At 36.3% G+C, this 72,089-nt stretch overlaps 2 protein-coding genes across 3 annotated transcripts; both read left to right on the top strand.

Annotated features, from left to right (window-relative positions):
- The first annotated feature begins 21,704 nt into the window (after window positions 1-21,704).
- LOC149960260 (uncharacterized) lies at window positions 21,705-45,039 on the top strand. Of its 2 annotated transcripts, none has more exons than XM_090166611.1 (2): window positions 21,705-21,830; window positions 41,084-45,039. In XM_090166611.1, exon 2 carries the CDS (start codon window positions 41,111-41,113, stop codon window positions 44,930-44,932), a length of 3,822 nt encoding a protein of 1,273 aa, XP_090022737.1. In that variant the 5' UTR covers window positions 21,705-21,830; window positions 41,084-41,110; the 3' UTR covers window positions 44,933-45,039. The 2 variants fall into 2 exon arrangements, with proteins under 2 accessions (XP_090022737.1, XP_090022738.1); XM_090166612.1 differs by lacking the exon at window positions 21,705-21,830 and adding an exon at window positions 28,217-28,306.
- A 7,039-nt stretch (window positions 45,040-52,078) lies between these two features.
- Window positions 52,079-52,772, top strand: LOC149960259 (uncharacterized). Its single transcript, XM_090165211.1, has 3 exons — window positions 52,079-52,237; window positions 52,295-52,424; window positions 52,487-52,772. Exons 1-3 carry the CDS (start codon window positions 52,148-52,150, stop codon window positions 52,768-52,770), a joined length of 504 nt encoding a protein of 167 aa, XP_090021337.1. The 5' UTR covers window positions 52,079-52,147; the 3' UTR covers window positions 52,771-52,772.
- The last annotated feature ends 19,317 nt before the right edge of the window (window positions 52,773-72,089 follow it).

Genomic DNA, 72,089 nt, shown 5'->3' with positions numbered 1-72,089 from the left:
AACAAAAGAAGATAAACCATGAAATCATCTTTCTCAAACCTGAAAAAGAAATAAATTTATAGTGTTTAATTAATAAAGCATCAAGAGTTTGAAGACCAAAACTCTTACAACGTCATTTGATACTATCACTAAATGATTTGATGTTATTTATTTACTTATGGACATTGTCAATTATAATTTTACGTTAAACAAACCATTCTCAACTTCGTATAGTGTCATACTTATGTATATTCTTACTTATGATTGTCCGTTTCACAGCTTCATTCTTAGTCATGCACGTTTCGCAGCTTCATTCAGTGTCATACTTACGGACATTCTTACTTATGATTGTACCGTTTTGTACGTTACACAGCTTTAGGTTATTAGGAAAAGGTGTGTACACACCTTTTTAGGCTTTTTCGAATTCGCCGATCTCTACCGAAGACCAAAACTTTACACGGTCTCATAAGATAATGATAATTTCCTAAAAACCAGGATTAACTTTCACGAAAAATCTCAAGGGGAATGCGTTTCGAAGAATATCAAATTCTAAATGAATTGTTTACAAAAAGCAACGCAAAAGTATTGAAATTTTAATGAGAAATTAAATTAACGATGCTGTGGAAAGGTAAAAGATCTCTTAGAACATGCCAAACGACGTAGCCCCATTTTATCTCAATTTAAGAACATTGGAAGATTGAGAACTTCGGTAAGAATAAGTCAATCGCTATCGCGTTGATTAAAATGTAACTACATAAATATTTATTTTGATTGTATTTTAAACTCTTTATAAAAAAGATCTTTTAATGAAAATAAATAATTCTGGTATTTGATCAGTTTTGTATTTTTTTATGCCAAAATTTATTTTTAACTACCACAGTCCTGCGTTTTTAACTATTAATCTAGGAGTTACCACTTTATTACTAATCTGTGATAGTTTAATGTAACAAAACCCACCTAACTTTAGTTACGTGGATTTTGCTATTAAAAGTAATTCGATTTAAAACTATACTAATGCTCCAAAGGTTTTTAAAATTAGTCTACATGTTCTTAGGACACGTCTTTATTAATTAAAAACCAACTATAACGCCAAATGTTATTATTTGATTTGACAAATGCATCTAAACATTTAAATAATTTTTTCTCAAAATGACCTCCGCCAAGTTACGTCGGTTTTGCTTTTAGGCGACGAGTGTGTGGTGTGTCTTTTAGTCAATGTAGAGGTATTCGCCCGATGGATTTACACACCCAAACCTCGCGGTCTCACACTCGCCGGCTTACGAAGGCGTAAAATACGGACGGAGAAAAGGTATGACTGGGATTTATTATGGAGGAAGCATATCTATCAAGGCAATAAGCGAACCATATGTCATTTTATAGCCAGATAACATACACAGTTTGTGATTTAAATTCGAAGAATTTTCCCACCATTTTTAACTCGTGTCGTTAATCGTCCCGATGTTGGTTAAAAAGAAATCCCTCTACTACGCAAACAACATTTCATTATCGACATATATGGAGTGAACACTTAATACAAATATATTTTATATTTGTCTCGACGAAAGACGAAATTTTAAATTCGGATAATTGCGATTAATGGGAGTATGAACATAATTATGGCGGATCAACGTTTTTCAGATTTTACCGAAGAAGAAAAATTATAGTTTTCAAGTTGGGTACGTTTCTCGCTAGAAATGAGTTTATATAGGTAATCAAATGAATTTCAATAATTGTTTTATCCATGGAAGGATAATTTTATTTTAAGGATATGTCAACGCTAGCTTACTCTGATATGATTATTATCCCTCTGAATATTCAGATTATTGAATGACCTTCATACACTAATCAATTTAAATAATAATTATATTTGAATCTTCGAGGAAACCAACCACAAAAGAAGATAAACCATCATCTTGCTGAAACCTGAAAAAGAAATCATAATAATAAACTTAAAAAGCAATAGATTTATAGTGTTTAATTAATAAAACAACAAGAGTTTGAAGACCAAAACTCTTACAACGTCATTTAATACCATCGCTAAATGATTTGAGGTTATTTACGATTGTACATTACCCAGCTTCACTTAGTATCATACTTACAGACATTGTTAATAATGATTTTACGTTAAACACACCATTCTCAACTTCGTATAGTGTCATACTTAAATATATTTTTATTTATGATTGTACGTTTCACAGCTTCATTCAGTGTCATCCTTATGGATATAATTACTTATGATTGTACGTTCCACAGCTTCATTCAGTGTCATACTTATGGAGATAATTACTTATGATTGTACGTAACACAGCTTTAGGCTATTGGGAAAAGGTGTGTACACACCTTTTCCCAATTCGCCGATCTCTACCAAAGACGAAAACAAAAAAGTGTGTCGGGTGTGTACGGTGTGTCGTTTAGTCAATTAGAAGAGGTGTGTAATTTCCGATACACACCGTACACACCCTTTTCCAATTCGCCGATCTCTACCGAAGACGGAAACAAAAAAATGTGTATGGGTTGGTAAAAATCCAGATTTTTCTAGAAAATCCTCTGGTATGTTTTTTGCTGTATAAAAGCGGATTTTACTGGTTTAAACTGGATTTATCAAAAATATAATAATATACGCGTTTTTTTACTTATTTCTAGCCTTTTTAAGCACGTAAAACCAGTGAATCATCGTCTGCTAATAGTTCCTATCTCTAGCGCGTCTGAGATAGAACGTTTCGGAGATTTTCGCACTCTTTTAATAGACTGAGTTATTATGTTACATATGCTTTTAGTTGATATTTAGCTAACATCTTATCTTTCAGAGATTTGTTTTCAATTTTTATTTTTTAGTATGCCTGTGACATCATAATTCCTAAATCATCGAATAATATCGGTGGGAGAAAGTCGGATCCCGTTTGGATGGAAGTTTGATAAAATTGTCTGTGAAGGTGGGACGTGTAGAGCTAAGTGTAATCATTGGGGAAGTGAAATTAGTGCAAGGGCAGAGGGAGTCACGCATCATATGGAATTTTTTTCGAAAAAGCGGAAAAACTTGTTAAAATGAACAGATTCTTGAATATGAGTTCAGAGAAATAAATAAAAGTTTGGTTCAGTAGTCGATTTTTTAAATTTTATTAATATCCAATTTTTTATTAAGTGTCATAAATTTCATTCGGTGTCATACTTATGGATATTATAACTTATGATTGTACGCTACACAGCTTCACTTAGTATCATTCTTATTGACATTTTTACTAATGATTGTACGTTCAACACACCATTCTCAACTTCGTATAGTGTCGTACTTAAGGATATTATAACTTATGATTGTACATTACCCAGCTTCACTTAGTATCATACTTATGGATATTCTTACTTATGATTGTACGTTTCACAGCTTCATTCAGTGTCATACTTATGGATATAATTACTTATGAGTGTACGTTACACAGCTTTAGGCTATTGGAGAAAGGTGTGTACACACCTTTTTCCAATTCGCCGATCTCTACTTAAGGCGGAAACAAAAAAGTGTTTAAGGTGTGTCACTGCATTGTTTAGTCAATTAGAAAAGGTGTGTATTTTGTGATACACACCGTACACACCTTTTTCCATTTCGCCGGTCTCTACGAAGACGGAAACAAAAAAGTGTGTCGGGTGTGTACGGTGTGTTGGTGTGTCGTTTAGTCAATTAGAAAAAGTGTGTATTATTTTCCGATACACACCGTACACACCTTTTTCCAATTCAACGAAGGAATGCGAGTATGTTGCTGAGACACTGTGAACAATTGTCTGTGTTGGGAAATTAGTCATTACGAACGAGAGAGAAAACCGGTGTGTCGGGTGTGTACGGTGTGTGAGGTGTGTTTTTTAGTCTGGGAGTTGAGGGGAAAAAAAGTGTGACGGGTGTGTACGGTGTGTTGGTGTGTCGATTAGTCAAGCCCCGTTTTGACGCGTAAATAATGTCTCTCTTAAAATTTATAAATCTTTAATACTAACAAATCTTTATTAATAGTATATATAGCAAATTCACGAGTTTATAACCGTTCTTAGGTAGTGTTTTCTGTAAATCTAATTAGTTTAAGGGTAAGAATCTTAAAACTAATACAATTGAAGATAAAAAATACTTAGGTACATCTTTGGAACTAAATAGGTAAAAGATAGATGGTCTTCAGCCTGCATTTCAAGGAGGATGATTTCTGTTCAGGTTTGTACCTTTATTATGGAAAAAAATTCAGTCAGATAAAAGTACAAACCGGCCCTTACCAAGGTTCATAAAACTTAAAATATCATTTTTTAATTTTAATTACCCAAATAATCATCTTAATTATAAACTTCCTGCTTTAAGGTACGATCTAATTATTTAAATCAAAACAGCTTGATTTAATTTATAATTATCTTTCATTTTAATAATAATTAATTCATTTAAATAATTATATTTCATTTAAATAATTATATTTCATTTAAATAATTATATTTCATTTAAATAATTATATTTCATTTTAATAATTATCTTTCATTTTAATAATTATCTTTCATTTTAATAATTATCTTTCATTTTAATAATTATATTTCATTTAAATAATTATATTTCATTTTAATAATTATCTTTCATTTTAATAATTATCTTTCATTTTAATAATTATATTTCATTTAAATAATTATATTTCATTTTAATAATTATCTTTCATTTTAATAATTATCTTTCATTTTAATAATTATCTTTCATTTTAATAATTATCTTTCATTTTAATAATTATATTTCATTTAAATAATTATCTTTCATTTTAATAATTATATTTCATTTAAATAATTATATTTCATTTTAATAATTATCTTTCATTTTAATAATTATCTTTCATTTTAATAATTTTCTTTCATTTTAATAATTATCTTTCATTTTAATAATTATATTTCATTTTAATAATTACCTTTAATTTTTTAAATAATAATAATTAGCTAGGCTAATACCCTAGGCACCAACACAGGCCCAAGTCAGCTCGCGACTTTTAATGCCTTATTTACCGGTGGCCGGGTTACAATAATTATCCCTCATTTTAATGATCATTAGTCCATTTAATAGGCTAGTCGAACCACCACCAGTAACAAACTGAAAGGCAGTCTGGTTTCTCTCTGTCCCGTGCCGCCGCGAAGTGGGGGCTGGTCGACCCGTTGCTGCACCTTATGCTGGGTTGAGCGGCTTGCGTCAAGGGTGTGACCATCAGTAGTGGGGTTCTGCTACCTATGCTGGTTTTGTCACCTGTCCGGGCTTGTGGACGCTGGCGTAGGGCATTATGATGACAGACCTCCGGTGGTGTGGTTTGAATCTTCCCGGTATACCGGGCTATAAATCTGACACATGTCCCGTGCCGCCTGTGTCTTCGCCTGGTTCGCCGCCCCGCAGGCCTTTGGTACGCTTACTGACTAAGCAAAAACACAAAAAAAGGCTATAGTTGAGCCACTAACAAAGCGAAAGGCAGCAGCTTCCCTCTACGTCCCGCGCTGACTTTCTCCTCGCCGCCAGGCCTTTGGCTTCATGACAGACTAAGCAAACATTCCTGAAAGCTCGAACGAACGACCGACGTACCAAGCGCTCCTTATTATATAGAGTAGCCGAGAAGAGAAGCCCACCCTACGGGCGGGCCCCCAGCTAGTTGTGTGTTTCGAGTCCCTCCCCCAACCCCAGTAAGCCCCCCAACTATAGAGATAGAAAAGAAATAGAGGGAAGATTACCGCGTTAAGGCACCCCTGTTTTTGACCGGGGAAATTAATCCCCCCCCCCCCCCCCACGCATGTATGAAAGCGGAGATGGGCAGAATTTGCAACGCCATCTATCCTTCCTTTGTTTACATCAAGTGACAGCTGATCTTCAAAAAGACATAATGTATTTCATTTCACCGCGCGTCGATGGCGCGGCGCCATTGGCGCCACGTAATCTGCCTATCTCATGGCTTCCTACATTGGCAAAAAGGGGGTCGGCACTCGCGGTCAACTTCGCCAGATACAATAGTGCCTCTATTTCTTTTCTATCTCTATGCCCCCAACCCCAGTAAGCCCCCCTACCCCTCTTTCCCATGCGAGAATTACCATGGTACCATTTTCCCCATAGTGGAACCACCCCAGAAAGGCACTCCTCCTCCTCCTTTTTTCCCATGCGATAATTACCGTGGTACCCCACAAAAAGTACTCAAAAACTCGCCTTTCTCTCTCTTCCAAAACCTCCCCAGTAAGGCACATCTCAGGTAGCACGAGCCCGTGTATATAAGGGTGAAATTTAGTATTCATCGTTTATATTTGGTGTTGAGTAAAATATATACGTCGTTTCAACGTGTTAAGTTAGTATATAAGACACTTATTCAGTCATGTGTTTCACTACACATGTTTCCTACGTATAGATATGGTGATTTTATCACTAGATTGGCAGACAGGTAGTTTTTCGTATATAAATAGTAGATAAATAACTAGGTTGGAAAAGTGTTAAGCTATACGTTGTGCTCACGTAGATATGTCAGTAGATTGGTAATTGAGGTTTCCAAAAAACTTTATAACTTTCCTTACCCCCTCTTTACTTTCACCAGGTATTTTAGTGTTAAGTTATGGGTACTTACCGATTATACAACGCGCTTATTTAGTTTAAAATACATTAAATCATACGGTATTAAGCAATTTAAGCTGGTATTTGGCGTGTAGTAAGGAGTTATTTTTCATGCATTAAGAGATTATTTCAAGCAGTGGCGCCGATCCCATAAGTTACTGACGTGCATTAATTCGTTGTTTAGCGTGAACTTATTGGTAACTTATTTTCCTTGTATTAAGCGATATTTTCCGTGTATTTATAGGCTATTTGTCGTTAAATATGCTGTTTGTTTTCGTGTATTAAGTGGATATTTGTCGTTAAATATGCTGTTTGTTTTCGTGTCTTAAGTGGATATTTGGCATACAATAAGAGGTTATTTTTCAAGTAATAAGATCTTATTTTGCATACATTAATCTATTATTTTGGATGTATTAATCTTTTTTTCGTGTATAAGGCGGTTTTTTTATTTATGGCGTACTGTTAATTTTCCGAAGGATTGTTTGACATTCAAACCCTGAAAAGGTCTCCATTTCAAGATTTCAAAAGCGATTTATAAATATATTTTTGAAAACTTATTTTCTGAGGTCTACTCATTAATTTAAAGAAATTATATATATTTAACTTTGATTTACAATTTCGTGGCGTATGTCCTTCACATACATTTTGTAAGATAATTGGGCAGAATTATAGAGAATGGGAATCTACTTAAGAAATACTGCATTGAAGAGGTAGAAGCTTTACTTCGTCATATGTTTTTGACAGGGCCGTGCTTAGGGGGTGGCGAGCCGGGCGGTCGCCCAGGGCCGCTAAAATATTCCCATGGGGATGTATATACCGGAGGGCCGCTACACTCCCGTCGTCAGTTTCGCCCATGCATTTCGCCCGGGGCCGCGAGACCTCTAAGCACGGCCCTGGTTTTTGATATTCATTAAACAACCTTTTAACGTCTTATGTATTCTAGTCCTAAAGAGAATTCATAAATGTATTGTATTCTAAAAACTTTATTCTATCTAATATTAGACGAAAATAATAATAATAATAATCACATAATTAAAAATAAACAATTAATGCACCCAAAATAGCCAACTATTGCACAAAAACTAAATAATTAATGGCCGCAAAATAACTAATGTATGCACGCAAAATAAACAATGACAGCACACAAAACAAACAATTAATGCACGCAAAATAACTAATGTATGCATGCAAAATAAACAATGACTGCACACAAAACAAATAATTAATGCACACAAAATAACCAATTAATGCACCCAAAATAAGCAACAAATGCACAAAAACTAACTTATTATTGCACACAAAATAAGCAATTAATGTACACAAAATAAATAATTAATGCACACAAAATAAACAATTAATGCACACAAAATAACCGATTGATCAACGAAACCAAACCGATTGACACAAAAAATATGCAATTAATGTACGCGAAATAATCGAGGGGTAAGTCACTCTTGAAATCAGGTGTACAAACAGAATGAAATCAGCAGTGAAATCACTGTGATCACTTGAAATCACATGTAATCAATAGTGAAATCCTTGAAATCACTGAAATCACATTAAATCAGTAGTGAAATCACTTAAAATTCTTGAATTCACCCTGAAATCACATGAAATCTGTAGTGAAATCACTTAAAATTCTTGAAATCACATGAAATCACTGAAATCACATGAAATCAATAGTGAAATCACTGAAATCACATGAAATCAGTAGTGAAATCACCGAAATCACATGAAATCAGTAGTGTAATCACTAAAATTCTTGAAATCACCCTGAAATCACATGAAATCAGTAGTGAAATCACTGAAATAGCTTGAAATCAGGAAAATCACGATGAAAATCCAAAATTAACTATGAAATAACTTGAAATGACCTTGCAATCGCTTGAAATCAGGAGAGTGACTTTAAAATCACGCGAATCATTATGAAAACATAAGAATTACTTCCGAAAATCACCATGTATTTTACGATAAATAAGCTTCGAGTTTATGAAAAATAGCAACATCTGCTTTAGTTGTTTTGAACTAAGTGCATGTTGAAATAGCAGACGCAGCACCGTAACCAGGATTTGATTTCAGGGGGGGGGGCACTCAATGGAAACAAGTAAAACAAAATAAAAAATTGTACATACAACCATACGTTTCAGGGGGGGGGGCACGGACCCAGCGCCCCCCCCCCTTGGTTACGGCCCTGAGCAGACGACTTTTAGATTTAAGTGTTTCTATTTTGAAACCTGCAGCAGTTGTGTAGATAGAACTTTGAATGAGACGACAGCTTACATATATTCAATTGTAAACTCGACCAGTAGGAGGCGATACGTCCGACCAAAATTTAAAGTCGCACGAAGCCTATGGTTTAAATTTTAATGAGAATCTGAAAGCGGGATTATTTATAAATATTAAATGTAAATATCTACTCGCGCTTACCACAATAAAAAGAGTTTTGAATAGTTTCGTAAAATGTTAAGGGCTTTTGTAAGGTTCGTATGTTAGTTTGAAAAAATGGAGTAGGGTACTTGCAAGATGGGTAGCGTCACGTTTTTCAATGCTGAGATTCGCTCTAGAACTTTCCTTCGTGCGCACCGCTGGGTGCGCTGGTTTCGTAAACGTCGGCAAAATTGATGATAGTTATGATGAGTAAAAGATTTTCATGCCGTACTTACTAACACTAGACATTTTTTTAGGTTCGTGAGATATATTTTGAATAAACTAGCGTTTTAACCTCGAGTTTAGTCATTTAAATAGTAGAATTGAACCAATTTAGTAAACATTCTAAAAGTTTCGCTGGATAATCATGAATAAACCGATGGATAACCCGTGGGATAACCTATTACCAAGTACATCAATCAATGAAAAAACCGTGGAACTGTAACCCTTCAGGATCACTTTCCTCCCCGCATACTTACATTTTTTTTATTTTCTTTGTTTTATTTACTTTTGTTATTACGTTTTCCCCGCACTCTTGACCCTCTAAATTTACAGTTTTTGTTAAGTATTCGTAAAGCCCCATACGTCAAATTTCTTAGAATTCCGAGCTCTATTTAATTAAACTAATCCCCGTGTTAAATATAAATTTAATTTAATGATAAACTAAAAACTTAAATAACTTTTGAATCATACATACAAATTAATTATTGTTTATACGCCTTATAGAACTCGATCAAACCCCACGATAAAATATAAAATTAAGATAATTAATTAAACCATTCTCTCAATATAAATTATAAACTAAATCCCTGCCTTCGGCAACGATAAAATTAATCTCTCGCTAATTAAAGTGTTTTTCTCTCGGTCACAAGATCATGGTGCAATACATTCAGCGAACTTTCCCAGCCCAGATTTTCCCTAAAACTTTCCGAACTAAACCAATAAAGCTCCCTCAGCTCACAGAAATCCCATGAAATCATTTCAAGTTCACAGGCTTCATATTAACTACCAGGTAGCGATAACCCAACAAAAGCGCTAGTTTTCCAAGGCCGTCGCCACAGGGTCAAGCAGGCGCCCGGACGTTTCCGCTTGGAGACAGAAAATCGGGAACATCGAGACTCTCTGGCATCCCCCCCCCCCCGCAACCCCGAGCGACCTTTCGTGGATCAGACGACGTCATCAGTACCATCATAGGACACGAGTCTTAGGGGCACCAATGACCCACGTAAGAAGGGAGGTCACTAATTACTTTTGTTTCAACTCCGCCTTCAATCCTTGGAACAAAACCAAGAGACAGAGCCCCAAAAAGACAGAAGTCTGCTTTTGCAAGAACGGACAGAACGGTAGAGAACTGGACAGAACTCTGCTTCTCGGGCAAGAGAAACCATGTCGAAATAAATATAAAATAATGTGCGATGAAGTCGCGCTTAAATATTAATTAACCCTCAATGCAAACCACATGATCGGAACAACCCTCAATGATTGCCTAGATGACCCACAGCCAAGAGATTCCGATCGGAAAAACATAAGCCGAGCAGTAATAAGTCTGAGAAGCGTAATGCCCTCAACACCCTCGAATCACCTGTTGATCACCCAATATCTAGCCATTCCGAGAGAAGACAGCCAGATGACCGAGACCGATTCCCTAGCCTAGCCGGACATTTCAGACCGAAACCCGAAGTACCTACGCCCCCGTCAGCTTGTGAAGTAAAATAATATAGGAAGAAACCCGCAATCCGGCCGCCAAACCGTGGACGAGTAAATAAAGAGAATTAAAGAGAAGTGTGAATAAAGAAACGCGTAAACAAGCAGTGCGTGTGTCGGGCATCTTACGTAAACCGAGGAAAGAGAAAACCCGTAAACGGAGAGACGACAACGTAGCGGAGGACACCGAAACCAAGTGATGAGTAGAATTTCCATCATAATCCCCCCCCCCCCTTGTAGAGTACCCAGGGTCGAAATACGAAGTAGCCAGTGAAAAGTAGAGAAAAAGTTTTAGAAAAGAAAGCTTAATCCCTCGCTATTGTCCGAGAAAAGGATTTAAGACAGGTCCCCTCGAGGTTGAGAGTTCATTCTGCTTCTTGTATTTATACAGTTCAGATTACTTTTTCCGTTCGCGTTGTGCCCTCGCCGTTGTTATTATTTTGAGTTAATTATTGTCATTGTTTAATTGTAGAATCTTTAATTGTAGTATTTAATTGAAGTGTTTATTATTATTTAGTGTAAGTGTATATTAATTTCTGTCCCCTCCGTCCTTCGAGCCCAAGATGCCTGAGAGTAAGGATACAGGAACCAATCCCATATAAAATAGTAAGAGATAGTTTCATTAACAAATTTAAGGTCAAAGAGTGTATTTTTAGTGTTAAAATTCCCCTCGTATATTGGAAAAAGTTAAAAGAACCATAGTAGAGATGCCCTAACCATCACTAGAAGCAAAGTAAGATTATCCCCTCAGTTCCCCCCGCAATTTTGTTCATTTGTTTTTTGTATTTTAGTGTTATTTATAAATTTGAGTGTTAAATAAAGATTTTGTGATTGATTAACGACAAAGGGTTTCCATTCTGAATTCGAATCTCCCCCTCTTTTTTATTTTTTCTTTCCCCTGTATGTAACCCCCTCTCTCAGATTTAATTCACTCCACGATAAGGCCATGACTCGCATTTTGTCGCCATCTTCCCCCCGCCTTGGTGAATTAAAATCTATGAGCAAGGGTTAGGAATATTTCCGTCCATCAATTGTATGACGAATTCCTTAAAAACCTTACAGAACCTAAGGACAAAGATAATGAAACCTCGAGTAAAACATGTAAGTAGTATCAAGTAATATTTATTTTGTATTATTTAAGCTGTCCGAGCGAAACGGGTAGTGATGGGAACCAGGGCTAGAGGCAAGATATTTTTAAACTTAAAAGTACGAAAAATATACTTAAATTATCTAAAATTATTAAACGATGATAGTAGTAAGACTCCCCCCATCGGAATCCCTCGGTCAGTATGGTCGCTCTAGTCAAAAAAGGGGTTTACCCCCAACTCTCTGCAACATAAATTACTTTTGGAATTTCTGGTATATTTTTTTTTTGGAATTTTAGATATTCATGTTTTAGAAGCGTAACTTTCGGCATATTTGTTTTAGGGGGAAAAACATTTTCCACCATTTGTTGTTTCGTGTGTGTGGGGGTAAGGTTTTTCAAAGATTTTGGCGCACCTAATCATTAGAATGATTTTGAATTTTGCACTTATCTAGAACGACAGTACTAGTTACCAGTATGAACCGTTTTAATTTGAATTATATACTTTAAATCATTTAACTCTTTTTTTTCAGATCGCAAAAGAGGTACCAGTTACACAGTTTAACGAACAATTTTGGAATATAGTTTGCTCAGAATTAAGTATTGAGGTACCACTTTACTTGAAAAATCTACTACAAATGAATGGATTCGACAATCCACTGTCTTTGAAAGATTTGGAACAGCAAGATATATTAGAAATGGAGGCATTCGCTAGAGAAGATATGAAAGCATTTTTGAAAAAAGGGGTGAATCTGAAAGATTTTTATGGTCTTTATAATAATAAAGATAAAGTTGATAGTTTTAAAATTGTACCCGGCCACAAAAAACTTTTATATGGTATTAAAGAATTTATCAAAAGCAAACCAGATAACTACTTTTCAAAGTTTGAACAGTTTAGTGTGTCAAAAACGCTTTTCAGTAAGAAGATTGAGCAACGTCAGCGACTGTCCACCACGTGTTCAATCGCGGGAAAAGAAATAAAGGAAAAAGTAACACGTATTGTCAAAGTGGCAATCAAATCATTTACCATGGATTCTGAAGTACAAAAGCAGTGCTCGGATTTTCAAGTAACGATAAGCGAAATATCGGTAAATAACTTTGTAGCTCTCGTTCGATGTCCGATCTGCGAGTCAAACGTACAATTAGGCATTGCAAAATCAAACGCCGGAACTTCCCGATTTTTAGCATCTAACTACAGTAGACACTTAGGATTTCACTTTAAGCCTCGAAAATTAGAACCAAAGAATCAGCAGATGTAGGTTCAATCAACTATACAACAAAATACTCTACGGAAACTGGAAAAACATCGATGGCGCTATCGACAGTGACCTAGCTCCTCGGAATCTACAATGTCAAGTATTACGGAAGCAACGCTACAGGAAGTGTCGGGGGAAGAGGACAATGGCATTGTAAAGGGACCAACCATGCCATTGAAGCACTAACTGAATTTAACGTTGAGGTCCCATTCACCAGTAAATGGAAAAATGAACAATATAGTAGATCGGAGCGCAACAAGCGAAAACTCGAACATTTTATTCCAAACCGGACTTTGATAACCAATTACCTCCCAATATTAAATAAAGTTCAGCGTTTAGTAAAACAAAATCAAGATCTTAACCAGTGCGTCATCAGGTTCATGAATAGAAGTCATCAGCAATCGGATTTACCCGTCAACATTGGGAACTCTAACAATGTTGACTCATTTCTAACTGGACTTTTGTCCACCGCCAAACAGAACGCCGGGAAGAAGTTACGCGGAAAACGATACGAACATACAATTAAACTCTTTTCTACATACCTTTTTTTAATTGGCGGTAGATTAATGTACGAATCTTTACAGACTAACTTCTACTTCATCAATTCAAAGGTCTTTACGTGACCAAGGTCCAACTATTGTTGAGGGAAAAATCAGAATGGCAGAGTTAAAATCTTTCCTTATTGAAAGATGGATAAGTGAAGACGCCACACGAATTACTGGACGTGTCCAGTATGATAATAATTCCAACCAAATTGTAGGTTTCCCATTACCAACTGACCCTAACACTGGGTTCGTATCCAGCAGAATCGGCTAATGAAATTGAAAAACACATTTGAAATAACGTACCCAGAGATCGGTGGACTCTGGGCTCTAAAGAGTCCGAGAGCTATTTTTGGGTGCGAGCTCGACTCTTCGGGAAAAAAGAGAAGAGCGCGAGCGCGAGCTCCACTCTTCCGGAGAAAAGAGAAGAGCGTGAGCGCGAGCTCCACTCTTCGGGAAAAAAGAGAAGAGCGCGAGCGCGAGCTCCACTGTTGCGGAGAAAAGAGAAGAGCGCGAGTGCGAGCTCCACTCTTCGGGGAAAAAGAGAAGAGCGCGAGCGCGAGCTCCACTCTTCCGGAAAAAAGAGAAGAGCGCGAGCGCGAGCTCAGCCGCTAAGAATAAAAGAGAAGAGCGTGAGCGTGAAATCAGCCTCTGAAAAAAAAGAGAAGACCACGAGCTTCAGCTTCTGAGATAAAAGAGAATAGCGTGAGCTTCAGCGCCGCCCTTAGAGAGCGAAATTTAAAAAAATTGATTCCCGCCTTTCTTCACGAATCACATCACGTGGTGCTTTTTCTGAATGTGAATTTCCCAGAATCTATCGGCCTCTGAGAGAGGGCGCTTCTCATTACGAGCAGACTGCGAGCTCTAGCTCTTCCTCTTAAAAGAGCGCGAGCGCGGGCTCGCCCTCTTGTACTAAAAGAGAAAAGCGCGAGCGTGGGCTCGCCCTCTTGAACTAAAAGAGATGAGCGCGAGCGTGGGCCCGCCCTCTTGTACTAAAAGAGATGAGCGCGAGCGTGGGCTCGCCCTCTTGTACTAAAAGAGATGAGCGCGAGCGTGGGCCCGCCCTCTTGTACTAAAAGAGATGAGCGCGAGCGTGGGCCCGCCCTCTTGTACTAAAAGAGATGAGCGCGAGCGTGGGCCCGCCCTCTTGTACTAAAAGAGATGAGCGCGAGCGCGGGCTCGCCCTCTTGAACTAAAAGAGATGAGCGCGAGCGTGGGCCCGCCCTCTTGTACTAAAAGAGATGAGCGCGAGCGCGGGCTCGCCCTCTTGTACTAAAAGAGATGAGCGCGAGCGTGGGCTCGCCCTCTTGTACTAAAAGAGATGAGCGCGAGCGTGGGCCCGCCCTCTTGTACTAAAAGAGATGAGCGCGAGCGTGGGCTCGCCCTCTTGTACTAAAAGAGATGAGCGCGAGCGTGGGCTCGCCCTCTTGAACTAAAAGAGATGAGCGCGAGCGTGGGCCCGCCCTCTTGTACTAAAAGAGATGAGCGCGAGCGCGGGCTCGCCCTCTTGTACTAAAAGAGATGAGCGCGAGCGTGGGCTCGCCCTCTTGTACTAAAAGAGATGAGCGCGAGCGTGGGCCCGCCCTCTTGTACTAAAAGAGATGAGCGCGAGCGTGGGCTCGCCCTCTTGTACTAAAAGAGATGAGCGCGAGCGTGGGCCCGCCCTCTTGTACTAAAAGAGATGAGCGCGAGCGTGGGCTCGCCCTCTTGTACTAAAAGAGATGAGCGCGAGCGTGGGCTCGCCCTCTTGTACTAAAAGAGATGAGCGCGAGCGCGGGCTCGCCCTCTTGTACTAAAAGAGATGAGCGCGAGCGTGGGCCCGCCCTCTTGAACTAAAAGAGATGAGCGCGAGCGTGGGCCCGCCCTCTTGTACTAAAAGAGATGAGCGCGAGCGCGGGCTCGCCCTCTTGTACTAAAAGAGATGAGCGCGAGCGTGGGCTCGCCCTCTTGTACTAAAAGAGATGAGCGCGAGCGTGGGCCCGCCCTCTTGTACTAAAAGAGATGAGCGCGAGCGTGGGCTCGCCCTCTTGTACTAAAAGAGATGAGCGCGAGCGTGGGCTCGCCCTCTTGAACTAAAAGAGATGAGCGCGAGCGTGGGCCCGCCCTCTTGTACTAAAAGAGATGAGCGCGAGCGCGGGCTCGCCCTCTTGTACTAAAAGAGAAAAGCGCGAGCGTGGGCTCGAGCTACTCACTGTGAAAGAGAAGAGCGCGAGCTCAGAAATTTGGTTTTTGCCTATCTCTGAACGTACCAGCGTCTTTAGCGTACGTTATAATAGCCCAATCTTTGAGTGAAAATGCGCCTTCTTTTTGTTTGTCAATTTACGCAACTAATAATCGTTTTACTGCAAACGAAGTAATATTAAGATGGAAAAGCATTATACAAATGGCAAAAGAAAACGGAATAGAAGTCTTAGGGGTATCTTCGGATGGTGATAGCCGTTTATTAAAAAGTATGAGGCATACGACGAAACTCCCTACGAATACAAGTAACAAAAACCTGAGTAATAACCGTAAGTGGTTCCAAACAGAACAAGAACCTGAAATTGTTTGTGTTCAAGACACGGTTCATATTGGAACTAAGTTCCGCACAAAACTTTTAAAATGTTCGAGTATTCTACCATGTGGAAAACAAATTGTATCAATCGCGCATTTAAATATTGTTCTGGAATCGTTTCCTAAATATAAACACGGTTTGTCGAAAAGCGACTTGGAGCCTAAAGACCGAATGAACTTTCGAGCAGTCGAAAAAATTAGCGATCCGAAGGTATTAAACTTACTTAAAGAGGTTCCGGGAAGTGAAGCTACAGCGCAGTATCTTTTACTAATTCAAAGGTCGCTGCAACCTTTCTTAAATAAAGATCTAACTCCAACTGAAAGACTTTACAGCATTTAGTATGTCGTATTTTTTACGCGATTATGGCGAAGTTGGATAGTACAACATTCAGATTACAATCTTACAACACATACTGCTGCTTAGAACTTAACGCGCATGCTCTTGTCACGATGATTGAATGGTTACGAGATTTATCCAAGGAAGACCTTTTTTACCTTGGCTGTTCAGCAGTCAAGTTTGCGAAAGTTTTTTTAGAGCTACTCGATCTATGACGAGTACGTTTTCGACCGTGGTCAATTTTAGCTTGTTGGACATACTTCACCGTTTAAAGAGAATTCAACTTCAAAGTGACCTAATCACCCAGTGCAACCAAAACACGCGATACAACGTACAGTTCCCGAGAAATAAAAACGAAGGGAGGACGCGATATAACAGAAATTTGCCAAGCGTTGAAGTTATAAATAGCACAGTACTAGAGTCCGAACAAGCAGCCGTGAGAGACGCTGCTCTTTTGGGAATAATTAGAACCTCAATAACCGATCTCCATTGTCAACTCCCTTCAGTTCATATTTCCGAAGCTCAGACGAACAATAAATCTGAATCTGACACAGAGGACGAACAACACGAGCAAGAAGTGGAAGACCAGACGGGAGATGCTCTTGAAGACGACGACTTGAGAGAAGACTTAAGCCTTCTATTGTCCTCTGGCGGAACTGAACTGAAAGACTACTCGACCGAATTAACCAATTACGTGGTGTCTAAAGAAAGTCGTTTCGTGAATTTAAAATTAAAATCTGGCCGTAAAGTAGTTGTAAGAAAAACCTCGCTATGTTGGTTATTAAGCGCAACTGACAACCAATTAAGCAGCGATCGTTTGCAACGCGTTTCGCAGAAATTAAAAGTTTCCTCCATCCCGAAAAATTCCAGTTCATTTACTTCTACTGATAAACATTATTTTTGCAAAGACGTAATAGAAGTCGGACAATGGACAGTTTTTAAGAAAGTTGATAATTCGGGATATCTTGTTGGTTTAGTTCTCGGGTTTTCGTATTTAACCGGAAAAGGAAAGGAAAGAGAATTCTCTAAATGTAGCGCTCCAGTTAAAGCCCCAAAGCAGAACTCGAGGGGAATTGGAGTATTGTGTAATTGGTATAGTTATAACAATGATGGTATATTAAAACCAACCGATATGCAATCTCACGGGTTTTACAATATCGACCACTATAAATTTACAATTTCGCGTCCTCAAATTATCAACGATGTTATGGTAATAAATAAAAATGTTATTGATGCCATAAATCTTACAATAAGTTCCAAGAGGCCTCGTAAATGTCGAAAGGAATGTAAATAATACATCAATTAAATTACTATTAAAAATTTTCAATTTATTTTCAGTTTAAAGTGAAATATACGCTCGGAAATTTGTTTAAAATATTTTTAAATAAAGTGTTCTTTGTTAACATGTTTGTGGTTATTTTCACTAAAAACTATTATAAATTTTATAGTGATACATTTAATCGTATGCCTGCTTACAAATAAATAAGTCCAGCGACATATCTGCTTTTTTTATTATTATGATTCGAAGATGGCCGCCTGAATGTTTTGGCCCAGGGACGACTATATGTATAAATACAGCCTCGAAGAAGGCATATTTAAAAATAAGAACTCTTAAGGAATCAAGTAAAAACATGTGCAAACCTTAAGCTTCCTTGTTAATAATAAATGGTTCTTAGAGCACGAACGCTGAATAGTAGGAATAAAGTGGAAAACGTAATAATAAATTACGAAAATGGAGATCGATCATCAAGAAACAGATGTAATCAATAATATCACCGAGAATCAGTACGAAATGAGTAAAATTACCCAGAATCACAATTTCATTAGTGAAATCAAATAAAAGTTAGTAAAATCACCTAAAATCAGTGAAATCACCTATAATCACTATGAAATCAGTGAAATCACCTATAATCACTTTGAAATCAGTGAAATCACCGATAATAACTATGAAATCACCGAGAATAACTATGAAATCACCGAGAATCAGTGAAATCACCGAGAATAACTATGAAATCACCGAAATCACGGAGAATCAGTGAAATCACCGAGAATAACTATGAAATCACCGAAATCACCGAGAATCAGTGAAATCAACGAGAATCACTAGGTAATCAGTGAAATCAACGAGAATCACTAGGTAATCAGTGAAATCAACGAGAATCACCTGTAATCTGAAATCCAGTGTACAACATTTTCTTTAGTGGTTAGCCCCTCGGAAATAATACCTAAATTCACGGAAACTAACCGCTAAATATACAAAAAATATCGCTGATTAATACGGTATAATTTAAATAAAAAACATGGTTATTGTTTTCAAAATTAATGCGATTTGAACTTAATAGGCGCTTTTTTAATCTAAATGTACGTGTAAACACTTAAAAACTACGTGGTGAAACACGTGCTAACTGGTGACATGATCAACGTTTACCAAACGTGTTTCGTATATGTTTTAGAAACCTCGATAAAACACGTAATATGTACTTGATGGTGCTACCTGGGATATAGTTTGGTTAATAGGCGCTTCAAATAAATCATCCTCCAAGGAAATAGCCAAGAAGTAATATTTCCGAGAGCCAGGACCTGCAAGGTACTGTTTATATTTTGCTTGTTAAAATAATGAAATTTTTTCCACTTTAGCGCAGCAACAAGCGTTCTCTTTTAAACAGGTAGCTTTTTTGACATATTAAGGCTTGGGAAAAACACGACGTTTTGTTTACAGGTAAAAAGTTTCCATTATTTCAACAAGCAATAAATAATACCTTGCTGGTCCTGACTCTCGGAAATATTACTTCTTGGCGATTTCCTTAGAGGATGATTTATTTAAGCGCCTATTTGGTTAAAATTTTACAAAACCCAATTTTCGAAATTATCAATAGAATTAATTATTTGGTATTTGTAGAATAATGAAAACCAAAATTCGATTTGTTGGTCCGAATAATTAGCTTAATTTTTAAACAAATAATTTGGTCGAATCGAATATGACGAATACTTTGCACAGACCTAGTGTACATTTCCGTTGTAGCATGGCGTGGCGAAAAGTAAAACCAAAAGTATACCTTTAACATTGTTAGTGCATAGTCTTTGTCGATAATTCAAAATAACGGTCAAAAACGCCGCCGATCAGTTTAGTAAAATATTTTCGGCAGAGTAATTGTCGGCCATTTTCGGTATGGAGATACTGTGATACAGGCCGGAAGAAAGGCAAGGCTGCCGGATTTCGATAGACCGAAAACGGCCAACTCTCTCAAATGTTTTCGTTTTCAAAACGAAAATTTTGCGGCGTAGCTATCGCCTCCATGATTCTTCCGGGCTTCCGACTCTCTGTGCGCAAGCATTCATTTCTTCCCTCCTCCGTTCAGGAGTGGAATTCCCTTCCTGATTATCTCAAAGATATCCCCAACAGGGCCCAATTCCGAAAGGCCCTTTCTGCGTACCTGAACCTGTACGACTAGCTCCTCCTTGTCTCGACGTGATGGGTTTATAACCCTTTGTCGGCCGTAAACTGAACTTAACGACTTTTCGATATTTTCGCGACGAATTTAATTTTCGCCGTAGCTACGGTAGCTTTGCTCTTTAGAAAATTTTATTCGCGACCGTCAATTTGTCTCACGAAAACTAAATTTCACGCTAAGTGGGAATCAGGCTATGACCATTTATAATCGATGGGATTTTATCAAAACGGAAAATGAAAACTTGAGAATTAATGCTTCGTAGAAGCTGGCTGAAGTCTTATCAGTTTGGTTTATTCATGAGCAAAAGATATACATGTATATCTTTCATTGGCTTTTTTTTATTAACTAAAAGTAAAATCAAGAATGTATTTATTTATATTTAGGAAGAATGATTATCGCCGGGCACGTTGAACGCCTTTCCCCCATCTCGCGCGGGGTGAAAGACAAAACGGTACCGGCGTTTGATTAACACCGCGTTAGGTGACGTAAATTTTAAGCAGCCAATGAAATACCGGGACTATTCGTTTTATTTTAAGCGGAGGAGCGTACTGGGGGGACCAACGGGTGGATTGAGAGAAAGGCTAAAAAACGTCTCGACATAGGCATTCTCCCTAGGTATAAATAAATACATTCTTGGTAAAACTTAAACGTGCATTGAATTATTTTTCACCATTATGAAAGGAATTATATCGAAACGGGAAAAACTTGAGAATTGTTTCGATATAAACGGCTGAAGTCTTTTCAGTTTACTTTTTTAACTGCTACGTAATTTATCGTTACATTGTCTTAAGAGTTACTTTGAAAGTTTTTGTTTTACTCAAAAGAAAATATTAATTTATCATACCACCGAAAACATATTTTTAAAAGGTTCAAGTTTTTGATTCCATTTTTAGCGTAATAGTTCTTTCTATAAAGTAACTAGGCCTTGCCCTTATTGTTTTAATGTTTCTTACTTTTTATAAGGCTTTTTTTATGGTTACCGCGCATTGATCTTTGTCGTTATATCAACAAGTACTTTATAAACAGTAACTTGCAGGTCCTGGCTCTCGGATATATTACTACTTGGCGATTTCCTTAAAGATGTTTATTTTAAGCACTCATTATCAGTGGTCAAAAATGCTCTTACCCAAATTATATTTTACTGCCCAAAAGTTCGTTTTAAATCATCTCAACCTAAATATTGACAATTATTTATTTATTTTTGATTGCAGTACTCCCAGATAAAATTTACTTTTATTTCTAGCTTCCCCCTTATACCCATTTATGGCAACACTGTATGGTCAGTTCTAACTTCTTTGTAAAATAATACCACGGCCAACTTTGATCTCTCGCGCTACAGCGGCCATCTCATTCGTTGACGTTTCTGTGTTAACCTATGAGCAAAAGATGTGTATGACGTTAGCGCCCCTAGCGGATTACTATTTTTAGAATAGTTTTTACATTGAAGTCAATATAACAACCGAGCGTGGCGCTGAACTCCTACACGTTATAGTACAGTTTATAGGGGGAAAATCCTTGCTCGCGGAATTTCGACGAATATGTTAGCCGCTGTAGCGCGAACAGCGCGTGATCAAAGTTGGCCGTGATAATACACTCTTTTCCCCCTCTCTAATAAAAATGTGTATTTAGCGGAAAAGTAAAAATGGACGCACCCAGCGAAACACCGAGAAAAAGAGTGTATAATCGGCTGACGCACCGAAGCGCCTAAAGTTTTACTTTTAGTTTTACCAAAACCAGAAGTAAAACTTAACCATTTCCTGTACATTGTCTGGATCGAGGCTATTCTGTCAAGAGTCTCAAAACAGGAGTCTAATCCACTGAGAAGAGTTGGCTACCGTAATCTTATCAGTTAGGTTTATTTCTCGCTGTGCAAAGAAGATATTAATTTTGTCATACCGGCGAAAGAATTTATTTGAAAGGTAAATATATTATTTTTTTTGATTCCAATGTTAGCGTAATTTGGCGGTAAAATAACTCTTTTATTGAATGTTTCCGAGCATCGAGCGCAGTCGTTAGATATATTGATTTAGTATTTTAACCTTGGACGAATAAGTCCATTATTCGTCTCAAGGTTTAACGTTTTATTAACATAACTTACATAAGGAAGGAATTCATTTTTCAATTTGGGTGAAAAAAAAAGGTTGTAAAACGCGTGTGAGGAATTGGTAGGAGAGGAAATTGTACTTCAACGCTCGTACAAGTTTCCCCTACACGTTTTACAGGTGGGTGGCTGTTTATTGATACATTGTAAAATATACACTAACAAGGAGACTACCCGAGGTGTAACACACCGATTTTGTTTAAACTCGGGTGTTTGGTAGACCTAAATACAGTTATTTATCTCATGAGTTTTCCGTAAGAAAATTAATAACTACTATTACTACCATGACAAAAATTAGCGCTTCCATCCTTCATGTAACTTGAAAAACCCCAAAGGGAAATGTCTCCATAGGCAACCGTTTTGCCATGGCAACCAAAAATGTTTTTGACAACACAAAATGGAAATTTTCCCATTTAAAATAACATGGGAATCTGCTAGATTTTAAGGGTACCTACCCCCTGTAAAAATGTTAAAAAATTTTAAATTTTGAAAATGCTAAAAACAAAAAAGTAAATAAAAAATAATTAAGAAGTTTGAAATTGATCAAAATTTGATTAATTTTGATCGATGTGATCAATATGCGTGAAAAGGAATGAAAATGGCTAAGGTTTCAAAAATGTAATAGAAAATGATTAAATTTGCAAAAAAATTACACAATATCTCTAAATGTGTGAATTTTTTTCAAACATTTGACCAATTTTGATCAAAACTATTAATTTTGAATAAAAATGATAAATTTTTATAAAAAATTATTAAACTTGATTTACTGTGTGAAATTGGTGAAATGTCTAGAAAAAATATTCGATAAAATTTGATTAATTTTGATCAAAATTAATAAAATTTTATCGAATATTTTTTCTAGACATTACACCGATTTCACACAGTAAATCAAGTTTAATAAATTTTTATAAAAATTTATCATTTTTAATCAAAATTGGTCAAATGCAGGGCCCCCAGAGGTCCTATAATTCCTATAAAATCCTATATTTTCAAAAATGTCCTATAACATCCTATATTTTTAGCAAATGTTTTTGTTTTGTTTTTAGCATTTTTAACATTTACAGGGGGGGGGGGGGGTGACCCTTAAAATCTATCAGATTCCCATGTTATTTTCCATGGGAAAATTTCCATTTTGTGTTGTCAAAAACATTTTTCGTTGCCTATGGAGACATTTCCCTTTGGGGTTTTTCAAGTTATATGGAGGTCTACCAAACACCCGAGTTTAAACAAAATCGGTGTGTTACACCTTGGGTAGTCTCCTTGTAAGCTGACACCGTTAATTTTGATATAATGATAGACTCCTTCTTCGTTAGGGGTTTGGTCATGATTAATTGTATCGGTGGCGTAGACAATGGGTTTTAGTGTCACACCCTTGGGCGTATCTTACTAAATTTTAACCCCCTTTACAGTATTACCAGGGGTATTACCCCATTTCTGGCTACGCTACAAGCTGATATTTACAATACACTTTAATCGAAAATAGTATAGTAATAATATTCAGACAGTCCAAGTATGTAATAATAATAATAACCAGCTAGGCTATTACCCAAGGCACCACCTTAGGCCTAAGTCATCATGCGACTTTAAAAATATGGTTGGGCTAAGTTTCGGGGAGGGGGGGGGGGGGGGTGGAGTTGTAAAAAGTGCGTGGTTTCAAATTCATTATTACACGTCATTTTTCGGTACGATTTTTAGGAGGAGGGAGCGTAGGCTGGATTAGGACTCTGTACTCTCAAATATCAATCACTACGACGTTAACTACTTAACTCCCTAGCTACCGTCAAGTTTTAAAGAGCTGGGTAATAATTTCCCTCCATTTATTTTACCGACTATTACATGGTGGAAAAACCCTATTAATTTAATAGAAACCAAATAGAGGTATCTTATTGTTAAAAACAGTTTCTATAATTTAACGACCGTCCTTTTTTCTTCTTTAATTTCATGAAATTTCCCATAATACCTTATATTTTAACCGACGATTTTAACTCAAGTCTGAAGAAATTAATAAAAACATTATATTTTACCCTTAGAAGTCTTTAAAACGTCCTAGTTCATAAAGATGCTTATTTCCAACACTGTTTGCCGATAGATTTCTGGACTATTTCTATCGGTTATAATTATTTTGAATGTTATACCCTTTAAACAATTTTGACAACCGTTTTCTTCAATTGTATAATTAATTTTATCGTATTTTCTCCTCTCCCTGCCCCCCCCCCCCCATTATCTTCCTATATTCAACTGATAAATGTCCTATAATTCCTTTAAAGGATTTTCAATTACTCTGTGGTAACCCTGTTATTTATATAAACAAGGAGACCACGACCTTGAAAATGGTGATGACGATCTTCAGCGTGACACAAATAATTTTATAGGGGCTAGTCACTTTATAAATTTATTTCAAGCTGAAAACGTGGATGTATACCGTATCAGTCTGCGATGAAAGCTACCACGTGTAAAATCTTGTAAAAATTACACTGCTTAGGGATATGCACTTACTTATAAACCATATTTATCCATGCAATAGTTAGAACGAAATCACTATTCAGGGTTCGTGTAAAATTTCCGGAATATATTTCCGAGGTTTTCCCTGACCAATTATCCTAATTTCCTTGACCATTTTTGGAGAATAAATTAATGTTTTAAGGTAAAGTCTTTAAAAAATAATATTTAAAATGTATTTTTAATACATCGTCCAAAAATGTATGCAACTGATTTTTTTGGGTTATTTTAAAATTCTTGGATTTTTCCACGTCATGTACGAAACCCTGCTAATGGGATGTATTTCGTCCCATACTATTTATTTTCTGTTACAAAATAAGCCAAAGCTTGCGAAGAAACATGTTTCAAGTGCATTAGATTAGCAATGAATACTCTTGGTAGTAGTTATCTTATTTATAAGTCAAATAAAGGTATTGCAGTTCAAATCAGTGGTGTATCTAGCATGGGTGACACCCGGGGCGGATATCATGGTGTGCTACTAATTACTAGTCAAAACTTGTAAAGAAGTTTTTTCAAATTTCTATTTTAGTGTAAGATTTAATTTTTTTAACCCCAACGGATTGCACCCGGTGCGCCCCCCCCCCCCCCCCCTTAGCTATGACCTCGTGCAGGGGGAGGCCGATCCTGGGACTTGGCAGTACTACGTCACAGTTTTTATCGTGGGGAGAAAAATATGACCACAATGGCGGCCATGGCCAGAGCTACGGAATGCCAAGTTTCTATTTGTTTTTTACCTTGCGCATTTTTCTCCCTAGAGGCGTTTATCGTTGAATACGAATTCCATGCCCCCTTCACAGAGTTCTCAGTTATTATTTTGACCAGCTCTCACGCTTATGTAAGATAATTATATCGCCAAATTCGATAATTCAAAACGTTATTATCATATTGAGAATTTTTATATGGATAATATTAGTTAAATGAATAACATAATACTTGTTTAGCTAATGCGAACAAAACTAAAAACAGTAAACTTTAACCAGGGGGGAAGCACTTGTAATACGTTTTCCAAGAAAGCGTACCCGATATTTAGCTTACTGTGGCAAAGTTCAACGATGGCAGAAACATTTCCAGTCGGCCAAATAAAAATAGTAGGTGCAGATTATTTCATTTGCAAAATACCGAAAATGTCCAACTTTCTTTTCGCGCCAAAGGTGTAAAAAGGATATTTTGGCCATAGTATCCATTGTTACAATACTCCCAAATAAAATCAATAGCCTTTTATTTGTAAAGCAAGTATTGGCTCGACGTGAAGTATCTCTTTTTTTCAACAGATGCCGCTAGCGTCGAAATCCAAACCAGATACTTCTGAGCATTTGACCCAAAATGCGGGGCTTAAAAGTATCCCTCGCGTTGATTGGCTCCTTTTTAAATTTGTTAATAACTTAAATTATAGTAATTCGTAACAATATATTGTATATGGGATATGTAATAGCTCTTTCTATAAAATAATATATACGCATACATGTATAAAAAGTGTTATTTTCTTGAGTGCGCACTTCCTAATATTTCCGTGTAGAGTAGAGGTGTGCAAATACCATTTTTTGGGGATCGAATCGAATATCAAATATTTTTTTCAAAGCACGGCAAATACCAAATCGAATATTTATAACGTCCAATAATTTGGTCGAATATTTTAGGGCAAAAATTTAGGCCAGTTAACTGATCAAATACCAAATAGTATTTCGAATATCAAATTATTCGACGTATTTGGTTTTCAAATAGCCAAATAGTTTGCATATTTGTCAAAAAAAGTATTTGAAATCACTGTTCGTTTTACTTGAAAATAGTAAAATATTAAACCAAATACAGTATAGCCTAGAACAAAGTTCCCTGGGCAAACTTGGTAAAGTAGTGGTATAATGACGGGCCCGTCCTAAAAGATGGTCTTTTTAATTTTACTATTTACTTAGCCTTCTCTTAATAAAAAACACTGAAGGGAGTCCATTGTCTCAGGCTGCAGGCGGGCCCAGAATTTTATATTACGCCGCTGTGGTAAACTCTTAACTTACCATTCAAATTAATTCTAATTGTTGTAGAAAATGTCTTTATTTTCAACCTTCCTTCGAACTATTTTCTCGATTTGATCAAAATGAGTTAATCGTAACCTACAAAAATATACTGCATATCAACATCAATTATCATACATATTTTAATTGGGTACCATGGCAAAATAATAATAATTATAATTAACTAGGCTAATACCCTAGGTACCACTCCAGGACCAAGTCTTCTAGCGACTTTTAACCTTTAGTAACTACTAACTACAATTAAAATCAAAGGACATGCTACATACTTCATAGTTTGCAAACACTTAATTAAAATTTCAAGTTTTTATTTATATGTAAAACGCGAGGGAGCAGATCTTTTGTTACAAATTAAAAAATTGCATTTATTTAATTTTAAATCAATAATTATTCATTTAAAATTGCATTTATTTAATTTTAAATCAATAATTATTCATTTAGTTAACTCAAAAATTCGAAACGGAAAAATCCATAAAGTTACTTACTTCATCTTTCCTTGTTTTGGACTTGGTTTACGTTTTAGACTCAATTTTAGTTTTACTTTGCTATTCTAGAAAATTCCATAACAAAAGAGAACACACGAGTAATCTAGCCAATAAGCGCTAGAATACACAGCTTCTGCCTTTCGCTAAGAAGTTTTAATACAAACGGTATGGATAACGGACGTGCAAGCTACTCTTTATATGGTCCTTGGCGCTGCGGCCTAAAGAGAGGTGACAGAAATAAGGACTAGTTCGGAAATTTCACTACGCTCTCCTGGGATGGCCTTGAACTTCAACAAATTAGAAAAAGACCCGCGGTTATTCGACCAGTTTGCAAACTATTTGAAAATACCAAATACTTTTTTCCCTATCTTTTCGAATATTCGACTATTTGATCAAAAAATTCGATTATTCGCGAAATTTTCCAAGCGCTATTCGATTCGACGAATCGAATATTCGATTTGGTATTCGATCGAATTATTTGGTCTGACCCGAGGGGCTGATCACTCCGTGTAATCGGTGTACAGAGCCGTACCTTTGACTGTACTAATGGGATTACACGTAGTCTTTGAAGTCCCTGCCTTTGGCAGTGCTAATCGAAGCGTAATCCGGTGTACAGACTTTCTAAGAGTGGTTAGCCCCTCGGTCTGACCAAATATTTTGCACACCCCTAGTGTAGAGGGTCTTGTGCGTTTTCGCGAGAGCTCAACAAAAACCAAAATATGCGCGCGCTCTCTAACTTTAAATGCACGATGAATCTAACGTAATCACGTGACCTCTCGTATTTTATATTCAGAGTACTCTACAATGGTTCTCTGACGGCTATTTTGAATCATAGCTTAATTGGCCATTTATAGATGGCACCCCGCTCTCCAGTAATGTCGTTTTTCGGAAGAAATCGATAGATTCATACAGGTGGCACTGATTGAATCGACAATTGCTTTAATCCCCCCCCCCCCCCCGTTTTTGGCAGCACTTCAAGTGGCATCGACACACTGATGATTCGTCAGCTCTTACAAGATTCCACCGCATCCACGAAAGTAGAACTAAAACTTTAAAAAAGCATCCCGTACTTGGTTTGCTTCTTTCTTTCCCGCAATAGATTCATTGTGCCTGAGGGGATTCTGCGGAAGCGGGAAATAATCAGTTTGGTTTATTAGCGACCGCGTTAGCGTCTGAGTAAATGAGCTAACGTTAAAGTACTGTGCTTTATGAGTTACTTTGAAAGATTAGTTATACTCAAAAGAAGATATTATTTTGCCATACCTGCGAAAGCATTTATTTGAAAGGTAAAGATATTTAATTTCTTGATTCAAACGTTAGCTTACTTCGGCGATAAACGATGGATAAACTAACCCTTTTATTGATTGTTCTCGCGCATTGGTCTCTGTCGTTGGTTTCCTTTGTTAGACGTAATGATTAAGTAACAAATGTTATTTGATAAAATAGGGTTAAGTAAGTTTCGCTTCGCTCTGTTGTAAGGTTTGCCATTATGATTATCAAAAAAGAACATTTAATTTAAATCAGATTTTTATTTAAATTTTGGAATTTTGAGCAGTAGTATCATAGTTAACGTGACCATACGTCTCGTTTTGAACGGGAGTTACGGGACTGTTATTTTTGCGGTACTCCGTCCTGGTGTCCCTGGGGATAACTTCGGTACGCAGAATTGTCCCGTTTTCAGTGAAGAGTCGCCGATAGCATCGAACCATGGAATAACGAGAGAGGGAACGGCGGTAATAATAGGAAAGCCTGTATTAAAAACGTTCGAGGTAAAAATGTCTTCCCCATTCTCCCCCTTTCGGGTAGGAACCTCTGAAGCTTCGTGCGCATATTCGGCGCGCATTACATATCGCTATGCTGCTGAGCGGTTATTAGACGTACTAGCGGTGTAGATTGAAAATACTTCTCTACTCTCGGCAAAGGCTTAAGCTGGTTTCACACTCGACGGAAAATATGTCGGAAAGACGATAATAAACGCCGAGCTGACAATTGATTCCCATTCGATATACCGCTAACGTTCAACTTTACACTGCTAATTTTCCGTCGAGTGTGAAACCAGCAGTTTGTTTACATCAATTTTACGTGTTTTTTTTAATTCCTAGTTTAAATTTCGGTGTTATTTATTAGAAAATGGTAAGCTATAAAAAGTGTTGTTATAAGGGTTGTAGAAATAACCATTTTAATTTAAAAAATTGAAGTTAACTTGTTCCGCCTTAAGTCACGTTAAAAATCGTCTGCAACAAATTATCAAACAAACAGCTGTACCTTACTGGAAAGTTTTCAAATACGGACATCTAAGCCGATCGCACTAGAGTGAATGCGCGATAAGTGAATGCGCGATAAGTGTGCGCAAATGAACATGCAAGTTCCTACTATATTATGAGGGAATGAACCGAAAGGGGGATCCTAAAGTTTTCAACGACCAGATCGAACTACGAAATAATCCGTGGCGGTGGGGCGGGCCACGTCACGGTCGTCCATGGTCTTCCATGGTCCAAGGTTCATAGAGAAGAATACACTACAATACGTCACCTCGCCCGCCATCCGCGTAGCTTTTCTCTAGGAACCTTGATCCACGCGTCCCTTCGCTGTCTGGTCGTCTACTTCACTGCAGCGTTGCCAGATTTTTCTGACCGAATTATTGTACGAAGGCTAAAACATTATAGTACAACAATATATATTATGGTTCCATTATAAAATAGTATAAATTACTTTAATTTAAAGTGTTTGTTGCATGTTCTCGTGTGCCGTTTCTTTATGGGGAGTGGATGGAGTCAGCATGGATTAAACACTAAAGGATGTTCCACGAGCGAAAAAAAATACTCTGTAACCTTGCGACCTAGCGGCGCGAGCCCGCAAACCGGAAATTGTTTTCTATCCAGGGGCAAACAAACGGGAGTGCTTACCGAAGATCTTTATTTTAGGATTTGAAGCTTTGCAGATTCAACCTTTTCACTATTTACTATTTGTAATTTTAAACGAAATTGAAGATTGATAAAAGAAGCGTGTTTTGATCCATGTGGTTATAATCTTCAACTAAAAGAGCAGACGAAAATCCCGAAGTTCCAAAAACCCGCGAAATTATTTAAATGGAAGTAAATAAATTACTTTTTAATGGAAGTAAATAAATTACTTTTTAATGGAAGTAAATAAATTACTTTTTAATGGAAGTAAATAAATTACTTTTTAATGGAAGTAAATAAATTACTTTTTAATGGAAGTAAATGAATTACTTTTTAATGGAAGTAAATGAATTACTTTTTAATGGAAGTAAATGAATTACTTTTTAATGGAAGTAAATGAATTACTTTTTAATGGAAGTAAATGAATTACTTTTTAATGGAAGTAAATGAATTACTTTTTAATGGAAGTAAATGAATTACTTTTTAATGGAAGTAAATGAATTACTTTTTAATGGAAGTAAATGAATTACTTTTTAATGGAAGTAAATGAATTACTTTTTAATGGAAGTAAATGAATTAATTCTTAAGTAGAGAAAATTGGTTATAAATGTATGAAATAAGTTACTTTTTAATGGAAGTAAATGAATTAATTCTTAAGTAGAGAAAATTGGTTATAAATGTATGAAATAAGTGACTTTCTCATTGTAGTTAAATACGTAATTTCTCATTGTAGTTAAATACGTAATTTCTCATTGTAGTTAAATACGTAATTTCTCATTGTAGTTAAATACGTAATTTCTCATTGTAGTTAAATACGTAATTTCTAATTGTAGTTAAATACGTAATTTCTCATTGTAGTTAAATACGTAATTTCTCATTGTAGTTAAATACGTAATTTCTCATTGTAGTTAAATACGTAATTTCTAATGGTAGTTAAATACGTAATTTCTAATGGCAGTAAATATACGTAATTTTTAATTAAAGAAAATTATTAATTTGAAACTACTCTTATAGAAACAGGGTTGCCACGCGTCAGGGAAAACAGGGAAAAGTCAGGGAATTTAAAAATGGGCCTAAAAAGTCAGGGAAATATCAGGGAATTTTAAGAACTGGTAAAAAATCGGGGAAAAGTCAGGGAATTCAATTTTATCTTGGCACTTTTTGAAGGTAATTTAACTCTAGATCTATGACAAATTCCACGATTATCATTTATTTCCATGAATGTTTGGCTAATTTTTTCAACATTGCAATAACCTTTTTACTGAAATATAAATCCATCAAATTTATTAACTTCTGATAAAAGTAAAATATAAAAGAAAAATTTTGGCTTTAATAAGTCAGGGAAAATCTCTTAAAATGGTCTGGGAAAACAGGGAATAGTCAGGGAATTTAAATCTGAAAATTTTGTGGCAACCCTGAGAAAGTCGTTAATTTTCAAAAATTAAAAATTAATTAAATTGGTAATTGTTTAAATGTAGTAAAATACGTAATTTCAATTTACAAGAGATTACTAAATTTGCCAATTGCGTAAATTACATAATTATAATTTTATGTTTTAAACTGATTAAGAATCGTTATTTTTTAAATTAATGAATAATGGTAATTGTCTAATTGTATTAAAATACGTAATTTCCATTTACTCGAAACTTATTACAAACGTTAATTTTTAAAAATCAAATCAAATATTTCGTTTAATTGTGGCAAACTATTAAAGTTCTAATTTAATAATTTTTTTTATGAATTGCTAAATTAAAGGACTACAATGGATATATAAAAATTAGTAAAATAACTTTCAGGCCCTTGAAGCTTGATATTAAGATATTTGGAGCTGTAATTACACTTATCGTTACTGATAACTGCACATGTCGTGGATTCTTGCTGAAATTAATCTTGAAATCTAGCCTCAGGCATTCGCTGTAAAGCCGCCACTGAATATAATTTTGAGCAGATTAACTAACTTCTGATAACAGTAAAATATATAAAGTTGGTCTAAAAATGGTCAGGGAATTTCAATCTGAAAATATTGTGGCTATCTTGAACAAAATATAGAGCTCCCCGTGACCCTATAATTTTGAGATGGTCCTATCAAATCCTATATTTCCAGTTTTATCTTATAATTCGTATATTTTTTGGCATATGTGGTTTAAATCCAACTAAAGAACTTCAAAAAGGTTACACACAGGAAATATTCTTATTTTGACGATAATTAAATCTGATAATTCAGATCATGAGGGAGCTGACCTGTAACAGGGTTGCCACACGTCAGGGAAATCCGGGACAGGGAAATTTCCGTGAATTTTAAGAATTGGTAAAAATTCAGGGAAAATTCTGGGAATTCAATTTTATCTTGGCACTTTTTGAAGGTAATTAAATAATAAAAGAAATGTCCAAAAATATAACCAAAAAGGTCCGTAATATTGGCAAAAATTGGTCAGGGATAACCTGGAAAAGTCAGGGATTTTAGATCAGAAATTTTCGTACGAACCCTGATAGTGAATCTCGGTGATTTCATAGTGATTTTAGTGTCTAAAATATGCGAGACTTCTGGTTTCCGATAGATCGAGGGGCTAACCACTAAAGACAATGTTGTACACTGGATTTCAGATTCACTGATTACCTAGTGATTCTCGGTGATTTCATAATGATTTTAGGTGATTTCACTGATTTCAAAGTGATTTTAGGTGATTTCACTGATTTCAAAGTGATTTTAGGTGATTTCACTGATTTCAAAGTGATTAGAGGGGATTTCAAAGTGATTAGAGGGGATTTCAAAGTGATTAGAGGGGATTTCAAAGTGATTATAGGTGATTTCAAAGTGATTATAGGTGATTTCAAAGTGATTATAGGTGATTTCAAAGTGATTATAGGTGATTTCAAAGTGATTATAGGTGATTTCACAGTGATTATAGGCAGGGTTGGCCGATTTAAATCAACTTGATTTAAATCAACTTGATTTAAATCGCGATTTTAATCAATGATTTTTTTCAAAAAAAATCGTTGATTTAAATCAATTTTTATATAGTATTTTTGAAAAAGAAAAACCTGGCCAATTGCTATAATTTAGGTTTAATATAATCTTTCTTGTACTTCCCCCTAATGTTGCATTGGATTCTACCTGTGGGTGGAGATTCTGCCGAATTTTTTTTGTAAAGTACCAAAGTAGGTTTTAAAAAATAAAAACTTCTATATGATTATTAGCTTGAATTTAATAAATTCATTATACATATATATAGATTAAGTCTTTAAAAATTAAAACATAGTGGTTTTAGGTAAAATTATGATACTTAATTATATAAAACTTTGAAATTTTAATTAAAATCAAAAAATCAATAAAAATCTGATTTATTTGATTTTTTAAAAACAAATCAAAAAATTGCCAACCCTGATTATAGGTGATTTCAAAGTGATTATATAGGTGATTTCCCTGATATCAAAGTGATTATAGGTGATTTCCCTGATTTCAAAGTGATTATAGGTGATTTCCCTGATTTCAAAGTGATTGTAGGTGATTTCAAAGTGATTATAGGTGATTTCAAAGTGAGTATAGGTGATTTCAAAGTGATTGTAGGTAGTGTTCGTACGGGGACCCCGACCCCGACCCCGAAAGTCGGGGATCCCCGACTTTTGTCCCCGACCCCGACCCCGACCCCGACCCCGACCCCGACCTCGACTGTCGCAAATCAAGTCGGGGTTTTCCACTTTTCGGGGTTATGTTTTCGTACTGTAATTTTAAATTTTCGCGCCGACGCACCCCGTTAAATCCTAAAAATATAAAATAGATAGGTTCCTTGTGGGCGACAATAGAATGATCCGAATGACCTTCGGCTGATGCCGCTGACGTGGTTCTCGCTTAACGCTTGATTCGGACTTGAGTCGATTTTAAGTTTTAGTTTCATAATTGCCGTTGTTTCGGGCTCTCTCAGTCTCAGCTAAGGAGTGTAGAGTTACAATTTTTGTAAATAACTTGTGAATTTATAAAACAACTTATTTAAACAATTACAATGCCTAAGCTATAGACCTCTATTTTAAAATCTACCTATCTTATCTATTTTTACTATAGTCTTAGTCGATAATACAAAATAACGGTAAAAAATGCCGCCGATCAGTTTTGTAAAATATTTTAGGCTGCGTAATCGTCGGCCATTTTGGGTATGGAGATACAGGCCGGATGGCAGGCAAGGCTGCCAGATTTCGATAGATCGAAACGGCCAACTCTCTCAAATGTTTTCGTTTTCAAAACGAAAATTTTGCGGCGTAGCTATCGACTAAGGCTATTACTAATAGTCCCTAGGCTCAGAGGCTGGCTTACACAAGATACACTATCTAATTTTAAATAGTAAAATTTCGGTATTTTTATAATTTTTCTATTAATAAGTACAAAGAATTTTCCATCCCCGACCCCGACCCCGACTTGTTTTTCGCGGGGTTAGACCCACCCCGACCCCGACTTTATTTTGACCCCGTACGAACACTAATTATAGGTGATTTCCCTGATTTCAAAGTTATTATAGGTGATTTCCCTGATTTCAAGGTGATTATAGGTTATTTCCCTGATTTCAAGGTGATTATAGGTGATTTCACTGATTTCAAAGTGATTATAGGTGATTTCAAAGTGATTATAGGTGATTTCAAAGTGATTCAAGGTGATTTTACTGATTTAATAGTGATTTTCTAATTTTTATTTTTCACTAATGAAATTGTGATTCCGGTTGATTTTACTTATTTTGTACTGATTCTCGGTAATATCATTGATTACATCTGTTTCTTGATGATCGATCTCCATTTTCGTAGTTTCAGCCGTCTTATTACGTTTTCCAGTTTATTCCTACTATTCAGCGTTTCTGCTCTAACAACTATTGAGCTCGACTATTGAGGCTCCACGTATTTTTTTATTTTCAAGAACCAGTTATTATTAACAAGGTGCTTAAAGGGGAATTATGGTTTGCACATTTTTTTACTCGATTCCTCAAGAGTTCTTATTTTTAAATATGTCTTCTTCGAGGCTGTCTTTATTCATCTACGCCTCCTACTGGGCGAGTTTACAATTGAATACATGTAATCTGTCTTCTCATTCAAAATTCTATCTACAGTTCTACACAACTGCTGCAGGTTTCAACCTAGAAACACTTATATCTAAAAGTCGTCTGCTATTTCAACTTGCACTTACGACGTTAGTTCAAAACAACTAACGCAGATGGTGCTATTTTTCATAAGCTCGAAGTTTATTTAGCGTCAAATACAAACCAATGTGATTTTCGGATTTAAAAATATTTTCTTATGTTTTCCTAATGATTCGCGCGATTTTATAGTAACTCCTGATTTTAAGCGATTTCAAGGTAATTTTAAGTTATTTCATAGTGAATTTTGGATTTTCATAGTGATTTTCCTGATTTTTCAAGTTATTTCAGAGTGTTTTCACTACTGATTTCAGGATGATTTCACTACCGACTTCATGTGATTTCACTACTTATTACATATGATTTCAAGTGATTTCACTGCTGATTTCATGTGATTTCATTCTGTTTGTACACTTGATTTCAAGAGTGACTTGCCCCTCGCTTACAAGTTACAACCTCTTTGGGTGCAATACACATGTAGTTAGTTGGATTCATTTTCCACCTTTTGCAGTTCTGCCGCGGGAAAGTTGTAAAATTAGGTCCTGGTACAACCCAAAAACTGAGTCATTTAGGGTACTGTTAACATTTTTGCGTAAGTGACATAATTACCTAACTTATTCTAATTTTGTTAATAATTCATTAAAATTGGTACTGATCTATGGCTGCACTTTATTTAAGTCAATTGCAGTAAGAAGTCCCAAAATTAAGCGTTTTACTATCCAATTTTTAATTACTTACGTGTTGTCTGATTTAAACCGCGATTTCAATCAAGTGAGTTTTTAAAAAATCATTGATTTAACTCAGCTTCAAAAGTAGGTTCTCAAGCAGTATCAATTGTTGGTTTTATAAAATGTCTTTACGCTTGCCCAACTTGTTGAAATGTTGCCCAGGAATAGTTCAGCCAATGCCTAAGAATGAGTTCATAAACTCTTTAGTGGTAGAGAAAACGGATCCACAGCTGAAGCGGGGAGGCAACATTTCAACAAGATGGCCAAGGTTATTTTATAAAAAGAACTATTCAGAACTTTTAGTGTAAAATAGTTATAGATTGTAAGACCTAACCGCGAAAATTTAAATACCATGTAATATTTTTAGTATTGATATGACCGCGAAAATTTGAATACCATGTAATATTTTTAGTATTGATATGACTGCGAAAATTTAAATACCATGAAATATTTTTAGTATTGATATAATCGCGAAAATTTAAATACCATATAATATTATTAGTATATCTTTACAAGTCACCCGTGGCCAGCCTGACTTTGTTTTTACAGATTTTAACCAGCTTTTCGACGAGAAATAATGACAATTTTTAGCCGATGGTTGTAGTCTGCGATTTCAATTTAGATTTCCTTAAAATTGTTATAGATTGGAAGACCTAATTGATAGGTGGCGCGAAATACCATCTTGACCGCGAAAATTTAAATACCATGTAATCCTTTTAGTATGGATAGGTGGCGCGAAATACCATCCTGACCGCGAAAATTTAAATACTATATAATATTAATATTATAATAAGAATTCTTTGCCGACGGTTGTAGTCTGCGATTTCAATTTAGATTTCCTTAATCACCTTGTTTTTTATAATTAGTGGAACCAAAATTAGAAAACTTTATGATATTTTTTTAATTTGTAAACTTTTGATCGGAAACTTTAATGATCTTTTTAGGTATATTTGCCAAATTTCTAATGATCGTGTAGAACTTGCCAAAAGCATACGAAATGTTTCTTCGCGGCTTGGGCGTGGGGATTACACAGCATGGGCTTCTGGCATTCAGAAGGTCGCGGGCTTTAATTTAACAACACTATAGTAAAAACGTTTGTACTAGAGAGTGTTGTTAAATTAAATTTTAAAGAAACCACTTTAACACTGTTAAACTTGATATCGTAGGTCGGGGGCTCTGGGCTTCGCCAATGCCCTAGGTTAGGCTGGGGCTCTCTGTTGTATATTAGAATGCCGATCTATGCTTGATATATAACGGTTCGATCGAGAGCCGGCAATGAAATAATATTATCGCCTTCTTGGCGAACTTGTTAAATGTGATTCGGAATAGTTCGGGTGAGAGATTTTGGAATCTACGGAGCGAAATTTGTACATTTCTCAACGTGAAGTGGAGTACAGAGTAACCATTCTTCCTTTATTTTATAATTTTTCCTATATTTCAATGCTTTCCTTTATTTTCCTTTAATTTAACCATTTTTCCTATATTTCAATGCTTTCTTTTATTTTCCTTTAATTTAACCATGTTTCCTATATTTAGATATTATTTTGTATTTCAAACGGTTTTTCCCAATTTCCCGCGTACCTAGTTACAGATGGCAGTCAATTAACTGAATCCCTTTGATAAAATGTAAGCTGCTTCTCCAAAGAACTGCACCGAACTGAATTGACAATATCGTCGTCTGCTTATTGATCTGACTTCACTATTTTAAAACAAATTTAAATTTTATTTATGCAAATTTTCCTATGTGTTCCTATATTATCAAAGAAAATACTCCTACATTTTCCTATAAATCGACTGTTGACATTCCTATAATTTTTTTGGGTTTTTTTTCAGTGGTCACCCTGGTAGTAATGCGCGTGGTAAAGTTTGAGCCGTGATTCGGTGTACGCATTAGACCCCGACGCCGCGAAATTTTGGTCGGCGGCGGCGGCGTGAGCCGGTGTTTCTTTATAAAAAAATATTTTTATACTAGAAAGTACAAATCAACCTACCTGTGGTCCTGCTCCTGGTTTAATTTATTCCAAGTATAGGCTCATATAACTCATAAGTATGCCACTGTACCTTTATTCCATTCAAAAATCTTCACTTACGGTTTGTTTCACCACGAACCAGTAAAAAGGTGGACTACGTTAGAATTTAACCTTTTTATTCATCCTAATAATTTTGGGAGTCACACTATTGGCTAATAACTAATGTATTTAAGCCAATCATGGAAAACCTCTTAATTGAGATGGAATTTTTTGTATCGGAATTTTAGTCAGCCCAATGTAGCTTTATTGAAATTTATAAACTCGCTCGGTTTGTGCGGATGAAGTTAAATAATGAGTAGCTAAGAAAAAGAAAAGGTTGGGGAAAATGACCAATACGGTTCGGTTCAGTGATCACTTTCCGAAAATGGAACAAGTCGATGTCGAAGTGGGATAGATATTAGGGATGTGCGAGTAGTGGTTTTTGGTGATCGAGTCGGGTATCGAGTACTCGACAAGCTTTCGTCGAGTAGTCGAGTCGGGTAATATTTTGGTCGAGTCGGGTACTCGAGTACTCGATTAAGCTAAAATTTTTCCTTATTCGAGTATCGAGTATTTAAGAAAAATCGTTCGGGTACTCGAGTAGTTTGAAAAATTGCCCGGGGTTGTCGATTAAAGAAAAACCAGTAGCTAATTAAAAAATTTAATTAATTTTAATAACTTTAAAATCTAAATTAACTTAATTATATTATTCTTCTACTTAGCTTTAACATAGTTCCGTACGGTTTTTAATTGTTAAAAGAATACGTTAAGCCTAACACCCGAAAAACGCCGCCGTCAGAGTCGTGAAAAACCGCCTAAGTGAAGCTCGATTCGAAACCGAAACTTTAGAGAAAGTTCTAGAAGTACAGGAAGTCCGCCTTACTTGTTACTACTACCAATTCAAAGCTAGCCGTCGTACCGTATGCCTAAGAGTACCAGGTAAGGGTGGCATTTATTTATATCATAGCTGTGTACTGCGCAGCCGCGCGTTGAAGATAAAATAAAACGCTTCATCGGTGGAGAAAAGGGCTAGACGAAGAGAAAGAGACTCTTTTAGAGGGGGAGTGTGCCGTTTTTTAGACGAGTTTAGCAAGCGGCTTATTCGAGTAGTCGAGTACTCGAATAAGGCAAATTTTTACTACTCGATAATCGACGAGTATTTAAATTTTTTTATTCGAGTTCGAGTTTCGAGTACTCGACCTCAAAAAACGTCGGGTACTCGATGATGATCGAGTAGTCGCACACCCATTGGATATTCCACCAGCGTTATTAAAACCCATACCAAGCCTAGAAGAGTTAGGCCTAGGCTCATAAGAATCTGCAAAGACCCAACCTTGTAGATGCCCCAGAAAAGCTCAACCTGAATTTTAAATATTTTTTCCAGTAAACCTGCTTCTTTTATTTGACGTTGGATTATTAATCCAAGATTTGACAATGCAAATTTATTTTAGAATCTGAGTTACCGAAAACTTCATTAATTTGCATATTAATTGCTATAACAGCCCTTGACAGTATATTGTAGTTCATTTTAGCTCTTAAGCCTTGGTTTTTCAAACCGGTTTGTTTACTTAAATAATAGCCGTCGGTTTATTGTGCGACGGCATAATCGGCATTTGAGATTCGATGACGCAAAATATTACGTAGGATACGGATGACGCAATATCTGTGAAACAAAACGTTAGTGAAAAATAGAGCTAGTGGCATACTTATGAGGAATTATGTTACATATGTTAACAGCATATAATAATTCCGTCTTCATAACGTTGCAATTGTCCAAAGTAATTCCAAGCTTCGCTACTGCTGAAAACCTCAAAAACCGCGTGGCAGCATTTTATACAGAACTAATCGGCGTCGCGCTGGAAAATAATCGGCGGCGGCTTCGCGCCGGCCCGTACTTCGGCGGCGTCGGGGTCTACTACGCATTAGCGGCTTGGCGGAAAAATCGCCACTCTTAAAAACTGCATCGACTCGGCGAAGAAACTTGTTTCATTTTTACGTAGTAGATTTATACTTATCTCCTAAATTATCTACTCTTGATAATACGTTAGCATTATTGATTTTAATTTCATTTTTGCTATAATTCGAATATACTTGGAAAATAGGTAGCAATATATAGGGTCTTAGCGGCGAAAAATAATCGGGTCTCTAATCCCCAAGTCAAGCAATGTTTTCGAATGGTGGCGCGCCAACAAAGGAAGATTCCCAATTCTTACCAGCCTTGCTAGAATATATCTATCGGCACCCGCATCTAGTGTTGATCGTGAAAGGCTGTTTAGGTCAACCGGAAAGCTACATGTACTTACAAAATTCAGAAATAGTCAAGCCTAGTTGAAGAACGTTTTTAAAGGGAAAGGCGAGGGGCAGCTCACTCCAATGATTATTAGGACACCCCTCGTATGATTAAATCATGATTAGATTAGATTAAAATTAAATCTGTAGCTTTGGCTGTACAAAGATTAAAAATGATTAAATCATGACTAACTTTTTAATCAAGATTATTAGGACACCTTGTAACAAAGTGATCTGCCCCTCGGGGAAAGGTCAGGTTGTGGCAATAAAATATTCTCATCAGGTAGTTAATAGAGTATTTTATTATTTTTAAATGTTTTTCCTGCAAATATTTTTTGAATACCGGTATCGGTTAATATCGGCTTCGTTTAATCCGATATTGACCGATACCGATATTAGAAAAATAGCCCGATGTATCGGTGCATCCCTAGAAGGGACATAAAGTGATTTGTATACCCCCGTACCGTAGATGAGGGGACATAAAACCGCCTGTAGTCTTTGGTTTTTATTGATTTTTTCGGGAAACATGTTTGCCAGCTTATTGACGTACATTCATGCAAATCGCGCCGGCGGCTTTAGAACTGGAAGGTACTGAACTGAAGTCCCATTAAAACTGACGGGGCAGTTTTTGTTATTGCCTTTAACTTCCGCGAGTGTTCGTGGAAATGTAAATACCTTATAATTGCAATGGCGATGTACATTGAATACGAACGAACAAGACGAGCAGTATCGGTTTAACTTTCCGCGCTTCGTACTAGTACCGTAAAGCTGGTTTCACACTCGACGGAAAATATGCCGGAAAGACGATAATAAACGCCGAGCTGAAAATTGATTCCCATTCGATATACCGCTAACGTTCAACTTTACGCTGCTAATTTTCGGTCGAGTGTGAAACCAGCTTAATAGGCAAAGAGAATGGTACACACACGACGTCAAGACATACCACTAAAATATGTAAGCCTTTTATGTTTATCAATAGCCATACTTCATATGTATACGTTTAATTTATCCCTTTAGGATATCGGCCAGAACGAAGTGGAAACGATGCCTTCCAATATTCCGAACGCGAAAGTGACGAATCGCCACGCCTTCGGACGCCACGCCACCCTCGGAAGTCTGTACGACGCCAGGACGGAGAGTATCGTGGGTGACTCACTTTTCGAGCCGCCTAATCGGCCACTGGTAAAAGAGGAGACATTGAACGACCCGGATAATTTCCACTTGCAGTATTCGTTCGAAGATTCGCCGTTGCAGTTGTTCAACTTCCTTAAAGTGCAACCGGATCAAGCCGCCAGTGTTCTAGCCGGTATCGGAGATTGCCAAGGCGCCGGATCGCTGCTTCGACTCGATTTAACGCCGAACGTGTTTAACGGATACTTGAAGTACAGCGGTCGCTTGAAGAAAGAGCAAGTTAATCTGGCTGATGAAGAGTTCAAAAAAATATGCTCCGAGAAGCTGGACCAGATCAAATATTTCGAAGCGACTCACGTTGTCTACGGAGTGGTTTGGGGAGTCGACGTGGTAGTAAACTTCCAGAGCCCCGTCATGTCGGCGGAATCGAACCAGGCGCTCGTTCGATCTCTTTCCAACATATTCGATCGTTTCAAAGAAGCCATGGAACGGGACGACGCCACCAATTTTCTGGAAAACGAATTGAGCGAAATCGACGGGCTGACCTCTACGATATTCAGCGACGTCGACGCGTCCAATTTTGAAGATGTCGCCGCAACCGTCGCCCTCAAAGACTCGTTGTGCCACATCCAAAAAACGCACCACGAAATCGTCGACGGCAACGAAGGACGGCCCGTGATGCTGCTACTAGTCCCTATACAGAACCTAATCCAGTCGACATTGACGGAAAAGGCTTTCACCAACATCGGCAAAGAATGCGTCCAGACGCTTTGCGATTTCCAGAACGAAGTCAAGATGTTCAAAGACTTTTTCGATACCGTGTCCAAATACGGCTCTTTCGTCTTGCCGGATAGCGGACTGAAACAAATTAAAAGTTTCAATAAAACTTTATCCGAAGATTACTTGGAAAAGAAAAGTCACTTTAAGAACTGGCTGGTTGCGAGAAGAAGCCAGGTCGCTGCAGCCGATGAAGGATTTAGTTTCGCGCCATCGAAGATTTCCACTGGCGCCGTTAAGAAATTTATTAAAAAGTTCGCCAAAGAATACGACAAACTGAAATTTCATTTGGAACTCTCTGTCAGAGGAATCAGCTACGTCAAGAAAGAAGTCAAACTGAGGGAGGCGTGCCAAGCGTACCAAGAAGTTTACGCGCTCTCCTTCGAAGCAAAATATAAAGAGGACAACCCGAGAGAATTTGACAAACAATTGAAGTCGTTTTTTAAAATCGTGGATGACAAGAAGAAAATCGCATTTGCTTCGCGCAGTAGCAACGACCGAGACGACGATCTGTCGTCGTATATCACGATTTCGAACGAATTTCAAATGACTTTCCTCGTATACGAAAAACCGGAAACTGCGAGCAACGATTTCGACTCCATGTTCGGTGACGACACCGAAAACGACTCTCCATCAGCCAGCGAAACTGGGTGCGTCATCGAAAAATACCAGAACGGACAACTAATTGGCCCGTACTCGGAGGCGGTTGACGACTGCGATTTCGAGCTGGACAGCGACGATTCAGGGAGCACTATTCCATTCGATGGTCGCGAATCCAGCGCCAGTTGCGCTTCGGAGAACAATCCTTCCTCCTGCAAATGGAACATCAGATTCGAAGACGCCGCTGCCACCGTCAAACCATCCAGCAGCGCGGTTGTTAAAATAGTCTGTCCCGGATATTTGCGAGGAAGTTGCCGAGCGTCTCGAGAGGAAAAGTTCATTTGCGAAGACTGTTTGACATTAATAGAATACGATTTCGAAGAGAATTTCACATGCTCCTGCGGACGGGGATCGATCACGAACTGCTCCTTCAAATGCAACCACGCGTCGCATCGTGGCGGCTACCACACCTTCGATCGAAGGGAATGCTTGAGGAGATTGAACTCTCTTAAGCCTCGAGAGGAAGTTAACATTCTCGTTCTCGGAGAAACGGGCGTTGGCAAATCCACGTTCATCAACGCTTTCGCCAATTACCTCTCGTTTGATACGATGGCCGCAGCGGAAAAATCAGATTTGATTAGTTTGATTCCGTCTTCGTTCACGGTCACCGACCAATTTTACGAAGAGAGAACCGTTCAATTCGGACAGGACGAGAACGAAGTGGAAGAAACTGGGGCGAGTAAAACGCAGATGTGTCGAGCCTACACCTTTCCCTCCGAAGACCGCGTCGTCCGCATCATAGACACGCCCGGAATCGGCGACACTCGAGGCGTCAAGCAAGACGCCAAGAACTTCGAAAACATTCTCGGCTTTATCTCTCATTATTCCAGTATTCACGGCATTCTCATGTTGCTCAAACCGAACAACTCTCGTCTGTCTATCTTTTTCCGATTTTGTATTCAAGAACTTCTGTGTCACTTGCACAAAAGCGCCAGCGAAAACATCGTTTTCGTCTTCACCAACGCTAGAAGTACCTTTTACAGACCGGGAGATACCCTTCCGCCGCTGAAGAAACTGCTCCAAGAGATCAAAGATAAAGAACCTCACGTTGAAATTAAGACTCAAATGAGTACGATTTATTGCCTGGACAACGAGTCATTCCGCTTTCTCGTCGCTTTGAAGAACCAAGTGGTTTTCGACGAAGATTACCGTTCGAACTTTTCCGAAAGCTGGAAAAGATCGGTCGCCGAGTGCGAACGCTTGATCACGCACGTGTCCAAGTTAAAGCCCCATTGCGTGCGGGAAACCATTTCTCTGAACGACGCCAAACGACTCATCGTGGCTCTGTCCAAACCTCTGGGAGATATCACCCAAAACATTCAGTTGAACATTAGCATGGTTCAGGACCAGAAGGAGAAAATCAAGAAAGCCGGCGACAATGTTGAGAATTTGAAGAAGAATCTGTACGTTCCCGTGGTCGATCTGGAACCGATGGAATTTCTATACCCGAGAACGGTTTGCGGAGCTCCGAAATGTTACACTTTGCACACAATTGATGAGATACAAAAAATAGATTACTCTCAAGTTTGCCACGCTCACTGTTACCTGACTGGCGTTCCCAAAGAGGTCATTAATTGTCCGGCATTGAGGGACTGCTGGGCAATGGGAGGACGTGATTACTGTACACAGTGCGGCTGCCATTACGAGAAGCACATGCACATATATTACGAGAACAAACAAATTTTCAAGAAGAAATTGAACCAGAGCGTTCAAGACGATATCGACAACGAAGAGAAACGCAAAGAAGGCGTCAAAACGTTGATAGACGATCTGGAGAAAAGAAGCGATTTGTTGCAAAAAGAGCAAGTCATAATCATGAAAACCAGCGCAAAATTTGCCAATTTTCTGAAACTCAACGCCATCACGCCATATAATGACTCGTTGAAAGATTATCTGGAGCACTTGATATCGGTCGAAGAACAGAAAAGCGTGCGGGATACCGAGAGAAAAGCGTTGGTCCAAGAGCTGACCCAAATGAAGGAGTCGTACGAGGCGGAAGTAAGATGTTTGGACGACAGCATGAACTTCGCCGCCCAACACGGAAGCACCGAAGTCTTGCATTCCGTGACGACTAACGATATCAACGACGCCGTTAGTCAGCTGTTCGGCCTGGAAATCAACGGCGATACCATTAGGAAGATGGTGCAGCTGTTCGAAAAGGGCCGGGCTTCCGAGCACGCCAATTACTGCGAGCAGGTTTACCAACCGCCACGGCGCAATCACCGCACTGCCGCCAAAAGTGGAACCGGTGTTTTCGGTAAAGCTTTCAACGCTCTTCAAAAGCTTTGGATGAATTGAAAGCCGAACACTCGCTACGAAAAATATTTCATTTCCAAAAAAAACTTTTTGTAATACTTTTTGTTTATTAAATTTTTGCATTTTATAAACAATTTTTTTTATTTAAATCTTAAAGGGGCTCCAAAGTTCGGTGGAAAAATGTGTGTAAAGTCAGTAAAGTGCGAAATTTACGGTTGACTCTGCCTGCCTCTGCCAAGGCCGAGTGAGGGGGGGGGGGAATGAAAAGCATGCTCAATTTTCTTCCTTTTGCCACCGAACTTTGGAGCCCCTTTTAAGTACTGTAGCCAGAGGTTGATTTAAAAAAAACGATTTATTTGGCTTTCATTTTTAAATAATACATTTAATTTTGTGGATTTTTTAACGGTCTATGCCTCGGTCTTGACAAAGTGATTAATAATGTAGCGTAAACTAATTTTAAATTTACCTTGATAATATTTAATTACTAATTAAAAACCAAATTTATTAGTTTGCTCTGAATTTGCCAATTTCAACAAAATTACCGCCATCTATCGGTTTTCAAAAATTGGCACTGAATAAGGCAGCGCGCTCTTAAAATTAGTCTCGCGCAAAAGTACCATCTTGGCCAATTGCGATAAAATAAAAGCGCGTGTCAAAACTGTTGAAGTTGGCTGTACTTGTGGTATTTGAAAATAACTTTACATTATTGAATCTGGCTAATTTTTCTTTTAATTTTCAGAAAATATTTTAAAATTCAGTTTAGAAAATAAGCAAATATTTCATTATAGAAAATTAAAACTAAGATTATCCTTTAGATCAAACATTGAAATTTACGCAATAGATGTATCTAAAATAGATTAATATAACACGAGTAGGAACATAACCTTTAAAAATAAATCAATATCAAAGAAGCTGATACTTCATGGATATTTAAAATATATTTATTAAAATTTTCAGGGGCTTTCAGACCGTGGTCCTTCGTCAGCCGTTACCTCGTTAAAACTAAACATTGATACAGAAATTTACAGAATTAATAAATAAATAATAAAAATACTTAAAAAATAATTCCATACCCGTTTGATATTAAACAACATTACCCCATGCGTCTAGTACATTTTTTAAGGTAGACGATCTAAATAAAACAGGAGTGGTATACGAAATTAAATGAAAATGTAGGACAAACAAAGAGACAGTTAAAAAAAACGACAAAACGAACATAAAACTTTTGTAAAGAAAAAAGATGAAAGTAACTGACTTGCAATGCATATAAAAGGTGAAAATAGACATGAAATAGACTGGGGCTCTACAAAAATTTTATGCCAAGAAGAGAGATGGTACAAACGATGTTTTAAAGAGGCTATATATATTAACGATAGAGGGGAATTAAATTTAGACTTTAAACTTAAGAGGGTGGGGAGGAATAAAATTAAAAAATTAATATCCATGAAGTATCAGCTCCTTTGATATTGATTTATTTTTAAAGTTCTAAATTTACCATGGATCGAAATTTTTACATTTATATTTATATTATCCTTAAGGAATTCCACAGAAATTTGGTGAAATACGAAATTCTCGCCGCCGTTTTACCGGAAATTCATGCTAGTATCTTTCCGCCAAATGTACCAGATATTTCGCGTTTCAGAATCAGAATTTAATTATTTTTAAGGTTTAAAAAAAGATATTAACGAGCCAAATCTTCTTGCGACTTATAGCCCGGCAACTGAGGATTGTATACCATTGGACCGAAATCCCATTCGTCCGAATGTACCATTTAACCGAATCCCAATCGACCGAAAACCGAGTTTTGCGCGGTTTTCATTCAATATAACGTTAGTGATACATTTTTATATATCGTAGGGTACGTGACGATAGTATATCTAATTTGGACAAAACTATGTCTTAAATATTTAATATTTCGTACCGATGTGTATTTTTAGACCTTTTCCCCTTGAAATTCGATATTTTCCGGGTTTAATTTTTCAAAATAACCTTGATAAGACCCGACGTGAAATAGTTGCCTACCATATCTAACCTAACCCAACCCAATCTAACCTAATCTAACTCAACCCAACCCGAACTAACCTAACCTAACCTAACCCAACCCAACCCAACCCAACCTGAACTAACCTACCCGAAGTGAAAACGAACCAGATTTAAATTTCCCGTTCAACCGAATCCCGCTATGTTGGGCTATAAACGAAAATAAGTGTCGGTTCAATGGGATGATTCGATCGAACGGGATTCGGTCCAATAGTAAACAACCGCAACTGAGTATAACAAAAAAGGAATTACTAATCCTAGACAATTAATGATTCAGATACTGAACTCCTTATTAATTTCATTAACGTTTATTTGAATCAGCAAATCATGAGTTGGCAGTGAGTTTGCTTGATGTTCTATCTACATGTAGGTTGTCTCTCGAAACTATTGCATTTCCTGATGGCCATCTAAATAGGCTAAAGGTCCTTTTTTAAATATACCATTTTAAAATACCTAAAATACTCTCCGAATCGGTTCTTTTACGATAAAAATACGATTTTATGAATTATTTCATAAATTCGATAAATGGGCTTAGACAATGAGGTTCTTAAAGGGAATATGAACTAAAGATTGTCTGCTAAAACTCTCTAAGACTTGTTTTTAACATAATTAGCGCCACAATCATAACTTGGTTGGGTTAAACCTGTTGGCAGAAATGGGAAATTCGTTGATCCACCAGAAAGATAGAAGTTCATACTCCCTTTAAAAGCGCTTAGAAGTATTGATTAGTATGTGCATAATGTGCACTCCTTCATCACTGTGGCCACTGTAGCAAATTCCTGGAAAAGTCAGAAAATTGGAAAATGGGTCTAAAAGTCGGGGAATTTAATTTTGTTTACTAATACTTCCTGAAAATCGCCTAATTTTGGTGTAAAATAAATTGGGAAAATCTACGAAAGTAGGGAAATAGGAAATCTTTACTAAAATATTGGTTAACAATTGTCAAATGTTGCTATACGACAAGTCAGCTAAAATCTCCAGGAATGGCTAGGCAAAACCGGGAAAAGTCGGGGAATTAGAATCTGAAAAGAACTGTGGAACCCTGTACATATTATCCGTAGGAATATATGAGTGATTGACGCGCAGCGCCTCTAGGGGCGAGCTCACGCGTAACTTGTTTAAAAATAAACAACAATTCCCGTTGACGCTAATGTAAATGTAGCGATGATTTAAAGTAAATTAACAAATCATTTTTCGAAAAAATATTTGATTTACATTTTTCCATAATAAATGAATTAAAAAGAAACCCAAAAAAAGCCTTTAAGATGTATTTTATCGTTTTATGTTCGAAATAGGCGGGCTCAAAGTTCACGCGTATGCCTAGATATACATCTAGGAAGAGAGCGGTGATTCCCGGTGAATTTTAAATACAACTTAGAGTAATATTTTATAGAAATATATGACAATAAAAATTAAATTACTTACATTCATTGTTATATCGTAAATCTTTTTAGTCACCGACGTCTCTCTCATACATTGCCCTTGATGTACTGAGCTGTCTTCGTTAAAGGCCGACTACATAAATCTTCGGTTTACTCTGTCTTTCACTGGAAGTAGGCTGACTGCATGGCACAGGTGTATTGCAGTAAGCCTACTTACAGTGAAAGACAGAGTAAACCGAAGATTTATGTAGTCGGCCTTTAACCTTTTCTATACGTAGATTCTCTAAAATATTTTCTAAGTCTATTTAACGCGAAAAATCCAACGTATTTCCTTATTTATTTCGTATTACAATTAGCGTTCGCCATCATTTAACGATAGTAATCGGGTTTTTTTAGTTTCAAAATACGCGGTAGATTAAACCGAGGCTTAAGACTGGGCAAGCATCACCACCTTACAATTTTCGTCTACTTCAAAGATACATTGTCAACGAACCAATGGATTAAAAGTTATGAAACTAGCTTTTAAATAAACCTTCAAACTTATTTCAAGTCATACTTATAATTCTCTGATGACAAAATTCGCGAAAAGTATTAATATCGTTCCGAATTACAACTAGTGTTCGTACGGGGTCAAAATAAAGTCGGGGTCGGGGTCGGGGTGGGTCTAACCCCGCGAAAAACAAGTCGGGGTCGGGGATGGAAAATTCTTTGTATTTATTAAGAATAGAAAAATTATCAAAATACCCCAATTTTACTGGTTAAGATTAGATAGTGTATCTTGTGTAAGCCAGCCTCTGAGCCTAGGGACTATTAGTAATAGTCTTAGTCGATAGCTACGCCGCAAAATTTTCGTTTTGAAAACGAAAACATTGGAGAGAGTTGGCCTTTTTCGATCTATCGAAATCTGGCAGCCTTGCCTGCCTTCCGGCCTGTATCTCCATACCGAAAATGGCCGACGATTACGCCGCCGAAAATATTTTACAAAACTGATCGGCGGCATTTTTTACCGTTATTTTGAATTATCGACTAGGACCAAGGAGGATTAAGAAGGGGAGTGGTTTTGTTCGATTTTTTTCTTTTCCAGCCGCGGTCAAAGCGGAGGAAAACTTCGCGGCTGGGCCGCTAGAGGCGCTCGGGAGGAAATCAGGGGAAAATACGGGACACTTCAGTTTTTAGCGCCACCTATTGCCAATAAGGGAATTTGTTTTATGTTTTTCTACATTTTAATTTTAGTGTCGGTGGGTTCGGTAGGCGAGGTCGTTTTTGAAAATATTTAGTTATAATTAGTGCCTTAAAACAATGAAGAAGTACTGTATTTACCGTGCATGCAAAAATCATAGTGAATCACAAAGTTGGGCGGTTCTTGAAAAGAAAATATTCTTTATCGCGGTTCCAAAACCTGGAAGGAATTATGATCGGTGTAAGAAATGGGTTGATGCTATTAACAGAGAAGATATTTTACCAGAAAACATAAAAAATCACCATTATGTTTGCTCCAAACACTTTGTTGGTGGCAATGGACCGACGAATGAGTTTCCCGATCCTATTCCAGATGATAACATTGACAATATAAAGCCCAAGAAAAAGAAGATACAGGTAATCAAACTATCGAACTGTCACTGAGCTGCTATATACAAGTATATTTATATCTTTGGTTTATAGATAACTGACAACCAAGAAATTCCTAACATTGAAGGAAGTTTAGTAGACGATAATTTATTAGGAAAAATCAGTGACCCTCAGGTCTGTAAACTACCTATTTGTTAATTAGATTAATTATAATGTAATACATGTATGTGTAAATATTTTTCAGTCGAGTATTGCTCCAGCTCGCAATGACGATAATTTGACCAATTCTAATGAAACCCAAGAGGAGTATGAAATCATTAAACATCAAATAGATGTCATCAAAATATCTCGCTTTAAGGATGCAGCAACGTCTCCTATTTTAATGACTCAACAAAAGGAAAAAAACTACAACAAGCTAGAAAATCTTCTTCAAGAGTTCTTGTCTTATCAATCGCGAAACTTAAGAGAAATTACGTGGTGCGTTGACATATTACATCGTATCAATCTGAAAGCGAGGAACGCAACTGTAGCATTTAAGAAGAATGAAAATGAGAAGTTAACTCTAAAAATAGTAGTCTCATCAGATATGAAATATAGGATAACTAGCTGTGATAACGAATTGCCTGTTAGTCACAACCTAAGAGAAAATATGAAACTAGATGAACCTCTGACTTCAGTGGAAGATTTACTTAAAATAATGAAAGAAATTGACGAATGGGTTATTTGTCATGGAGTTTGTGATGAAACATTTGCACCCTTGAGAGACGGTTATCTACAGTCTTCCTATTTTTGCCAAATATCCGATTCATTTCGATCTAAAAAATGCCAGATGCTGTTTAAGAGCAAAGTAACCACGCTCTGCCAACAGTGTAGACTGAACAAGGTATATTTGCAAAGACGTCTGAAACGAAGGAAAAAAGTTATCTCAAATCAATGCAGTCCAATTACATATCCAACGAAAAAAAATACAAACATTCGATATATGGATAAAGGTCAAATGCAGAAGAGAATTTTGGGGTTGAAACTAAAAAATCAAGCTATGAACCGAAAAGTGAAAGCAATGGAAAATAAAATTCGGAAAACTATTAATAAAGATGGAATTTTTCTATTGGAAGATGACAGCGCTGAATTGGAGCAATTGCTTCAAAAAAACCCATTTGAAAACCCAAGTGTTTTTCAGAAATTACTCATTAAAGAGCAACTGAAATTAATAAAATCTAAAAAGTCACGACCTAGGAGATGGCATCCGGCCATCATTCAGTGGTGTCTGTACCTAAAATCCAAGTCACCATCAACCTATGAAGCTTTTAAGCAAGTTTTCAAACTTCCAGCTCAACGAACGCTGTTCAATTATTCCCGTGACCTCACAGCTAAAAGTGGATTTAATGAAGAAAGTTTAAAAGAAATGAGGGAAAAGATAGATATAGAGAATTTAGAGGAACACCAGAAATACTTCTCATTGATCCTTGACGAAGTTTCAGTTAAACAAGATCTGGTCTTTCACAGCAACTCTGGTCAGCTTATAGGTTTTATAAACCTTAATGATTTTCGGAATTCAATAAACAATGCTGAAGCTGAACTAGTCAATGTAAACAAAGATGATGTTTCATCTATCCCTTTAGCTAGTCACATACTTCAAATAATGGTACGTGGTATTACCACAAATTTTAAGTTTCCCTACGCTTTTTTCCCTTGCGATAAATTGAACTCCAATGATATATCATCGATTGTTTGGGAAGCTATTGAGAATTTATGCGGAGCGGGATTTAAAATATTAACAGTAATATGTGACAAGGCACCGATTAACCAGAAACTGATAAAAGATAGTACCGAGAATGCACAAATTTTGAACGGAGATAGAATAGGGTATCGATGTTCAAACATGTTCAATAATTACGAACCACTATTTTTCATATCTGATGTTTGTCACCTTCAGAAAACTGCGCGTAACAACCTAGAAAAAAGTGGTAAATTGCACAAAAAGAAAGATAAAACAGTATATCCAGTTCGACTACTTAAGAAGAATGATAAAAAAATCCTATGGAAACACGTTTATGATACATACAGGATAGATTCAAAGTCTTTATTTCGGAAAGCACCAAAACTAACTTATAATCACGTTCACCTTACACCATTTTCTCGCATGCGAGTTAAACTCGCTACTCAAACGATGAGCGCCACAACAGCCAATGCTATGGAACTTTTAATAGGCGACGAAGCCTCAGAAACTGTAGCATTCTTACGATTATTCGACAAATTTTTTGATATGCTTAATGTCTCGAATATCAAGGATGGAGCTAAATCGAGGAAGCCGGAAAAGTATCCATTTCGAAGCACTGATGATTGGCGGTTTGAGGTGCGTTATTTCCTGGTGATTTGTAATGTTGAGTATAATTGTTCTTGGATTTTTTAGTGGCTTGAAAACGTGTTTCTCAAATACTTCGAAGATTGGGAAAATGAAATTGAAAACACCGAAGAAGAAGAAGTAGAAAAATCAAAAATGATCCTCAGCAAAGAAACTCTAACAGGGCTGCGCATAACTGGTAAATTATTTATCTACCAAATAATTCCATTGGTCATTAATAAGTGTTAACATATTTTACAGTATATTCAACAATTGCAACAATTAAATTTTTGATTAAGAAGGGTGCTCGTTACATTTTAACTAGCAAACTCAACCAAGATCCATTGGAAAGGTATTTTGGCAAGCAACGAGCCGCTTCTGGGTGTGGAGAAAACCCTACTGTCAATCAATATCACAATAACGAAAAAAGAATTAAATTAATGGGTTCTGTAGTTTTGCACGCTAAAAAAGGAAACTGTGAAGTCACTAGCAAACGAGTTCAAAGACGGCAAGATATGCGACGACGCCTCCAATTATTGGACTGATGGAATAGGTACTCTGGTCTATCCGTAGGACATTTATATGTTACTTATTTTTATTGTATTAAACATACTATCATTATAGATTTAAAATATCACGTTTTTATTAAAAACATTGACTTGGTTTGAACATTTGCAGTGCTTATCACGTTTAATATTTGGCCAACCTTATCACAAAATTTAATTTGCAGCCTTTTTTTTATCAACTTTTTTCTCACTTAAAACTTTTAACTCATTTCGGATACCACACGTATTTAAACTTGTCTTTTTTTTAATTTGAATCTGATTTTTGATATGACTAGTAAACCCTTTAAGATGACAATTTAAAAAAATTTGGAAACATTTTGCTAAAGCAGCTTTAGAATTTGTCTCATCACTCCATAGCGACTGCCACAATATCTTTAGCGCATGATCTTTGTACAACTTTTCTAGAATAAGTTCATTTCTATTGTTATTTTCCTCCATTACTTTTCTTATTTGGAGATGTGGAGTGACTAATTTATGGGCTCTGACAAAAAACTGAAAAGCTTCCCTTTTCAAGTATATCAACCCACCACGATCCAATTTTAGTGACCACCCATGAAATGCTTCTTTAGGTTGAGTTTTGTCTTGTAGGCTGTTTATTTCAAATGCTGCAGAACCATAGAAACCACTTAACTGGTCTATTACATAACCAGCTACCTGGTGAAGTACTGATTCGTCACAAAACATTCTCATTTTTACTTTGGTTTGAATCATGGTTATCAATGTTATCTAAAATGAATAAGTTGTAAAGTTCCCTTATCATGCGGACCAAAAACACTTGAATAACACAATGTTGATTTTGGTGATTCAAGTTTTTAAATGTTTGTAAGTGCTGGAAAGAGGGCATCATTTTTTCCGCAAACGTTTGGCTACTGGTTAACGCAATCCTGTTTTTCATATATTTATCTTTATCAAATGTTGCTTTGATCTCATTATTATTGGAGAAAATTTCTAAACAATCAGTTGCTTCTTCAGTAAGAAAGTGAATTTTTTTTACCCTTATTTCTTCGAAACACTCCTAAAGTAAGAACAATCAGTTTAGTAACCAAGAATCCTGATTAAAAGTACATAAATATGTAAATATTTACAATAACACATGAAGGTCTTCCTGTTGTAGAATATCCCTTTAAGTTTGATGCACTGTGCAACACTTTCTCAATTTTCAATCCCAGTGTTGTTTTGTCGAACGCAACTACAATTAAAAATATCCTCCATAAACATATATTCAATAATTTAATAGGTTAGCCAAGGCTTAACGAAATTTGTACTTACTTCTATTACAGGAAGAGTTATTTATGCCTCTGAGGCGTTGTGGCTTTTTTTTACAATAGATATGATCGTTCATTATAATTTTTGTACTTCTTCATTGTTTTAAGGCACTAATTATAACTAAATATTTTCAAAAACGACCTCGCCTACCGAACCCACCGACACTAAAATTAAAATGTAGAAAAACATAAAACAAATTCCCTTATTGGCAATAGGTGGCGCTAAAAACTGAAGTGTCCCGTATTTTCCCCTGATTTCCTCCCGAGCGCCTCTAGCGGCCCAGCCGCGAAGTTTTCCTCCGCTTTGACCGCGGCTGGAAAAGAAAAAAATCGAACAAAACCACTCCCCTTCTTAATCCTCCTTGCTAGGACTATAGTAAAAATAGATAAGATAGGTAGATTTTAAAATAGAGGTCTATAGCTTAGGCATTGTAATTGTTTAAATAAGTTGTTTTATAAATATACAAGTTATTTACAAACGTTGTAACTCCACACTCCTTAGTTGAGACTGAGAGAGTTCGAAACAACGGCAATTATGAAACTAAAACTTATAATCCAGCGTCAAGCGAGAGCTACGTCAGCGGCATCAGCCGAAGGTCATTCTATTGTCGCCCACGAAAAAAAAGAGAGAAGGAACCTATCTATTTTATATTTTTAGGATTTTAGCGGGGTGCGTCGGCGCGAAAATTTAAAATTACACTACGAAAACATAACCCCGAAAAATGTAAAACCCCGACTTGATTTGCGACAGTCGGGGTCGGGGTCGGGATCCCCGTACGAACACTAATTACAACCTAATTTCTAAAATCTCATTTTGCTTTCTAATACGCCCGTTGACAACGCAAACTTTACATGGCGCGTTAAAAATATTAATTTTTAATGTTATAAAGCGATAAACGATTTTTCAAGACGATTTTATATTACATTTAAGTTCATATAAACGGGAAAAATGGTCAGTGGAATATTTCTTATATCATTTGGTTGGTTAATTAACGTTTAATTATCGCCAACTTTCAATGGAGGCGGGGAAAAACTTTTAACCAAGCTACGCGCGAGTTCGCCACGAGAGGCGCTGCGTGTCATTTTCGTTTGAAACCGACAAAGCCTATAGATATCTCCAGGAAATCGACTTATAATTAATTCATATTTTGGAAGAAACGTAAGTAATTTCCAAAAAGTAAGAATGATTTATATGCTAATTAGTTACTGTCATAGATTATTTAAAAGCAATAGGCGATATTATAAAGTAAAATGGCCTTCTTGTTTTGATGGGAAAGACTACCTTCCACTATGCCTCCATTAGCTTCCCCACCAAAGAGCCTATGAATTCATCCATAGGCTTTAACTGTACTATTTCATCGTCCCATTTTAACAAGTTCAGCAAGCATATCCGACTTTATACTAGCGCCTATTGGTTATTATATAGATATTTATTTAAATAACTATATTTTCCAGATAATTTTAGAAAGTTACTGTTCTATTGATTTATAAAATAATATTTCCCAAATCAGCGGGAGCCTGCGAAGGTACGTGTTTCAATAACATTAACAGCTAGTGATAGAAATACTTATCCCGTTAGAGATGTTATATACTTATGCTATTAAATATCGGGGTTGTTGATTGTTTTATTTTCAAAATAAATCGGAATATTGATTTTTATAAAAAAAATTTACTTTTAATTTACTTTTTTTCTTGGCAAATTGATTAATAATTTGAGCACACAGGTAATGTAAATTAAAAATTAAACTAATCTTAAATAATTTTAATTACTACTTTAAAACTAAATTTAATTTAGTGTGCTCTGAATTGACACTGCTAGAGAACCTACTTTTTTACATTTTGATAAATACATGGCAGTATAATAGCTGATTTAAATCAATGATTTTTTTAACATTTAAGTAATTAAAAATTGAATAGTAAAATGCTTACTTTTTGGACTTCTTACTGCAATTGACTTAAATGAAGTGCAGCCTTAGATCAGTACCGATTTTAATGATCTTTGGTACTACCTAAAATTTAAAAAAATTATAATAATTATAAGTTTGGTAGTTATGTCACTTAAACAAAAATTTTAACAGTACCCCAAATGACTCAGTTTTTGGGTTGTACCAGGACCCAATTTTCGAATTTTCACCGGCAGAACGGCACAAGATGGAAGGAACTACATGTGTATTGCACCCAAAGAATTTGTAAGGATCATATTTGGGTACTTCTCAAGGGGCAGGTCACTTCCATTTTGGGTGCGTCTTAGTCATAGTAAAATGATTAAATTAGGGTAATCAAGATTAAAAAATGTAATCAAGATTGGAAAATCTAATCACGATTTAAACGATTTAATTATTCTAATCATTATCTAATCTGTTTAATCAGGATTTAATAAGTTTAATCAGATTTAAATATTTTATTTAGATTTAATCATTTTAATCCCAATTTAATAATTTCAATCATAATTTCATCATTTTAATCACAATTTCATCATATTAATCACAATTCAATCGGATGAATCGAGATTTTATCGAGCGCGGTAAATACGAAATAATAATTCTAATCACATATTAAATTATTCTCATCTGCTCGTTCTAATCACGCACAATTATAATCATTCCAATCACCAATATAATCATTCTGTTTCTCGTTCTAATTTCTAATCGCGATTTATTCATACTAATCACGATTTAATCGTTTCAATCAGGATTTAATCATGTAAATCAGATTTAAACATTTTATTAATTGATTAATCATGATCTAATCAATATATTTAAAATTTATTTTAAATAAGAACTCTTAAATATATTATAAACAACCATGACTAAAAGTTTAAAAATTAATAATTATGATTTAATCAACATAATCGTGATTAAAATAAATTCAATCAAAATAATCACGATTAAATCGGATTTAATCTTTGCAGGGGTACGTCGTTAATCAAGGAAGTGACCTGCACCTCGGTACTTCTAGGCCATTTACAAATAACGTAACGAGCTGTAAGTATGGAATAGTGTTGTTAAAAGCGGTACTAAATGTTGGATGGGGGTTCCCTAATATGTTAAGTCACATCAAAGTCTTATACCGGAAATTATCTATTATGTTAACTCATAGTTTATTATTTGTTTTTCTCATTTATAAAAGTATGATTAGTTTTCTAGGGGTAAAACCATAAATCAACAAGTTTAATGTTGAGGATGTTGGAGACAGGGTGAATTTAAATTGGATTTTCATTGACTTTTTGATTTTTAACGTTTTATGCCCATTTTTTTAAATTGTTTAATAATGTAAAATACCATTCAGGCTTTGCAATTTTATCGTTGCCAAGTTAGTTTTTCACATCAATTGGTCACTACGTTGTTCACACTTTTCCACAAAACAATGCTCTTATATTTACATTTTGTGGGTAAAAAAAGCATGAAAATTGTTCAATGAGGGCTAAAGATTTGTTATAGAGTAGTATCGCTCTGTAGCTTGGGGCTATAGCCGCCATTTTTAGGACAGTTTTTTTCTTTAGGAAAAAGCATGGGTGCAGGGGCGTATTAACCATTAGGCAGAGTAGGCACGTACCTAGGGGCGCCAAAACTCCCCACGGCTCAAGTGCTTGGCTTGCCCTTACTCAGCTTACCAGACCGTTAGACAATGCCCAAGGGCTGAAAAATTTTCTGTGCCTAAAGGCGCTGAAAGGGTTAATCCGCCCATGCATGGGTGACGTCGACATACGTCACGCCGATATTACTCTATTGTCGTCGGCTATAATGTTTCCGATATGAAATTTAGAAATTAGGTTTTTTAGCCTGGAAAAATTATTTATTTATAGCAATATTGGATAGTTCCCGCGGCAGTCACGTTACGGAATAGCTTAATTTCATTGGTTGATTTTTAAACCAATTTTACACCTAAATATTGGTCACGTAACAGAAAAACGTGGCTTGTTTGGTCCAACAAAAGGTGTACCAACGTTTGCTGTTCACACTGCTTAATTCACGGCCAAAATAATTGGCCTTTAAAAGTTGCGTAGTCTTAACTGCCGCTTAAAGAGAATAGAACCTAAAACGCGTTCTTTATGGAAGACCCCATCAATTTCCTTTATTCCCTTCACAATCAGCGATTATCAGCGCCGCAAGTGTGAAAAGCCATGGGAGGCAGCGGACAATATTGGAACCCTCGGAGGGTGACAGAAATACCAGAGGTTATATTCCCTTTAAGTTCAGCGCTTTCGTAATCTAAATTTTGAGTTAATCGTAATTTAATTTAATTTAAGTTAATTTCATCCGAATTGACAATGTTACACCTTTGTACATTTACAATTACAATTGATCAGGTTTTGATTATTTTGGGCCTATTTAAGAGGTGCGGGGCTTTCTAATTACTACTCTTGGGGTGACGATTCTCCTTTTGTGATTTTAGTTAGAGCTTTATTTTATTCAATTTATTGATCTTTATTCAATTTATTGATCTTTATTCAATTTATTGATCTTTATTCAATTTATTGATCTTTATTCAATTTATTGATCTTTATTCAATTTATTGATCTTTATTCAATTTATTGATCTTTATTCAATTTATTGATTTTATTCAATTTATTGATTTATTCAATTTATTGATTTTATTCAATTTATTGATTTTATTCAATTTATTGATTTTATTCAATTTGTGGATTTTATTCAATTTATTGATTTTATTCAATTTGTGGATTTTATTCAATTTGTGGATTTTATTCAATTTGTGGATTTTATTCAATTTATTGATTTTATTCAATTTGTGGATTTTATTCAATTTATTGATTTTATTCAATTTGTGGATTTTATTCAATTTATTGATTTTATTCAATTTATTGGTTTTACTCATTTTATTGATCTTTATTCAATTTATTGCTTTTATTCAATTTATTGATTTTATTCAATTTATTGATCTTTATTCAATTTATTGCTTTTATTCAATTTATTGCTTTTATTCAATTTATTGATTTTTATTCAATTTATTGATTTTATTCAATTTATTGATTTTATTCGATTTATTGATTTTATTCAATTTATTGATTTTATTCAATTTGTGGATTTTATTCAATTTATTGATCTTTATTCAATGTATTGCTTTTATTCAATTTATTGATTTTTATTCAATTAAGGCTCTTTCATTGTATAATTAATGGATATTTTATCAATTAGCCAATCTTCAATTAAATGAATTCTTAATTAAATTTAATAACTTTAATATTTTAGTTTGTTCAGATTCTCTATGTATTTTAATTTTTAAAGAATCTATTTTTTTTTTCATTTTGTATTCCTCCTTTGAAATACATTTGTGATATAAATCAATGATTTATTTTTTAAAAATTACTTGATTAAAATCAGCCAACTCTGAACGAAGGGGGATTTATACAAAAAACGAGAACATTAAAGGGTTCGCAAAAATTCATAAGCATAACTTAATTCCAGTAAAAAGGTGCATGATTTATCAATATCTACACTTACAAGGAGACGACCCGAGGTGTAACACACCGATTTGGTTCAAACTCGGGGGTTTGGTAGACCTTCATGTTACTTGAAACACCCTTGAGGGAAATGTCTCCATAAGCAACCGTTTTGCCATGGCAACCAAAAATGTGTTTGACAAAACAAATTGGAAATTTTCCCATTGAATATAACATGGGAATCTGACCAATTTTAAGGGTACCCTCTGTAAACATTTTATTCAATTTCGAACTTTTGTATAATTTTTTAATTATATTTTCTTTTTTTAGCATTTAATTTTTTTTTTAAATATTTTACACGGGTACCCTTAAAATTGGTCAGATTCCCATGTTATATTCAATGGGAAAATTTCCATTTTGTGTTGTCAAAAACATTTTTGGTTGCCATGGCAAAACGGTTGACTATGGAGACATTTCCCTTTAGGGTTTTTCAAGTTACATGAAGGAACCAAATCGGTGTGTTACACCTCGGGTCGTCTCCTTGTTAGTCCTAAATCTCTATTAAGGATACTTTTATTTTGGCCAATAAAAAACGATTCCTTAATATTTAACGGGATTTCAGATATAAAAATTAATTTTTTCGTCTTCCCACGCAATTGTGTGCGATGGATTATAATAAATATGTTCAGATAAGGCAGACTTGGAAATTTCTTTTTAAATTAGTCTTATGTTCTTTTAATCTAGGAGGATTCAAGTAAACCGAGTTTTCATATTCCTAGTTTTAATCGTGTAGATATTGTCCTTCGGCCAACCAAAATTTTGTACCACCTGGGCGGGCAAATTTCTACCAATACCACGTTGAACCTAATGACCCCCTTATAAGATTTTGATGTGATAGGAATCTCGTGGGGGTAGCTTAAGGGAGGAAAAAGGGGGCAAAGGTCATTTTGGTGAATCTTTTGAAGCGTATATCTCATCACCCTCTGAACCGATTAAAACGGGGATTTTATCAAATAATTCTTTGAAAAAACGGCATCTACTAAGTATTAGCACGATGTTGTCACGTGTAAAAGCCACGCCCCATAAAATATGTTTTGATGGTCAAATCGCCCGAAATACTTGATGCATATACTCAAAGGTCTTGACGAGGGAAATACGATTATGTATGTATTAGTGCAATTCATAGTTAAATATGTCACTTAATTACTAATATTAACCTTGTTTTCACCAGTTCTACAATTAGTTTTTCAGTTAACTTCTTGGTCTAGCTTCTGGCGCGATTTTGTCTTGCTTTAGTTGTATGTAGAGGTACGTTCTATAACACCTCACTTGGTGGCGCTGAAGTGGTGGGAATTTCAAATTTTAATAACGTATTTTTTACCTCCTCTCCTACTCCATCTTTCACTTCTCGACAAGGCATAAGTGAAAAATATACCGTTATGACACATTTGAAATCGTACGTCGCTTTTATTTTTTTTCTAATGCAAATAAGTAAAATTATTCTCTTAATTCTTGACACATAAGAAAATGGAGAAGTCCATTGCTGTGACGATGAATCTAATTTCATATCGCCTCAAGACATATATATATATATTTACGAAAACAAGGTTAATATTAGAAATTAAGTGATATATGTCACTACGAATTGCACTAATACATAGTCATACATAATCGTATTCCCCTCATCAAGACCTTTAATTTGAGTATATGCATCAAGTATTTAGGGCGATTTGACCATCAAAACACATTTTATGGGGCGTGGCATTTACACGTGACAACATCGTGCTAATGGCATTTTTTTCAAGGATTGTTTTGATGTAATCCCCGTTTTAATCCGTTCAGAGGGTGACGAGATATACGCTTCGAAAGATTCACCAAAATGACCTTTGACCCCTTCCCCCCCCCCCTTAAGCTACCCCCTCGAGAATGCTATAACATCAAAATCTTATAAGAGGGTCATAAGGTACAACGTGGTAAAGGTAGAAATTTGCCCGCCCAGGTGGTACTAATTTCTTAAATATCGACTGTTGGCCGACGGACTAGACGTCATCGAGTTTGTCCAATTAAAAACACCCCAGGAAGCGAACAGACCTCGTTTATCTTTTAAAATACACAATAAATTAAAGATTTTATTCAACGGTTTAAACGCGACTCCCAATTTTATTTCCCTTGAAACTATATTACCAATTTTAGTTGATATTCCCTATCTGTTTTAAATAACATATTTCAATGTTGAGCGCTTCTGGTGTATTGATAGTTCTGTATACAAACGTATAGTAGGAACGAAGTTTTTTGTCTCATAGACATAGAGGTCCTATAATTCCTATAAAACTCTGTTTTCAAAAATGCCCTATAACACCCTATATTTTTAGCAAAATCCCCAAAAAGTCCTATGAAAACCTGTAATTTTGATATTTTGCCCATTTCAAATCCCGCCAATCAGTTAAATTGCTAGATTTAGCTATAGGATAAAGTAATTCTAGTCTATACCTTTGTTATCGTTAACATGGTTAGCTACTAGTATGTTTCCGCGATAATTTGGTTAAGTAGTTTCTATTTTTAAGGGAGAATCAAAGATTTATTTCACTAAATATAAATTTTGTTTTTAAATGCATAAAGTTAGTAAATGAAATAGCATATACATGTCCTATAAAATCCTATAATTTTGAAAAAATAATCCTACAAAGGCCCATATTTTTTTAAATATAATCCTATTTTCCTATAAAAAATTGAAGATTTGAGTGGGGGCCCTGATCGAGTCATAGGATTCGCCGAAGTACTATGGTGGGTACATATACTTGTGTCGAAACATTTTGTTGTGTATATCGGCGCTCATTTGACAACGGCTGCGTTCTGGCCTTTAGCCGAAACATGTCACGGGGTTTTCTAATTGTCTTTGTTTGTCTAGTGTACGATTAAACGTTGTTTTTGTTTTTCTCTATTTAAATAAAGATCGCGTAAATGGCGTTCTTGCCTATTCCTTCTGAGAAACAGGAAATCTGGTCAATTTCTATAAATTATTTGAATGACTCTAATCAAGGAGGATTAAGGGAAGGGGAGTTGTATTGAGGCGCCTCTTATGGCTGCATCCGTAGTCAGAGAGCGTGAGACGACCAGTGGGTGGGAGCGGGAGGAAAACGTATGTAAAATACCGGCTCGCGTTCCTGTTTTGAGCGCCCTCTAGTTCAAAAAAATTGTTGAAGGTTATTTCGGTTTTTATTTTGAGAATTCGGCTGCTCTGGTGTTTGTTTTTCTAATGCCGTAAATTAGTAAACAATTTGCAAAACTCAAAATATTTTTTATATGGAAAATGCTCTTACTTTAGTTATATGATATTAATCTTCGCGTAATAAAAAATTCGAATTTTATTTACTAAGTAAATCTAGTCGACATACATTTTTAGCGTATTCACGACGAAACACCGAAGCAGCAAAATTCTCAAAATAAAAACCGAAATAACCTTCAACAATTGTTTTGAACTAGAGGGCGCTCTAAACAGGAACGCGAGCCGGTATTTTACATACGTTTTCCTCCCGCTCCCACCCACTGGGCGTCTCACGCTCTCTGACTACGGATGCAGCCATAAGAGGAGCCTCAATACAACTCCCCTTCCCTTAATCCTCCTTGCTCTAATTTGGGCGAAATCTATTGATTTTTGTATGTTAATTAACACTGATGGTTTTCGTTACGAGCTTCAATGAACAATTCGTAAAATTATGAGGCTATTGTTACATATGGGTGAAATTTTAGCAAACACAATTAAATAAAGTATCAGCAACCCTGGTATCAGTGTTATTTAGTTTTAAATTGAATTTGAAGTAGTTTAAATTGATATTAGTTTTAATTTGAATTTGAAGTAGTTTAAATTGAAATTAGTTTTAATTTGAATTTTAATTAGTTTTAATTTGAATTTGAAGCAGTATTAATTTGAATTTCAATTAGATTTAATTTGAATTTTAATTGCTGTTAATTTTAGTTTAGTGTTATTTTTATTTGCTGTTAATTTTAGTTTAGTGTTAATTTTATTTGCTGTTAATTTGAATTGAGTGTTAATTTTATTTGCTGTTTCTTTAATTATTGGAATTTGAATTAAGTGTTAATTTTATTTGCTGTTACTTTTAATTAATTGGAATTTAAATTAGTTTTCATTTAATTTTAAATTAGTTTAAATTATAATTAAGTGTTAATTTTATTTGCTGTTACTTTTAATTAGTTTCAATGTTTCTTTAGTAAGTGGTTTCCATTATATTTAATCAATTCTTTCTTTTTCAGGTGCAATATCTAAGATGAACTACGACGAAATCATGAGGGCTGCTCTTGGACGAAGCGCCAAATTAGGAGATCTTTACAATGCGTACGAAGACCGATTTTTGAATCATTCGATATTATTGCAACCCGAAATGATTGAGCCGCACAAAACAGTATCAACTATGAATTACGAGTTCAAAACATCGTTCACTTTGGACGAGACGCTCTCGAAGAGGCTAAAAGGCCTGGACATTCCAGCTGACCAAGCGTTGGGATTACAATTTGGGGTGCACGACGACCACCTCGAAGGATACGATGATTTAATAAAATGGGAAAAGCAGACTAACAGAGCAATCAGAGGAACATTAGTCCATTCAATTTTCGCCCAACAAGAAAACGTTGATATAAAGTCGAAATGCTTTAGCGACGCGTTCATAAAGGAAGCTCAAGGTGGATATTTGACTAAAAGCACCCACGTCGTCACTGGAGTAACTTGGGGCGGCCGCATTATCGTTTCCTTTGACTGTAAAATTCCGTCTGAACCTGAGCGAGCAAGAACCACGACTCAACTCAAGAGATTCTTGGAGGGGTTTAAAAAGCACGTGGCGAATCTAGGTCCTTTGAAGGATAAATTAGAAGAATATGATAACCTGGATATTTCTATCAAAATTAACGGAGACGTTGAATTCAATTCGCAAATTGAGTGCAACTCTCTTGGGGATTTAATTGATTTTAAATTTCCTAAGTTGGTGAAATACGTATCGACCAAACATCCTCGTGCTATCTACTACAACATGTTCCCTATTATTAAGATTACTTCCATCCGTTTAACCAGATTATTAACTTCATATCCTTTACTCTCAAGTAAATTACTAAATATAGAAAATTATTTTTCTGAATTGAAAAAAGCCGACTGCGAGATTAAAGATTTTCTGAGAGATATTGAAAAGATAAGAGATACTAGACTCATTCCTAATTTTTCTAAAATTAAGAAAATTATTTCTTACGAAAAGGACTTTCCGGGTAAACTTTTGGAGCAAAGAGATCGTTTCAAAAACATGATTTCTAATGACAGATCACCAAGCAAACCAGACAGTTTTATCGCCTTGGAAAATATGAAAGATAGATTACCCGTAAAACAAGCTAAAGCAATCCTGGATGAATTTAGCGGGCAAAGAATTGGTTTCCAATGTTACTCAGAACTCAAAGATCGCAACTGCCCGCTGATACGCGATGATAAAGAATTGGAGAAAACGAAACGTCACTACGAAGATGTTTTTGTACTTCATTACGTTCCTGAAACTTACGATATATTTAAATCATATGAATGGAAAAGAAATTACGATTTGTTTTACGAAATACTTGATCTCAGAGCATCCAATGACACCATCGGTGTTTTTAGAATGGAGCATAAAGCGATGATGTGGATTCGCACATGGTTCTCTCCCCAACTTAAAGTACGTGTCGCTCATTATCACAGGGGAAAAGAAGTAAATAGTGACTGCTTGTCTAGAAGAGGCGAGCGCTTCCTAACACTTATGTCGCCAAATTGTTTCAAAGGAGCAAAGAGAACAGTTTCGCCAAGTGCAAAAACTGATAATTCGAGAAAAACTAGAAAATCACAAACAACATCAAGCCTTCACATCCATTTGAATTCGAAAGAATCGGTTCCACAACTCAAGTGTTTAGAGGGCAATGCAAATTTGACCAAATCGAAAGCAGAAACAAAGTTTGAAGAAGAAAGTTCTATAATCCCCAACGATAAGTGTAATTCGAATACAAGTACTATTCATTTTGAACCCGAACCATCAAATAATAAAACCGATTGTAAGAAATGGAACGAAAATAGTTTAATTGATTCCGATGAAAGATCCCATATAACCGAAAATGAACATGGCAGTCCGTCGAATTCTAGAACCATAACGAAAGAGATCATAACAGAATGTAGCGGATTTGTTGAAGTAACTCAAGAGTATTCACAAGTCTTTGGGTCGGCAAAATCCAATTATGGATGCGAGTCAAAATACACGTCTGATAATATATTAAAATCATTTGATGAGCATGATGCTACATCACGAAACGATTTAAGTCGACAAAATAAGATTGAGAGTGAAATTCTCAATTCGAGTCACAGCCTCAACCTTTATCAACATTCGGTGGCCTCAAGTGAGCACGTCCATTCAAATATTCAACATCTAAATGAAAAGCAGAATTTTGGAATTACTGAAAGCGTAACTATGGTAAACGACTCCACTACTTCCGGCAAGAACGATTCAAATTCCAACAAAGATTTTGGAAAGGATGATAAGGAAACTAACGCGAAAAAGTCTTCTTATTCCGGCAAGAATGATTCAAAATCTAATTATGATAAGGAAACTAACGCGAAAAAGTCTTCTTATTGCGGCAAGAACGATTCAAAATCTAATGATGGTAAGGAAACTAACGTGAAAAAGTCTTCTTATTCCGGCAAGAATGATTCAAAATCTAATGATGATAAGGAAACTAACGCGAAAAAGGCTTCTTATTCCGGCAAGAATGATTCAAAATCTAATGATGATAAGGAAACTAACGTGAAAAAGTCTTCTTATTGCGGCAAGAACGATTCAAAATCTTCGACTTCCGGAAAGAATGATATAAATTCCAAAAAGCGCAATGGAAAAGATAAAAAATCCGCGAATACGGACAAAGAACATCATCCATTACAAAGGCCGGAAAGTCGTGAAGAATATGACACTACACCATATTTCTCTCTTTTCGTTGAGGAAACCTCTGCAGAAACTGAAACTAAAATACCCGCAAGCATGAGCGTAGCATGCACTGCTAAGCCTGCCGAGCAATTTGAAAAGGTTTCCGAAGCTATCCAGAAAGACGCTGCTTTACTTGAAATTGTTTGTCCATCTTTGTTGTACGGCAAATGCCAACTGAGTGGAACCCACGTCTTCCACTGTGACAATTGTTCTAAAGACCTGTTCTACGGTTTCGACAAAAACATTTATTGCGAAAGTTGCGGGAAAGCACCAGCAACCAGCTTCGCTTTTAAATGCAGCCACCCGACACACGGAGAAGATTTCTTTCGGTTCGAAAGGGGAGACGACTTGTTGGGCATGCTCGAAAAACTGAAAAAACGCCAAGATTTGAACATTTTAATTCTGGGAGAAACGGGCGTTGGCAAATCCACGTTCATCAACGCTTTCGCCAACTACTTGAACTACGACACTCTGGACGAAGCTGAAAAGTCGGAACTGATCGGACTCATTCCGACCTCATTCACGCTCTCCGACGAAAATTTCGATGTTATCGAAGTGAAATTTGGCGAGGAAGACCAAAACGAAGGCAACGAAGAATTCGCCTCCAAAACCCAAAGCTGCAAGGCCTATTGCTTTCCGTGCGGCGAGAAGATGGTCCGCCTCATTGACACCCCCGGAATAGGTGACACCCGGGGAATCGACCAAGACGCCAAGAACTTCGTTAATATCCTCGGATTTATGTCCAACTACGCCAACATCCACGGAATTCTTATGCTAATGAAGCCTAATAACTCTCGCTTAGATATATTCTTCAGATTTTGCATTCAAGAACTTTTAAAACACTTGCACAAAAGTGCCAGCGAAAATATCACATTCGTCTTCACGAATTCCAAGAGCACCTTTTACAAGCCAGGAGACACTTTCTCGCCTTTGAAGAAACTGCTGGGGCAACTCAAAGACGTCTGTATCCCGCTGAACCAGGAGACCGTTTACTGCTTGGACAACGACGCCTTCCGCTTCCTGGTCGCGCAACGAAATGATGTCCAATTTCCGGAAGGCGACCGCGCAGAGTATTCTCTCAGTTGGGAAAAGTCGGCTTCCGAGTGCGACCGTTTGCTGAAGCGCATTGACAAGTTGAAACCTCATTGCGTTAAGGACACTCTGTCGATTAACGAGGCGAGAAGACTGATCGTTTCGTTGGTGCAGCCACTAGGAGACATCGTTATGGTCATACAGGAAAATTTGTTCTACTTGAATTATCAAATTGAATCTATTCGGTCCAGCAAGAACAATCGCCAACAGCTACAGAGTACTCTTTACGTTCCAATGGTCGACCAACAATTCATACCATTAGCAAACCCCAGAACCGTTTGCCAGTCTGAAAAGTGCGTCATCATGGAAGGAGAAAATGAAATCTATAAGATTTGCCACGATCCGTGTTACCTCAGTGATATCACCCCAGACATCGTAAATAATAAGGCGCTTCAAAACTGCGCAGTTTTCACAGGCGATCTCTGTATCACTTGCGGCTGTTCTTGGAAGGATCACATCCACCAACGATACGTAATAAAAAAGTCGTACGTCAAGAAACTGGACCAAACGAAGGCCAGCGAAATGCGAGACTGGAAAGTCCGCCAAGAGAAAGCCGAAGAAGTGAAACTGGAGTTAGAAATGCGGAAATCTAAATATCAGGATGAATTGGATTTTGTGATCAAAGCCAGCGCCATGTTCTCGCACTTTATCACGTCCAATTCCATCACTTATCAGTCGGATTCCATCATGAACTACCTTGACTTTTTGATCAGCAAAGAAAAGACCAAGCGAAGGATCGCCAATTCGGCAGCGGACACAAGGCATTTGGAGTTGGAATTGGAAAAAGTGAAAACGGCTTATTCTAAGCAGCTGCGATTAAACCAACAGAATTCGGAAGAATGCAACGCTCAAGCTGTAGAAGTACACGTCAGTATGCTGTACTCTATCCCCCTTTTTGGCGAAAGGTTCAAGGTCATCTCGGAGCAGCACGAGAGGGCCGTTGCTCTGGAGATCATGTCGCATTCGGAACGTGTCTACGTCCCAAAGAGTGGACCGAGTAGATTCCATTTCCCCAATTGACCTTGCCATTTCATATCGTTACTTTTAATTTCCTTATGATTTCTAATTAATAATTCTTAAAATATTGTTATTTTCGTTTTCCCTCTAATAAGTTGTATTGCTCTAAAGGTTTAAAAATGTCCATATTTCATTAAACGTATTTTTTCTGTACCGAATAAATTGTATTTCGTATTTCTAAACTTCGTATTCTAACTTTTTTAGAAAACCCCTGCCGTTATAGCAATGGTATGGTAACACTCACCATATCAGACTGTTAACTACCTTTCAGACTATGTCATTTTATTGGTGCCAAATTAGTGGTTCATATTCAATTCCTCCAATGGGATTATGCGTATTTTTTGAAATTAGATGTAGCCTGTCAAAATGATTTATGTATGCTATTCGATAATAGCAAAAGCGACATAATCACCAAAGGTGTGCCAGTTTATCTAATTTCTAATGCTAAAGATCTACTGAATGCTGCTATCGAGATAGACCTCTTAGACTACTAGGCTAACATGGACGATGCATCCTTTTTCTGGTTTGTTCTTTCGTTTTGGGAATTAAAACATTAATTGATGACGGTTTCGCAATATAATATAGTAAGCAGACGACGGGTCAAATGTTTCAATGTTACGGAATATTTATTGGTTGAATTTCAAATAGTTATATATCACAAAGAAATTGTACAACCAACAGTCGGTCACCTAACCGAAAAATAGTGTACCAAAGTATGTTGTTCACTCACACTGCTTAATTCACTGCCAATTAGTTGGACAAGTTTGGTATAATCTGAACGCCCCTTAAATCTTAAAAAACTATCAGATTAACTTGGAAACCGTAGATATTATTTATAATCAATATCAAAGTTTTGTAGAATTTCATTTATAACTTAATTTATTTGGTACATCGCTGGAAACCTATTTTAACCTTTGTAGGTTTACTCTTCAGCTTTCGGACTTTGGTGTTGGTAAGTAACTTTATTGTTTGATTCATGGCATACTTCATTATTTAGGGAAGTACGGTAGAAATTTATTATTTCATTTAAAAAGAATTTAGTATTAACACTATTAATTAGTTGGGGCTAAGGTGTTATAAGCGCTATCAATTAAAAACCAATAGGCCTTTCTATAAAGTAACATTGGCCTTCTTGTTTAGATGTATCGAGCGCGTCACTCGTGACGTAGAAGTGACGTTTCACTGTGATAGCCTATACATGGATTAAACACTAAAGGATGTTCCACGGGCGAAAAAACACACAAATGCCCTGTCACGTCGCCACCTAGCGGCACGAGTCCAAAAAACCGGAAATTTATTTTTATCTCCGCTCTATCCAGGGGCAAACGAACCCACGTGCTTTTAAATAAATAATGGTATCGAAAAAATAGCAGACGAATTCTAAAAATGACGGTATAAAAGTTCCAAAAAATAACAGATGGCGCTACAAACTCATATCCGGTGCCCCTGTATAGAAGAAAAACCAAAAATAACACCTAGCTAACGAGGACTTGGCCAATAGACGCTAGCATAAACTCTATTTATGTCTTATTCAACTTGTTTAAAGTTCCACGCGCGTCTTGATATTTTAGCGTAAATGAGCTCGAGCGATTTCGCGCGTGCTCCCTGAAATAAAGAAAATTCGCGAGCCTTTTAAACCGAAATATGAAAGAGCACGTGGAACATTTTAACAAGTTGAACAAAACATTAATTAAAATTCGACGAGTCGCCCTTTTTATAAAGATTTAACCTTCAAAACTGAACTGAGCTCCTACGTATCTCGTGACGAAAGCGATACATTAAAACAAGTTCGGCAAGCGTAATGACTTTATAGAAAGGCGGACCCTTTGACTTAAGATCCACTGACACGTTTCCCAAAGTAATGTGTCCAGAATATTTGTAACTCCAACAACGTACTCTCTTTCAGTTTGGTTTTAAACCATATAATCTTTTTTTTTTTGTTAATTCACAGGTAAGTAATTGAGTACGTAAATATTCATATACCATACCTGAATACTACCATATACATCTTATTTATTTGATCAGGGTATTGTTTCTTAAACTTCTTAAAGATATGGCGTTCAAATATTCAAAAACTCATTCATTTCATGTATCCTTAACGATAATGAATATGTTGAGACGATTTTGAGCGTTGCTGCCAATCCCCGTCATGCTCGAAAGTTAAGCCCCTAACTCTAAAGGAAATCATGTCAGCCCGGTACATCATTGGTACGTTTTCCGACGCCATTGAAAGCTTCCCTTTCACTTCTGAATATCAGACATGGGCAAAATTGCTAGTGAAATTTAGAGATTCTGAGATTCAATCTGACTCTTGAGTGAGAGTGGAACTAAATAAAAACCTTGACTCTTTGCCACTCTCGCCTTTCGTCACTCGCCGAGTACACTCTTACCCAAAGAGTCAGATTAGTCAATTTCACCAACTTAACTCTTATTCTTGGCGGGTAAATTCAAATTTAAGGCGGGAAATTTTGATTCGATCGAAAAAGTATATTTTAGCCTCCTTTGCCGTTAAAAGATGGCACCACGCTCTCCAGTGAAGTAATTAAATTAAATTTAAATTCAAATTTCCCACCTACTTTTAAATCGATGAGTAAAAGAGCTGACCTTGACTAGTTGACTACCTTCACTCTTTTCCCGTGAACTCACTGGCGAGTGAAGAAAATGTGAACAATCAACTCCTACGAGTGAAATTATTTATTTTGGAGTGGAGTGAGAAAAGTTTGGGGGGAGGGGGGATTACTCGCACAAATTCACTCCGAGTTTTGGCCATGTCTGCTTGGGATGTTGCGGGAAAATTAGACTTGGTATAGTCATTCTTCCTAAATATAAATAAATTCATGATTATTTCTGAAAAATTATATTAATTTTTGCATTAAAAGTTTAAAGGTTAAGTTTCCTAATCGTTTGGTTATTGGCATAATAGTTATTTTATGGATTTAAAATTGTTTTTTCTAACCCTGGAGCTGTACTTATTGTTTTAATGACTTAAATTTTAGGAACTAACTCAAAACCAGGGTTGGCAGATTTAAACCAAGTGGTTTTTCAAAGGAACCCTTAGGTTTTTTTTTCATTTTTGAAAAATAAAAATCATAGCGATATTTTGTTTATTTTTTGTTATCTAATTTTGCTTTTAACCGAAAATAAAAACTGATGATTTAAAAAATAAACCACGCTATTTATTTTAATCTAGGTACAGAATATTGATTTTTTGTATTATTTTTTTTGTTAAACCGCAATTACAGAAGCTTCAATTAATTTTAATTTAAACCAATATTAGAAAGAAACCAGATTTTTTAAAGTCTCAAAACTTTTTTGTCAATTTCGAAGAAACATTTTTATTCAGATAGAGCAAGAGATTTGTTGGGAGCACATTTCCCAATAGGCGTTTAAATAACAAATCTTTAAGGAAATCACCCAAGGATTCTATATTTTTAGAAGGATAGGAAGTGATGGCGTTTTCGCGCCGGGAAGAAAACGCGTGACTGCGCAGTAGCTCCTTCCAAAAATTACCCAGCCGAGGTCAAATAT

Source organism: Leiobunum rupestre, chromosome 2, assembly GCF_980474605.1.
Source record: "Leiobunum rupestre chromosome 2, qqLeiRupe1.1.hap1, whole genome shotgun sequence".
Lineage (NCBI taxonomy): Eukaryota > Metazoa > Arthropoda > Arachnida > Opiliones > Sclerosomatidae > Leiobunum > Leiobunum rupestre.
Note: the sequence above shows the minus strand (reverse complement) of the source record. Positions and strands in the feature narration are given on the sequence as shown.

Bases quoted from the DNA above. Each gene is read 5' to 3' on its own strand.
- LOC149960260 (XM_090166611.1), top strand. From the start codon at position 41,111: ATGCCTTCCAATATTCCGAACGCGAAAGTGACGAATCGCCACGCCTTC.
- LOC149960259 (XM_090165211.1), top strand. From the start codon at position 52,148: ATGCTTAATGTCTCGAATATCAAGGATGGAGCTAAATCGAGGAAGCCG. The intron at 52,238-52,294 runs GTGCGTTATTTC...TGGATTTTTTAG, and splicing joins CTGATGATTGGCGGTTTGAG to TGGCTTGAAAACGTGTTTCT. The intron at 52,425-52,486 runs GTAAATTATTTA...CATATTTTACAG, and splicing joins AACAGGGCTGCGCATAACTG to TATATTCAACAATTGCAACA.